The following is a 71,697-nucleotide window of genomic DNA, read 5'->3' as shown; positions in this document are numbered from 1 at the left end:
TGCAGCAGGGGGATTTTCTCCCTACTAGTGTGATTCCACAGATAAACAGTGTCATCCAGAAGCACTGCCAGGAAGTTCTGGGAGCTCCAGTCTATGAGAGTCAGATCTACCCTTTGAAAGAGAAATGCAGGTCACACCATGCTTGGCTAGAGAGACCTGCCCTTCACCCGTGCTGCTGCAGCAGGTGTGGGTGCACATGTGCACACACACACGTGCAGGTGAGGGGCAGCCTTCTGAGTGTCACTATGCCCAGCTGCTGGGGCCAGGTACCCTGCTCCAAGGCACCTACACAGTGCCCTAGACCACTGTCCCTGTAAGGCCACACAGGGACACTCCAGAAGGGGTCTGTGCTAGCCTGGGTACACAAAATAATACAGACAGCCCAGTTACACTGTCCTAGGAACAGCAATCCAGTGCAAAATGTTCTGGATGCCCAGCACTCGACCCTGTAGCCTACTTACAGTAGTCGTTGAACATCTCTGGTGCATCCAAGACCCGTTCTGGCTTTAAGGGAATATATCTGCTCTTCTTCCTGCTGAATCCAGGTGCCATTTTCTGACTGTAGAGCACTTTCAGGTTATTCTGATAGTCTGTGTGCAGGGGAAAAGGTTTGTTAACCTGAGTTAGTTTCCTCCCAGGTGAGTGCTGCTCACCCACCTAGGAATCCCTTGGAGTGAAAATGAAGTCATAAGAGAAACACTCACAAGCCTGCAGTGCACTAAAATCACTGGCAGTATGAACTGCTGAACAGGGGTGAGCTACAATTTCCTCATTCATGGAAACAAATTTAACAAACACTTGGGTTTTTGAATCCCATTATATTTAGTTGCAGTTTAAGCTAGAAAGTGCAGAGAGTTTGGTGCTCTTACAGACTTCATGAAGGTTTGGAACCTGCAGTACAGGTGACTGTCACTGACATCTTTTCATAAAAATCCTTTCTTTAGGATTTTTCTCCCTTCTGAGAAGCTGTGGCCTCAGCAACAAAATGTAAACAATGGTTATCTGCTGCTGTGGAATGCAACAGGTGGATGCGTGATTGGTCTAGGGTGAATGTTTGGATTTACTGACCACTCACAGCAGAGCTGGGTCTCACCCTCTGCTGAAACACAGCCCTTTGTTTATTCATTCTTTTTCTATTCTTAGCTTAGCTAGCTTCTGAGAACTTTCCTTCTATTTCTTTTAGTATAGTAACAATGTAATATATATCATAAAATAATAAATCAAGCCTTCTGAACATGAGGTCAAGATTCTCGTCTCTCTCTTCACCCTGAAGACCCTTGCAAGCCCTGTAAAAGGTGACCAACTGGCAGTCATAGCACCTCTCCTAAATAAATTCACTGTAACTGTTACGCCCTCCCTCGACCTCAGGAACCTTAAGAAAGGAGACTCCAGCCTGTACAGCTCTCAGAAACCAGTTGATTTCTCCTGTGACCACACACAGAGCCTCTGTGTTGCTGTTCCCCTGACCTGATCTCTGCTGCTGATTCAGCTCACACAGACTCCTGTATCATACCTTCTGGAGCATTCTCTAATTTTCCACTGAGGTGAAGGATCTTTGCCTCTTCTACATCAAAACCATTCAGATGCACTGCCCAGGCTTTCTGTTGCTCCTACAGAGACAAATCACCCTCAGTGCAATGCATTTAAAACAATTCCCACACTGCAATTTAAACAGACACCTAAGTCCCTTTCTCTTAGAATCTGAAGATGTTTGACTGTGCTGCAAGGGTCAGTCACACAGAGGCAGGTCAAAGCAATTTTTCCTCAGACTTTCATATATTGTCCTGCTCACATTTTCACACAATGGCAAATTCAGTGTTATTACCAGTGGGAAAAGCCACAGCCACAAAGTGACCAAATGCTTCATAAACAGATTTCAGAACATAGTGTAAAACATTCCAGAAGTGTTCCCGGTGGAGACATTGTCCTAGAATAGCTACCACCAGTAGTTTCACTTTGCATAGGCTTCCAGCTTTGTGTTTTTGTTGCCTGCTACATTTTAACACCTCATTAGTCAAAAGCTAAATTTTGCTTCCAGAAGCAGCATAGGCTTAGAGTGCATGGCAGTCTCTACAGCTTCAATCGCATCCTGGGCTCCTGAAGCCCAGAGCTGGAAGTAGTGATGGCTGGGACTTGTCAGTCCCGTGTGCCCACTTGATAGAACCTATTGTTCACTGCTCTGTAAAGGGGCAGGAAGGAGTAGCGGTTGTTTAAGTAATTGTAACCTAGCAACATGCTCACCTTCTTGGTAGGGGAATCCTCAGCAGGGTCATTCTTTTTGCTTAGGAGGAAATTTGCCATCTCCATCTGCATAGTGCTGCGGTTGGGAATGTAGCAATCCCCCCCAGCCTTTTTGGGGGTGCTTTGAATTTTGGATCAAGATTTATGTGCATTCACATATGAAAATATTGTCTTACAGCTATTTAACAGCCTGTATTAGAGCTTTCACGGGAGTAAACCCAAAACTCTTCCACATCACACCCACCAGACAAGTAGGACTCTGAGGTCTCATGCCACCCAGTCACAACTAACTTATATTTTCCTCCCTGCCACCAAGTTGGTTAGGGACTGTGTGCACTTGGGTCTAGTGCAACAATTCCAGAGTCCAGAGATAAGGGGAAGATACAGAAATGATCACAGGATGTAAAGCTGTCAGCTGACAGTCCCGCCCACACTCATCCTAGCATACAGCTGTGCCAGCAAGGCTCAGCTGGGCGAACAGCAGCTCGCCAGCCCCAGTGCTCAGAGCTCTGCCCCTCATGCTGGCAAGGAGGTGGGTGGCTGTCAGGAGCACAACCCACCTCCTCCTGCCTGAGCAGCAGCCAGTAGGACAGCGTGGCAGGGAGCCCAGAGCCCTGTGGCTACGGACAAGCAGCCTGGGCAAGGCTCCCGCACTCAACCTCTGCCGCTGGTGGCCGGCGCTCACCGGCTGTCGTGGACGGTGTCTTGCTGGAGCTGTGGGAGCAATTGGCCAGCTTCATGGGCGACATGCCGACGGGGCTGGGCCCGGGGCCGCTCTCCTTGGCCTTGCGCTGCCATCGCGCAGGCAGCGCGTTCGGGATCAGCGTGTCCAGCTTCAGCAGCCCGTGCAGGTCCGCCTCCAACAGGAACTGCGCCATGGTCCTGCAGGCAGGCGGGGTTAGCCGTGCCCACCGGCCGGGCTGAGCCTACTCCGACAGCCCCGCCGGCCTCCCCACCACCGGACCATGCAAGCGCTTCGGCCGCTCCTCCCCGCCAACGCACACTCCCACTCCCCCCAGCCTCTCCTAGGGACACTCCGTCAGCCGATACGCCCTCCCTCTGCTCCTCGTGGGTCCTTGATCAGCCGGCACCTCTTCCAGCCGCTCTTTGGGGCTCTCTCGGATAAGCGACATTCTCCCTTTCCCTGCCTTTCAAGGGCAATCTCGTCCCTGCTCTTTCTCTTCCCCACTGTGCTTTGCCTCTGCCCTGTGCCCCAGGGGCTGCTCTTGTCCAGGCAGCCTCAGTGGGAGCCAGCACTGGCTGCAGCCCCAGCGGGCCCCCCAGGACAAGGCCCAGCAATTAGGAGGCCAGTGAAAGCTCTGGGCAGCAGCAGAACCCTCAGCAGAGTTCTTTGGACAATCATGGACTGGCCACACCTACACTGCAGCCTCACTGGGAATGTTTCCTATGTACAGTAGACTTTCAAAAGAAGCTGTTTGAGGGAAAGGTGAACTAAACACTCACTGTCTTCTCTTCAAGTAAGTCCAAATTCGGACAGAGCATAAGATGAAGATCAGCTCCAAAACAAGCAGGCCTGCTGGGAACCCCAGCCAGAAGCCTGTTCCCTGACAGAAACCCCTTCCAAGGCCCTTCTGGGCATCAGGAACATGTGCTGTGGTTCCAGCTGCACCTGTGGGAGCAATGGGGAGCGTCAGCCCGTGCTGTGCTGCACTGCTGAGCTGGGAGCACGGTGGATGCGGGCAGGACCTTCTCCATTTCCCCCAGAGCTGGGGCCTGCAGGCACCTTGCCGCCCCTTGGCACAGGCTGTGCCACCCAACAAAGCCCAGCAGGCCGGGAGGAAAGCCCGGGGCCAGCAGCAAGCTGAGAGAAGGCCCTGCTCTAGAACTGAGGGAGTTCCACCAGAAGCAAACAAAGATTGTAAGTTGAAGAGATGCCCACTTTGCTCAAAGTTAGTCTGAGAAAACTAAGACGTGACCTTGTCAAAAATCCCAGGAAATATCTGGGAAAAGGTTTTATGTATGTTGGTTGTGACTAGGTACAAAGCTCCTGCAGGAAAAGAGCCTCTGCAGCAGGCTGGCTGGCTGAAGGGGTCTTACTTCTTTCTAGAATAAAGATTACCACTCAAATGCAATTTTATTTTTTATTGTATAAGGGGAAAATATTTTCCAGAACTCTACAACCAGTTTCAAAAATACAGATGTGTTGAGGAAAAAGGAATGAAACATATGGGAATTTCTCTCTACAAGAGATATTTCTAAATATTTCTAAAAATGAAAAGTGAAGACAAAATAAGGTCATGTTTTTGGATTCTAAAGCTACTTAGAAAAATCTTTAACTACTATAGGAATTGGGAAGAAATATTTGGAGGTGTCTCTCTACAGAAAACGATTTTAAAATATTTCTACAAATTTCTAATATTTAAAAGTGAAAAATTAAGAAAATGGGGTTGCTTTTTCTCAGGAGCCCCATGCTGCTGCCTGCCCCCTGGGCTCCCCCAGCCCTGGGGACCCCGCCTCTGGTCACAGCAGCCCCTGCCTGGCTCCTGCCTGCCCACACCGTGGGCATCCACGGCTGCTCCTGGCCATGGAGCTCAGCCAGTGCTGCTGCCGGCCAGGCTTTGCTGCTGGTGCCACCCAAACACTGGGATGATGGCACATTCCCTTTAGTGCAACAAAAGAAAGGGCCATCACCTGGCCTGGCAGAGAGCAGGGTTAACTTCAGTGTTGTTTAGATGGCAAGGCCAGGGGGCTCAGGGGCAGAGGAAGGGACATGTTGGGCTCAGGAGAGGCTGGATGGTGCTGGGCTGCTCCTGGGGTCTATAGAACTAGTCGGGAAGGAACACAGGAGGATCAAAAAAGAAATGAAAGTAGCTTGGGGATATACATTGGAAGAGGAGTTGGCAGTGGGATCTCCAGGAGAATAGGAGATTTCCTTGTCGATGGCTGTTCTGGAGTCTTCTTCTCAGAACTCTTGACAGGCCTAGCCAGGCCCTTCTAACTGCTGGAGGAGCTGCTCCTTCTGTTTGGGTGTGAGGTGCAGCCATCATCTTACAACCCTTGTGCAGTGGTGGAACTGTGGAAAGAGGAGGTGGCTGAGGCCCCAACTGCTGGTGGCACACAGGGAACCTCCTGCACAGACAGGCCCAGAGCTGGCAAGGCTCCCCAGCATGCCTGGAGCTGCTGGCTCAGCTTGGCCCAGCTGCACAGCTGTCCCTCAAGGCCCCAGCGAGCAGGGCACGGCTCTGGGCAGGCTCCCTGGCCAGGAGCGGGGCCAAGAGCACCTCTGCCTTTCAAGGGCAATCTCGTCCCTGCTCTTTCTCCTCCCCACCGTGCTTTGCCTCTGCCCTGTGCCCCTGGGACTGCTCTTGGCCAGGCAGCCTCAGTGGGAGCCAGCACTGGCTGCAGCCCCAGCGGGCCCCCAGGACAAGGCCCAGCAATTAGGAGGCCAATGAAAGCTTTGGGCAGCAGCAGAACCCTCAGCAGAGTTCTTTGGACAATCATGGACTGCCACACCTACAGTGCAGCCTCACTGGCAATGTTTTCTGTCTGAAGTACAATTTCAAAAGAAGCTGTTTGAGGGAAAGGTGAACTAAACACTCACCCTTTTCTCTTCCAGCAAGTCCATATTTGGACACAGCATAAGATGAAGATCAGCTCCAAAACAAGCCGGCCTGCCAGTAACCCTAGCCAGAAGCCTGTTCCCTGACAGAAACCCCTTCCAAAGCCCTTCTGGGCATCAGGAACATGTGCTGTGGTTCCAGCTGCACCTGTGGGAGCAATGGGGAATGTCAGCCCATGCTGTGCTGCACTGCTGAGCTGGCAGCACGGTGGATCTGGGCAGGACGTTCTCCATTTCCCCCAGAGCTGGGGCCTGCAGGCACCTTGCTGCCCTTGGCTCAGGCTGTGCTACCCAACAAAGCCCAGCAGGCCGGGAGGAGAGCCTGGGGGCTGCACAGCTTCGTGGGCACAAGTCCCCTTTCCCCGAGGCTGTCAACAAGCTTCAAAGGCGCCTCCAGCTTTGGCTGCTGCTGGGCCATGCAAGGGCAGGCCCTAGTGGAAGAGCTGCAGCCACCCAGCCCTGCCAAGGGCTGAGCCCTGCTGAGCCTGGCACAGCAATTACCTTCTGAGCCTGTGCCCGTGCCTGTATTTGCCTTGGCCTTCCTTCCTGCAGCAGGGGCTGCCAATGGGCCTCTGCTTCTTTGGGGAAACACCTCCTTCTGTCCTGCCTTTTGGCCTATCACTTGAGAAACAAAAAGTACACCTTAAAAGACGGAACTGTTCTCCATTGCTTTGATGGCATGTTCAGGACATGGTCATGCTTATGCACAATCTGGTAAAATCAACAAATCATCTAGGCTTTTTCCGCTGGGCCAGGGCCCAACCTCCTCCAAACAGCTGCCAGTGCTGAGCAGAAGTTGTGAGGTGATCGTGCAGGGCGAGGGCACACACGGCCATGGCTCTCTCCTGGCACCTGCAGCGATGCCCCCCTGGCTGAGCTCGGGGCTCTGAGCTGGCAGCTCTCTCAGGAGAAAAGGCCTTGACCTACCCTCACCATCTCCCAGAGGCTCAATCCTGAATGTGGGCTGGGAAGCCAGATCACCTTTAGCAACAGGCTCAGCTGCAAAGAAAGGCAGGACACAACAGCTCCAATGGCACTGCTGAAGATTCTCCATCAGGCCCAAGTGGCAGTGAGGGCACCTGGGTGATGGGTGCCCTCCAAGGCACTCCCTTGTCTCTGCCTTCCACTCAGGAGCAGGGCCAGCGGGACCTCGTGCCTGCAGTGGCCCCACACTGGGATGGAAGGAGCCCCTTGCGGGGCAGTCGGGGCAGAAAGGACTCCCTGGAGCTGCCAGCAGCTCCCAACCCAGCCCCAGGCAGGGCCAGGGCTTGGCAGTGGCTACAGAAGCAGCTCGGGCTCCCTGGGGGTGGCAAAGGAGCTGAGAAAGGCTCAGCCCTGGGGCACAGCCCTGGGCCCAGCCCCTTCCCTCTCTGCTCTTCTCTGTGGCTGCACAGAGCACACAGAAGGACACAGTGGCATTGCACACAGGAGGAGGATGGACAGCCAAATGCCCCTTCCTCCCACTGAGAGTGATCCTGTGGGATCACTCAGGGCTCCAGAAGGGAGCAAGGTAAGGTTTCCAGAACTGATCAACATTCAGAGGAACTTAAGGGAACTGGCTCATGAGTAAGCTCTTGCCACACTGACACGGATTATTCTGTCAGGAAAGGTACATTCAGAACATGCCTCCAACATCTGGCAAGGTCTTCAAAGTACCTTTCACCATCATTTCCAACTAATCAAAGTCGTGATCCCAATTGAGAAGGGAGCACAGATGTTACAGAACCATTTCCATGGTGTGCTGGGATCCCCTTCTCCCTTGGGGAATTGGGCACTGCAAAGGGGTGGGGTAAGGCCGTGGGAGCCTGTGCTGTGGCTCCTGATCATTCTCCACGCTCTTTGCAGGTCCTGTGCAACATGCCTGGAGGGGCAGCTGGAGCAGCCCAGGGCCCTGGGGCTCTCTCCCTCCCACACAGGAAACCCTGACTAAATGCTTGGGGAAATCTGCAGTGCCACAGCTGTCGCTCCCAACCTCCGTCCCTCCCTCCTGCTTGCCCACCTGCCCATGGAACAGCTCCCACAGCCCACGGGCACATAGCCAGGCCCTCTCAGGACACACTGGAGCCTTGCTCTCCCCCTCTGCCCTTTCCCCACCATGGGCACCCCGTGCAACCGCTCCCAGGTTTCGGGACGTGTCTCCCACGGAGGGAGCCCAGCAGGACAGCTCAGTACCCGAGTGCCCTGAGCCTGCTCGGGACAATTCCTCTGGGCTGTGCTGATCTTGTCTGGGCTGTGCCCGCAGTGCCAAGCAGCAGAGAGAGCAGCTCAAGCCTCAGCAGGGCTCAGGCCCAGAGGCACAGCAATTACCTCCTGTGGCTGTGCCTGGCATCGCCTCCCTTCCTGCAGGAAATGCCACCTTCCATAGAGCCTCTCTGTCCATCCCTTGAGAAAGGAGGAGGCACAGCTGGATCAGATGGAATCATTGCACATCCAGGAGGTGGCCTCTTAAGGAGGCAATACTTGTCCAAAACATGGGTAAGGATCAGGAAAATCCTGATCCCCCAGGCCTTTGGGACTGGCTATGACCCTCTCTTCTCGACGCAGCCACACCTCAGGATGTGACTAGGGACCGGGTAAATGCAGGGGATCCTTGGTGAGTTTGGGCTGCCTGTCAGCTGATGCCCAATGCCTTCCTGCAGAGGCTGGGGAGAAGCTGCAGCCAGGCCAGGCTGGGAAACAGCCCTGCAGGGCATGGAAGCAGCAGCAGGGTTCCTGCTGCCATGGATCCCTTCCCGCTGTTCCAGGCTCTGCGTGTCCAGACGTGCAGCCAGAGCCCTCGGCTGCTGAGCCCCAGGACGAGGCTGAGGGAAATGCTCTCACCATTCCCTTTGAGCAGTTCTGTCACTATTCGTTTCAAGATGTTGTTCGGCTCATGGAGTTTCATGTGTCCTGGGGCTTTGTTCTTCCCTCTCAGAGGACCTTAACAGAAAGTAGTTCCATTTCCTAGGAATGGATGTCACAGAAGCAGGGCTCAGCCTGTGGGGTCAGCAGGGACAACACTACTCACCCCAGCGATGGGAGCCAGGCTTCTCTGTAGAAATCAGCAAAGGGGCAGGAAAAGTCCTCCCTGCAGACACATCTGTAACGCAACAGTCACAGTAGCTTGTATAACCTGGTTGCTGTGAAGTTGTCAACAATTATTACTGTGTAGGACAGTGAGAACATACCTGAAGGAGGCTCCAAAGGCTTCAACACTTTTCTCAACCAATCTAATGGGGAAGCCTTTCGAGCAACCTCATCTAGAACAGAGCCCAGATGAGAACATTTTTCAGGGTGTGTTGGGATCCCCTTCTGCCTCTGGGAAATAGGCACTGCAAGGGGGTCAGATAAGGCCATGGGACCCAGATGTAAATGGGTAAGGTCAAACTGCACAGGGGCCTCAGGAGCTCTGGGCAGGCTCCTGGTCACTCTGCACCCTCTTTCCATGACCTGTGCAACACCCATGGTGGGGCGGCTGAAGCAACCCAGAGCCCTGGGAGCTCTCACTTCCACAGCTGCAACTCTTGCTAAATCCCTGGGGAAAACTGCAGCAGGCAGTGCCACAGCTATCCCCCTGTCCCCCTCCTGCCCTTTCTCCCTCCCTTTCTACCTACTTCTGTCTCTCCAACCGTCTTTCCCCTGGGACAAATCCCCCAGCTCACTGGCACATTGCCAGGCCCACTCTGGACACACTGGAGCCTTGCTCTCCCCCTCTGCCCTTTCCCCACCATGGGCACCCCGTGCAGCCGCTCCCAGGTTTCAGGACGTGTCTCCCACGGAGGGAGCCCAGCAGGACAGCTCAGTACCCGAGTGCCCTGAGCCTGCTCAGGACAATTCCTCTGGGCTGTGCTGATCTTGTCTGGGCTGTGCCCGCAGTACCAAGCAGCAGAGAGGGCAGCTCAAGCCTCAGCAGGGCTCAGGCCCAGAGGCACAGCAATTACCTCCTGTGGCTGTGCCTGGCATCGCCTCCCTTCCTGCAGAAGAGGCTGTCCATGAGCCACTGCTTCCTCCAGGAAAAGCTTCCTTCTGCACAGCCTCTCCATCTGCTTCTGGAGAAAAGAAAAGAGAGAGCTGGATCAGATTGGGCTGTTCCCCATTGGAGAGGATGCATCTTCAGGAGGCAATGCCTCTCAAAGACATGGTTAAGATTCAAGAAATCCCTTTCAACATTTTGGGTAGGCCAGGGCTCTCCCTTCTCCATATAGGTGCCCCTTCTGATTTGCCTGGAGATGGGAAATTGCAGGGCATCTCATGCCTGTGGTGCAGTTTGGGCTGCCTGTCAGCTGATGCCCAATGCCTTCCTGCTGAGGCTGGAGAGAAGCTGCAGCCAGGCCAGGCTGGGAAACAGCCCTGCAGGGCGTGGAAGCAGCAGTGGGGAGCGAGACTCCCATGGATCCCTTCCTGCTGTGCCGGGCTCGGCATGTCCAGATGTCCAGCCAGAACCCTCGGCTACTCAGCCCCAGGTGAAGGCTGAGGGAATGCACCCACCTTGTCCTGCCTGCTGCATTTCCTTCAGCATTTCCCTCATGTGTTCAGATGGCTCATGGGGTTTCTTCTGTCCTGTAGCTTTGTTCTTTCCCCTTGGAGGACCTTAGAGCAACACGGTTCCATTTCCCATGATTGGATGCTACAAAAGCAGGGCTCAGCCTGTGGGGTCAGCAGGGACACACTACTTACCCCTGCGACGGGAGCCTGGCTTCTGTATAGGAATCATCACAGGGACAGGAAAAGTCCTCCCTGCTGACACATCTGTAACACATCAGCCACAGAAGCTTCTGCCATCTCTGCTCAGCTGCACGGGCACCACTGAGCCGCAGGAGCACTGAGGGGATCGCGCAGGGCGAGGGCACACACGTGCATGGCTCTGTCCTGGCACCTGCAGCGATGCCCCCCTGGCCAAGCTTTGGGCTCTGAGCTGGCAGCTCTCCCAGGGGAAAGGCCTTGACCTACCCTCAGCATCTCCCAGAGGCTCAGGCGTGGATGCGGATTGGGAAGCCAGATCACCTTCACCAATAGGTTCAGCTGCAAAGAAAGGCAGGACAGAACATCACCTGTGGCACTGTAGGAGATCCTCAGGCTACAGGCAAGGCTCAGCACTGGGGCACAGCCCTGGGCCTGGCCCCTGCCCATTCTACTCTTCTCTGTGACTGCACACAGCACACGGAAGGACACAATGGCATTGGACACGAGAGGAGGATGGACAGCTAAATGCTCCTTCCTCCCACTGACAGCTATCCTGTGGGATCCCTCAGTGCTCCAGAAAGGAGTGGGGCAAGGTTTACAGAATTCTTCAGCCCTGACTTAACGTTAACAAAAATGGCCGATGGGTGAACTCTTGCAACATGGACACTGATTATTTTGCCAGTAAAAGGGAAATTGAGAACTTGCCTCTGGCATTCACCAAGACATTCAAAGTGTCATTCACCTGGACTTCCAAATCTTCCAAGGCGTGATCCAAATCTAGAATGGAGCAAAGACCTGAACCATTTCCTTTGTGTGCTGGGATCCCCTTCTGCCTTTGGGAATTGGGCACTGCAAGGGGGTTGGGTACGGCCGTGGGGGACAGGTGTGAATGGGCAAGGTCAAACTGCACAGGGGCCTCGGGAGCTCTGGGCAGGCTCCTGGTCACTCTGCACCCTCTCTCCATGCCCTGGGTAACATCCATGGTGGGACGGCTGAAGCAACCCAGAGCCCTGGGAGCTCTCACTTCCACAGCTGCAACTCTTGCTAGATCCCTGGGGAAAACTGCAGCAGGCAGTGCCACAGCTATCCCCCTGTCCCCCTCCTGCCCTTTCTCCCTCCCTTTCTACCTATTTCTATCCCTCCAACTGTCTTTCCCCTGGGACAAATCCCCCAGCACATGGGCACATGGCCAAGCCCTCTCAGGACACACTGGAGCAGGGTATGCCTCTCAAAGACATGGTTAAGATTCAAGAAATCCCTTTCAACATTTTGGGTAGGCCAGGGCTCTCCCTTCTCCATATAGGTACCCCTTTTGATTTGCCTGGAGATGGGAAATTGCAGGGCATCTCATGCCTTTGGTGCAGTTTGGGCTGCCTGTCAGCTGATGCCCAATGCCTTCCTGCAGAGGCTGGAGAGAAGCTGCAGCCAGGCCAGGCTGGAAGTAGGGCATGGAAGCAGCAGCGGGGCAGTGAGGCTGCCATGGATCCCTTCCTGCTGTGCCGGGCTCGGCATGTCCAGATGTCCAGCCAGAACCCTCGGCTACTCAGCCCCAGGTGAAGGCTGAGGGAATGCACCCACCTTGTCCTGCCTGCTGCATTTCCTTCAGCATTTCCCTCATGTGTTCAGATGGCTCATGGGGTTTCTTCTGTCCTGTAGCTTTGTTCTTTCCCCTTGGAGGACCTTAGAGCAACACGGTTCCATTTCCCATGAATGGATGCTACAAAAGCAGGGCTCAGCCTGTGGGGTCAGCAGGGACACACTACTTACCCCTGCGACGGGAGCCTGGCTTCTGTATAGGAATCATCACAGGGACAGGAAAAATCCTCCCTGCAGACACATCTGTAACACATCAGCCACAGAAGCTTCTGCCATCTCTGCTCAGCTGCACGGGCACCACTGAGCCGCAGGAGCGGTGAGGGGATCGCGCAGGGCGAGGGCACACACGTGCATGGCTCTGTCCTGGCACCTGCAGCGATGCCCCTCTGGCCGAGCTTTGGGCTCTGAGCTGGCAGCTCTCCCAGGGGAAAGGCCTTGACCTACCCTCAGCATCTCCCAGAGGCTCAGGCGTGGATGTGGTTTGGGAGGCCAGATCACCTTCACCAATACGTTCAGCTGCAAAGAAAGGCAGGACAGATCATCACCTGTGGCACTGTAGGAGATCCTCAGGCTACAGGCAAGGCTCAGCCCTGCGGTACAGCCCTGGGCCTGGCCCCTGCCCGTTCTACTCTTCTCTGTGACTGCACACAGCACACGGAAGGACACAATGGCATTGGACACGAGAGGAGGATGGACAGCTAAATGCTCCTTCCTCCCACTGATAGCTATCCTGTGGGATCCCTCAGTGCTCCAGAAAGGAGTGGGGCAAGGTTTACAGAATTCTTCAGCCCTGACTTAACGTTAACAAAAATGGCCGATGGGTGAGCTCTTGCAACACGGACACTGATTATTTTGCCAGTAAAAGGGAAATTGAGAACTTGCCTCTGGCATTCGCCAAGACATTCAAAGTGTCATTCACCTGGACTTCCAAATCTTCCAAGGCGTGATCCAAATCTAGAATGGAGCAAAGACCTGAACCATTTCCTTTGTGTGCTGGGATCCCCTTCTGCCTTTGGGAATTGGGCACTGCAAGGGGGTTGGGTATGGCCGTGGGGGCCAGGTGTGAATGGGCAAAGTCAAACTGCACAAGAGCCTTGGGAGTTCTGGGCAGGCTCCTGGTCACTCTGCACCTTCTTTGCAGGCCTGTGACACATCCCTGGCAAGGAATCTGGGGCTGCCCAGGGCCATGGGGGCTCTCTCCCTCCCCCAGAGGATACCCTCCCTAAAGGCCTGGGGAAAACCATCCCCAGCGCTTCCCAGGGAGCAGGGAGTGCTGTCCCGGGAAAGGGGAGCCAGGCTGCCGGCTCACGTGCTCGCCACGCTGGCAGCGGAGCAGCCTGGGCAGCCCTGGCAGGCAGGGCCATGGCCAGGAGGAGCAGAAGGAAGAGGCGCAGAGCAAGGGCCATGGTGCCTTGCCCTCTGCCAGTCTTGCAGCTCTTGCTGTCACCACTGTCCTGACAGTGCTGTCCCAATGTCAGCACCACTGCTGCCACTGCCGCTGCTGCCGCAACAATTGTGCTCAAGGACTGAGTGCTCGCTCCTTGTGCTGCTCTGCAATCACTGGGTCTGGCACCTCTGTGACCTCAGAGCCAACTGTGACCTCAGCCTGCTGTGAGCCCTGAGCCTGTTGTGACCTCATGGCCTCAGCTGTACCCCCAGAGTGTGCCCGCATCTGTACAAATGGACTGCCTTGATTGTTTGTGTGTATGCCAGGTCCATTGCTCAGCAAAACCTTAATTGTCACCTGCTGACATTGTGGGTCAGACTGTGTCCATGGAGATGCTATTGATGGCTTCCCTCTTTTCCTGGGCTTGCCACTGGAGGAGGTCCAGGCCCCGATGATGCCAGGGAAGGAAATGTGCCCTCAGCCCAGGGATGCTCAGCATGGGCTCCCCCAGCCCTGGGGACCCCACCGCTGGTCACAGCAGCCCCTGCCTGGCTCCTGCCTGTCCACACCGTGGGCATCCACGGCTGCTCCTGGGCAGGGAGCTGAGCCAGTGCGGCTGCCAGTTGGGCTTTGCTGCTGCTGCAAACCGGACACTGGGGTGACAGCTCCATCTCTTTATTGCAACAGAAATGCTGGGCCAAGCTCTGCCCACCTTCAGTAGGGGCCAGAGATCAGGGCCAGTGCCTTCAGGGGGAGAGGACCTTGTTTGGGTGGTGGCAGCACCTGCACAACAACAAGTTGGTAAAGCAACTGTGACAGGGGCATTGGGCATGGGCATGGCGATGGGGAATATCTGGTACAGGTGTCCCAGACTGAGGCGTTTGGCCGCTCCTGTGAAGCTGCAGACGGACGCCTGTTGAGACAGGAGGTTGCTGAGCTCCCAGTTGCAGCTGGCACACAGAGACCCTCCTGCCCAGCAGGAGATTCCCACTGTGCTCAAAGTTTGCCTCTGAAGTCTGAGAGGTGAGCTTCTCAGAAATCCCAGAAAATATCAGGGAAAAGGTTGGTTGTTGTCGCTCAGTAAGAATGTCCAGTGGGAAAAGAGCCTCTCCAGTACGTTGGGTGCCTTGTGATGCCTTAGTTCTTCTTAGAGTAAAGATCACCAATTAAATTCAGTTTTATTTTTTATTCTGCAAGTATTAAAGTGTTCTACCTGTTTCAGAATTCTACAACTACTTTGAAAAATCCTGAACTCCTGTGGGAAAAGGGAAGAAATATATGGGGATTTTTTTCTACAAAAAACTGTTTCTGAATATTTTGAACAATTTCTGCTATGTAAAAATGTAAGATGAAGACAAAATGGGGTCACTTTTTCTCAGGAGCCCCGTGCCCAGCAGCTGTCTGCCCAGCCCTGGCTGTGCCCAGACAAGCAGCTCCGCAAGCCCTGGTGGTAGCACACAGACACCCGAGCTGAAGGCCAAAGATGTTGGTGGACTCAGGCCCTTCCCTGGCAGGAGGGCTGCACCTCCTGGCCGGGCTGGAGACCAGGGCAGGCACCTTTGGGGACAGAGGGTCCTCTTCTGGGTGGTGAAGGCAACAGCATGTCCCCAGCAATAAGCTGGTAATGCAGCTGTGGGGAAGGGACAATGGACACTGGCACAGAGATGCAAGATGACAAGTCCAGTTGATTCTACAAGTGTAAAAATGTTCAAAGTTATTCTGAATTCTAAAAATACTTTGAAAAATCCTTAACTACTATGGAAAAAGAGGGACAAATTTTTGGTGATTTCTTTATTAGGAAAAAAAATAAACCCTACCTATTTCTAAAAGTTTCTAATTAATAAAATGATGAACTAAGCTAAAATATGGTGTCTCAGGAGCCCCATGCTCGGACACTGCCTGCCCACCCATGGCTGTACATAGACAAGCAGCTCAGCCTGCGCTGGTGGTAGCTCACGGACACATGAGCTGAAGCCCAAAGACGTTGCTGTACTCAGGCCCTTCCCCGTCTGGAGGGCTGCACGTCCTGGCCTGGCTGTAGAGCAGAGCCAGCCCCAGTGGGGACAGAGGGTCCTGTTCTGGGTGGTGGTGGCAACAGCATGACTCCAGCAACAAATTGGTATTGCAGCCATGGCAGGGACAATGGACACTGGCACGGAAATGAGAGATGACAGGTCCAGTTCTCCCTGGCTGAGTTATTTGGCCAGTCTTGTGAAGCTGCAGAGGCACTCCTGTGAAGAGAGCGGGGTGGCTGAGGCCCCAGCTGCCAGTGGCACACAGGGAGCCTCTTGCACAGCAGGGCCCAGAGCTGGCAAGGCTCCCCAGCACGGCTGGAGCTGCTGGCACAGCTTGGCCCAGCTGCACAGCTGTCCCTCAAGGCCCCGGCCAGCAGGGCACGGCTCTGGGCAGGCTCCCTGGCCAGGAGCGGGCCCCAGAGCGCCTCTACCTTTCAAGGGCAATCTCGTCCCTGCTCTTGCTCCTCCCCACCATGCTTTTCCTCTGCCCTGTAGCCCCAGGTGCCTCTTTTGCTCCAGGGCAAGGCCATGGCTGTAAATGCCTTGGGCTGCGGCACAGGCCAGGGCGTAGCAAGGCTCTTGTTGTGCCTGCGGCGTAGCCTGCCAGCCCCAGCGGAGCCCAGGGCCGCGGCCCTTCCCCACCAGGGCTGGGGCTGGCCTGACAGGGGCACGGCGGCTCCAGAGGCCCCGCACGGCCCCCAAGGATGGGCTTCACCCGCCCGCCGGGCCTGCAGGCCGGGCCCGAGGCTTTGCAGGAAGCTTCCTGCTGGCTTTGCACAGCGTCGTCCGAGAGTGGCCTTTGCTGTGCTGAGAAGACTGAAAAACCCCGCTGCACAACTCATGAGAGACTCCTGCAAGCCTCAGTAGAGACCATCATTACTCCCTTGTGCCTCATGAGGGATCCCTACACCCCTCAGCAGGGACCCGAAAATATCCCTGTGTGCCTCACAAGGAATCCATGAACACCAATGCAGAGACCCCAAGATGGCCTTGTGTGCCTCACAAAAGAACCCAGCATCCTGCCCACCTTAGGAAGGACTCAGCTCCTCTCCAGGCCTTGACAGCAAGCACTAAACTTCCACGGTAATCGCAAGGCAGTCAAGCCCCTGCCAGCCTTACAGATGTCTCCAGGCACTTCAACACCATAGAAAAGATCCCAAATCCCCATAGAAGCTCATGAGGAAACCCAGCCACACGCACCACTTCCAAAGGACCCAAAGCCCCTCACATCTTAGTGCAAAACTCAACACGCACAAGACCCGCCTCTCCAGTTCGTGTGCCTCATGACACAGCCCAGTCATCTCCCAGCATTACAGGAGTACCCCATACCCTGCATGCCAGAGAAAAGCCAGGCTTGCCATTAACTCTAGCCAACAGTGTGTTCCCTGACAAAAATCAATTCCCTTCGGGGAATAGGGAACGTGTGTGGTGGTTCCGGCTGCACCTGTAGGAGCAGTGGGGAGCGTCTGCCCATGCTGTGCTGCACTGCTGAGCTGGCAGCACGGTGGATGCCGGCAGGACGTTCTCCGTTTCCCCCAGAGCTGGGGCCTGCAGGCACCTTGCTGCCCCTTGGCACAGGCTGTGCCACCCAACAAAGCCCAGCAGGCCGGGAGGAGAGCCCGGGGCCAGCAGGAAGCTGAGAGAAGGCCCTGCTCTAGATCTGAGGGAGTTCCACCAGAAGCAAACAAAGATGGTAAGTTGAAGAGATGCCGACTGTGCTCAAAGTTTGTCTGAGAAGACTAAGACGTGAGCTTGTCAAAAATCCCAGGAAATATCTGGGAAAAGGTTTTATGTATGTTGGTTGTGACCAGATAAAAAGCTCCTTCAGAAAAAAGAGCCTCTGCAGCAGGCTGGCTGGCTGAAGCAGTCTTACTTCTTCCTAGAATAAAGATTACCACTGAAATGCAATTTTAGATTTTTATTGTAAAAGGGGAAAAAATTTTCCAGAACTCTAAAACTAGTTTTAAAATTAGAGTTGTGTTGTGGAAACAGGAATGAAACATTTGGGATTTTGTCTCTACAAAAGATATTTCTAAATATTTGTAAGAATGAAATAAGAAGACAAAATGGGGTCACTTGTTCTCTTGATTCTAAAACTACTTACAAAAATCTTTAAACACAATAGTAATTGGGAAGATATATTTGAGGGTGTCTCTCTACAGAAAAACTATTTTGAAATATTTATACAAATTTCTAATTATTAAAACAGATAAACTAAGAAAATGGGGTTGCTTTTTCTCAGGAGCCCCATGCTGATGCCTGCCCCCTGGGCTCCCCCAGCCCTGGGGATCCCGCCACTGGTCACAGCAGCCCCTGCCTGGCTCCTGCCTGCCCACACCGTGGGCATCCACGGCTGCTCCTGGCCATGGAGCTCAGCCAGTGCTGCTGCCGGCTGGGCTTTGCTGCTGCTGCCACCCGGACACTGGCTGTCAGTTCCATCTCTTTATTGCAATAGAAGAAGGGGCCTACAGCTACTCCTGCAGAGGTGGGTCAATGTCTGTGTTGTTTAGAGGGCATGGCCAGAGGGGTCGGGGGCAGAGAAAAGGACATGTTGGACTCAGGAGGGGCTGGAGGGTGCTGGGCTGCTCCTGGGGTCTCTAAAAGAACTCGAGAATGGGTTGAGACGGGACAGAGGAAGATCAAAAAAGCGATAAAGGTAGCTCGGGCATATGCATGAGGAGAGGAGGTGGCAGTGGGATCTGCAGGGGCCAAGGAGGTTTCCTCATAGGTGGCTGTTCTGGTGTCTTCTGCTCAGAACACTTGACAGGGCTGCACAGGCCCTCTGCGTGTGAGGCGCCGCCGCCTTTCAACTCCTGTCCAGAGGTGGAACTGTGGAAAGAGGAGGTGGCTGAGGCTCGAGCTGCCAGTGGCACACAGGGAGCCTCCTGCACAGCTGGCCCAGAGCTGGCAAGGCTCCCCAGCACGGCTGGAGCTGCTGGCTCAGCTTGGCCCAGCTGCACAGCTGTCCCTCAAGGCCCCAGCGAGCAGGGCACGGCTCTGGGCAGGCTCCCTGGCCAGGAGCGGGGCCAAGAGCACCTCTGCCTTTCAAGGGCAATCTCATCCCTGCTCTTTCTCCCCCCACTGTGCTTTGCCTCTGCCCTGTGCCCCTGGGACTGCTCTTGGCCAGGCAGCCTCAGGGGGAGCCAGCACTGGCTGCAGCCCCAGTGGGGGGCCTCCAGGACAAGGCCGAGCAATTAGGAGGCCAATGAAAGCTCTGGGCAGCAGCAGAACCCTCAGCAGTGTTCTTTGGACAATCATGGACTGGCCACACCTACACTGCAGCCTCACTGGGAATGTTACACAAACAACTGTAACTGCTTTTAAATGTCTCATTGAGAGAATTGTTTGGGGAATGTGGGTCAGGGCTTGTCTGTCCTGCTTGGCACAGCCCAGGCAGGGCTTTCCCAGCCACATTGCACACTCCATTTCCAAGCTGGAGCCGCTGGTGCCTCTGAGTTGTGCTGCCCCAGCCCCAGGGACGCTCTCCTTGTCTGCCCATTCCCCCACGGTCTCTGGGCAGGGATGGCCTCAGTGCGGGCTGCTGACATCCTCAGCACCTTGGAGGCTGCTGCTGAATTTTCCTGCTGCAGAGGCTTGTTCAGCCTTCAGCTCTTCAGTGCAGGAATTCAGTGTCCCTGGACTCATTAACATTCAGAACACCTAAATCAGCCAAGCCTCTGGGAATAATTATATTTCAGTTTCCTAGTAATTTGTAGTTAAATAGAACTCAGTAGTGTATTCAAAGTGAATACATGATATTTAAAAAGACAGTGAGAAAATATTGTTTAGGTCCTGTTTAGGTTTGTTTTCCTGGTAATTCATTGATATGTGCAATGTCCAATTGTCACTGAATCCAAGTACCTCCTCATGCAGATGGAAAAAATATGAAAAGCAAGACCCTTTATGGCTGACAATCAATCAGACTCTGTCCCTACCCCCACCCCACCATTTCCCCCATCCAAGCCCTGGCACACCTGCCCCTTGTCCACCATCCAGCCTTGTGCAAATCTGAGCTCCCTCCAGCCCAGGCTGCACCTGCAGCTTTCAGCTCCTTGGCTCCAGCTCCCACCTGCTTTCCTTGGAGAAGGAGCTGCCCGAGACACAGAGGGATGTTCATTTCTTGTCAGCCAACAAAGCCAAGGGAAGGCACAGCTCCATCAAATGCAAAAGTCATTACTCTGTGGGATATTAAATCCACTTTCCACAACAGACAGTCTCAGAGCAATGGAAAACACCTTCTGTGCCCAGCACAGATCCCAAGGTCTCCCTAAACCCTCCCTGTCCCGATTCTGTCCAGATTTGCTCTTTGCACACTTGAGTCACAGGCTGAAGTCAGGAGCTCCCTCCATGGCCAGAGGGAGGAAAAGAGAGAAAGGGGATGAAGAGCTCTCCTGTGCAGAGCCAAGGTCCAAGTGCTCTGGGATGTCCCAGCAGCATCTGACAAGTCCACCATCCCCCAGAGATTTCTGTACAGTAACAGTTTTAGACAAACACAAAAGAAAAGGTAATTCTGTGAGATATAATTAAGATGTTGACTAATATGATATTTATTTGAGCTTCAGAAAGATTGGGCAATTCCCTGAAGCTCAAAGCATGAAACCAGTAAGCTGAAGGGCACTTGAATGACCAGAAAACACCAGGAGGAGTGCTGAGGGTTTTTTGCAGGACAATGGACATATGCAACATATACACAATCCAGCCTTCATAGAAACTGAGTAAGGTCACCATGCCCTTGAAGGACACAAAAGAAGAAGAACATGCTCAGCAGCAGACAGTTCAGGATGCAAAAGCAGACAAGAAAACCTGCAGCGAGATGCATGAAGAAGAAAGAGTAACTAAAATTAACTGAAATATCAAAATGTGTGCGTAAAAAGGATTTAACCAATCATGTATTAGCTTGAGGTGTGAACAATAGAGAACAGTATAAAAATGGCTTGCTTTTTGTAATAAATTGGCTTCACTTGATCATATTGATCATGGTGTGATGTCCCGTTAATGGTCCTCTGCACCTAGGGACCAGAAATGCATGCAAGCCTCCATCCCAAGAGACATTATGAATTCAAAAAACATGGCCATTAACTGCTTTATACCAACACAGAGTAATGGCAACCAAAATGCACTCAAAACAGGGTTTTTTCGACTCTCTCTCAAGCCCCACACATTGGGCACCAAATTTTGTCCTGGTTTAGGGCAAATTTGGGAGAAAATCTCCAAAGGGGCCCCTCCAGAAAGCAAACCCACACAGCCCCTCCCCCCAACTGGGTCGGGAAGGATTCCCTGGAGAGAAGTGGAAAGAACCTGTTTATTTAACAGGCACAGCCTCCCCAGCACACAAAATTAACAATACCAGGTGACAACACTCTTTCACCACTCTGAAAAAGATGACAAGTTCAGAAAGTCTCTCTTGGGGTGGTCTCTCTGTTATCAGTCCCTCTGGTGCGGGAGTAGCTGCTGCAGCCACAAGGTGCAAACTCTTGGTGTTCCCAGGGCCCAGTCTGGAGCAGGCTTGAGTGGTTCCAAAAAAGGGAAAGGAAAAACAGTCCAGGGAAAAATTTGGACTGCTTAGCTAAACTAACTAATGAGCAGAAGCAAAAGCAAGAGCAAAGCAAAAAGCCAAGGAAAAAGCAAAAGCAGCACCATGTACTGCCCCGTCTCTGTGTCCCGCCAGCCGTTGGGGAGTGGCTGATAACAAAACCAAAACAAAACTTTGCTCTTCAGAGCCAGTCTTGAAGGCACAGAACATAATATCCAGCATAAACAGAACAGACAACTGGGGATACAAGCGTCCTAACGTCACCCTAGGACAGCAAAGTTATTCCAAACTGCCCCCCAGCAGCCCCTCCTCACCGATGCCATCTGCTGGGGCTGTGCCAGCTTCAGGAGATGCCTCCAGGGCCTGCATTCCCTGTGTGAAAAACGCATATTGTATGACTGGCTTTTAACAAATATTAAAATGAATATTATATGTGTTGTGTTAGAAAGTTATGTTGTACTAATTTTCTTAAGTAGTGTTTTAAATCTAGTTTTAGGTTATAACATAATGTTAAAATAGAAACTATGCTATGTAAGATATTTTTTAAAGAGAGGACTTACAGTGAGATAGCAGCCACAGGGCACCTAAATCTTTCAGAGAAAGAGAATTTATTGCTCTCTTAACAGAAGAAACGAACTTCTTCTTGCCTGCTCAGCCATGAAGACGCCGTCAGGATTCAGAGGAAGAAGTTGACACTGACCAGACAGAATCCTGTGTTTGAATAGAATTTATGCATCATGGATGAGGGGTATGAATATGCAACAGGTTATTGTTTTTAAGGGTTAATCCTCTGTTAACCCGTGTCCTTTCTTGGGCTTATTTTGCCCAGAAAAAGGTACTTGGACATCCATGACTCTTTGTTCTTCTTGTCTCATATTGTCCTAAAACTTAATTGTCCAAATTTTTATTATCCTAATTATATTAATCTTTTTATAACAATTTAATTACTACTAAAATTTGAAAATTTTAAAAAGAAGTGATTGGCGTTTTTCACACAGTATCTGACACAACATCCCATGTACCAATGTTTCTGGGGGAACCATTTACAACATGGGGGGGGGGGGTCACAGGATGTGAAAAACACCAATCACTTGTTTTTTAAAAATTTAAAAGTAATAAAATGGTTATAAAAATAGCAATATAATTAGAGTAATAATAATTTGGGTAATTTGGATTAAGACAATATGATACAATAGAAACAGAGTTACGGATGTCCGGGTACCTTTTCTGGGCAAAATAAGCCCAAAAAGAGACAGGGGTTAACAGAGGATTAACCCTTAAAAACAATAACCTGTTGCATATTCATACCCCTCATCCATGATGCATAAATTCCATTCAAACACAGGATTCTGTCTGGTCAGTGTCAGCTTCTTCCTCTGAATCCTGACGGCAACTTCATGGCTGAGCAGGCAAGAAGAAGTTCGTTTCTTCTGGTAAGAGAGCAATAAATTCTCTTTCTCTGAAAGATTTAGGTGTCCTGTGACTGCTATCTCGCTGCAAGTCCTTTCTTTAAAAAAGTATCTCACATAGCATGGTTTCTATTTGAACATTATGTTATACCCTAAAACTAGATTTAACCTACTACTTAAGAAAATTAATTGTAAAATACAAAGTTGTGTTTCGTGTCAAGTACAAACAGGCGATGTGTGTTGTTGTGAATGCGAAATGTGTAGACCCCGACAATGAGAGAGCTGTGAATTCTAATAATAACTGAAGAGAATAAAGCATAGAAAAAGGCCTTTAAACCTATTTATTGTTTGCAAATTAACCCTAGTTGATTTAAGAGCATTAGAATTAAAGTGCTAAAAATGTTGCTTTTTGCCTGCATTTAATCCATAAAGAGTTCTGCAATAATAACCTTTTGAAGTATAGTGTTAGAATATTACTTGTATCCTTGAAACTATAGCTTTAGAATATATATAAAAGAAATATGCTTATCTTACGCCTTATTGAAGCAGAGAAAAACAGCTTGAGAAAAGAAGATGAACATCACATCAAGAGTTTATAGTTTCGACCAAAAAGAAGCTAGACATCACTGTTATGAGATTTATAGTCTCTGCAATTAAAAGGTGAACACACATCTGAAGAGCTAGACCCCACCACATGAGATTCGTCTTTCTTCTTTCAGAAATGAAACCGTCACCATCTAGAGATACTCCTTTTGAGATACATCCTGAAAAACTAAGATCACAATAGTGTATAGAATCATGATGTAATAATTTAGAATAAAAATTGCTGATGAGTAAAAAAATTAGAAACAGAAACTGCTGAAAAATCTGATGAGTACCCCTATAAATACCTGTAACCCTCAATTATCGGTGTGCAGTTGGAGGGAAAACTTCCCCCACTGTACCCAGCGCTGTATTGCTCAAACTTTACCATATTAAATAATAAATTGATTGCTGCTTGAATATTAGCCTAGTCAAGCTTCTTATTCATAACATTAATACAGCATAACTTTCTGACAAAACACATATAATATTCATTCTAATATTCGCGAAAAGCCAATCATAAAATACGCATTTTTGCCACAGGAGGACTGGGCTCTCCCAGTTATTCCCTGTGCAGGCGTGACCCCCCCCTTCCCCTCAGAGCTCTCCCGCGCTGAGGGGCCGCTGCCGCTTCCCGCCCTTCGCGCCCGCCCTCAGCGGCCGCCGGGAGCTGGGGCCGCCCCGCCCGCCCTTTTATCGGAGCCATGGAGAAGGAAAACCGCTTTAAATTGTTCATGCCGCCGCGTCTGAGCGCTGGGCAGGTGTCTGCGGGCAGATCCCAGGTAAGTGCTCGGCCGCGGGGCCGCTGAGGGCGGCCCATATCACACCTTCTCCCCACCCCCCCTCCCCCGGCTGCCCCTTCGGGCTGTGCTGCTCTGGAGGCCGCGGCTGAGGAGGGGACGGGGGGAAAGCGCAGGGGCCCTTCTCCGGGGACACGGGGACAGTGCTGGGCCCGGGGAGTGCCCCGGCAGGGCCCCGAGCTGGAGCACACACACACCTGCCCCTTGCTCCCAAAGAGCCCCGAGCTGGAACACACACACACCTGCCCCTTGCCCCGGGATGGAGCACACACACACCTGCCCCTGTATAGGCCGGGACGGCTCCTGTGCTGGACTCATTTCTGTGTGTATGCCTAGTGTGGCACATGCACAGACATCTTTGGTTTGAATTTCAAAGACCTTTGTTGTTGTTATCTATCAAAACTGAAGGGAATCATCTTCTCAAGCATCCGCTCTGTGTTGTAAGTCCGTGTTTGATGTGGGTAATTCAGCCCAGAGAGCGAGCAGGGCTCTATCGCTGGCCGGGGTCTGTGTACAAATCACCAACGGGATGGGATTGCTGAGGAACTGACTTGAGCTGTTTTATTTTCCAGCATCAGTCTCATTACATGGTTATGACAGTGGGAAGATGCCAGCAGCTCACATCCCAGGCAGCTGACCAAGAACTTAATGTTACAACTTACTTTAAAAGTTTTTTGACCAGTCACACAAATCAAAAGCACATTGACAGTAGTTCAGTCCAAGCACTATAAGCACACGTACCTTTGGTTAAAACAATGCTTGCTTATTTTGAATACAATACCTGCTTTTAAGCCTTAAAGCAAAATGCACATAGCTCCATTATTAACCTTAAAACTTTCTAATATCTGGCTAGATAAACTTTTCTGTAACTTAGGGAGTTATTCTAGCCAAACATTAATACACAGACCATTGTTCTATTTGTCCTTACTTTTCTACTTTTTACATTATTTTTTCTGCTGACCTATCTCATGGCTACTGCTTGGCTCTAATCCCAGTTCTGCTGTCTCTGAGGCTGCCTTTTGCAGCTTTCTGAAACCCCTCTGATTTTATGGATTCCCACAGGCCCCACTCAGATGCTCGCACTGGCATTGGTGTCTTGGTCTCACTAGATCAGGTGTGCAGTGAAAATGTACTGTCCCCACACTGAGTTATTGGAATTCAACAAGTTATTTTTTCATGTCGAAGCTCCTAATGAAGTATTTTGAGATTAGGGATGAGATATTCTGACAGCAGATGAGTTGGCTGTTTACAGGATGAACTTCTGTGACTTCAAAACCTTGTAAAAGGATATTCTCATGCTGACACGTAATCAGATATGGTTTAGAAGTGCCCTTGGAAGTAAAGCAAAAAAGAAATATCAACTACTGGTCTTGAAAAAAGTAATTTGTCTCCCTGAGTCCTTTGCCATGCAGCAGTGCCCAGACAGGCAGGAGCTGCTGAGTTCCCTGCATTGAAAACTCCCCTTTGGCCACAGTCTATAAATCAAACTGCAGGACACCAACAGTTTGATCAACCACTGGGAAGTAAGAAGTGAGTTCCAAAGCCATTACCAATACCTTGGGCTTTGAAAATTGTAGGCAGCTGTTTTATTAATGATAAATTCTATTTTCACATCATCTGTAGGGATTTTTTTCTCTTGGATTTTACAATTCTTTTTTTACAAATCTACCCATAAGGAACTAATTTTTTAATTTGTGCAGGGTTTTAATAGATGTTCAGATGATGACTTTAAGCTGCCATTCGATGTGTGGAGCCGTGGCGAAATCACTGATTCAGGTACAACTGGAATGTTTGCCATGCACCTTCTTTAGATTTTTATATATTGTCAGGTTTTAATTTTCATGAGTAGTCTCACAGTTCCATATCTGTAACTGTTAAATACAGTTTCACTGTTACTTGTTTTAGAAATACATTGATCAAAATCTCTTCATGTTTCAGATACAATTTCACAGCAAGTGAAACTTTGCTCTGAAGTAGATGAAGAGGTGAGCTAAGTATCAACTCTGCCCATCTAATTAATTCCTTGGGGTCTTTTGAATTTGTTCCCAAACAGTGCCTAAAGCATTATTCAGTAGATATTTTAGGGCTAAAGGGAGTAGTCAAAAGGGAATAATGTTTTCTGTCTCCTGTTTAAAGCTGAATAACTTGGAGGAGATATTTGTGATTTAGTGAACATGCCTGGAAACAAATCTTTAAAAATTAGGGTGATTGCAATATTGTTGTTGTTTTTTTCTTTGTTTGAAGTGCCTGCGAAGTCTATGAGCTTTATTTAGAGTAAGATTTAAACACTTAAGTATCCTTGTGGAACTGGTTCTGAATATTCTGTTGAGGGGCAGAAGGGTTGAAGTCAGAGTATTCTTTGGAAAACTGAAGTAGATTATCCCAATTGCCTTGTCTGGCTTTATTTTATCTGTAAAACAATGAATTCAGTGGTTTCCTCAAGCACTGTATTCTTCTCACAGTGTCTTTACCAGCAGATCTCTGCTTTAGCACAATTCAGTACAGCTCATTTTTTTTTGCAATACCTTCTGTACTTTGCAGCTACAAAACACTGTTTGCTACCACAAAATAAAACACATTTCTTGTGCTCTTTCTGCTGATTTTCATATTCCTGACAACTTTTTGACTCTTTTAATCCTAAGCTATTAAAGTACCATCAGGACTGTAACAAAAGTGTGATGCAGCCAAAACAAGGATGGTGTTTGGGAGTGTTGTAAGTGAACCAAAGGGCCCTTAGGGCTTGTTTGTTGCTCTCCCTGCCTCGACCACTGGCCCAGCACTGCTTGTAGGGCACTTTCAAGGTGTTCTAAGGGCACAAGGGTGGTGCTTTTCCTTCCTGCTCTGTGTGTGAGCAGAGAACTGCTGGGACACTTGGATATTTATAAATCCCTGGGTCCAGATGGGGTCCATGCCAGGGTGATGAGGGAGCTGGCAGATGAGCTTGCCAAGCCTCTCTCCATCATTTATCAGGAGTTGTGGCTCACTGGTGGGGTTCCAGATGATTGAACACTGGCCAGTGTGACACCCATGTACAAAAAAGGTAGGAAGGAGGATCCTGGTAATTCCAGGCCAGTCAGCCTGGCCTCAGTAGCAGGTGAGATAATGGAGCAGTTCATACTGAGTGCTATCACACAGCACTCACAGCATGGCCAGGCTATCAGACCCAGCCAGCAGGGCTTTACCAAGGGTGGGTCATGTCTGACCAAGCTGGGCTCCTTCTGTGAGCAGGTGACCGCCTGGTGCATGCAGGAAAGGCTGTGGGCGTTGTGTATCTGGGCTCCAGCAAGGCCTTTGGCACTGTCTCCCACAGCACACTCCTGGAGAAGCTGCAGCCACGGCTGGGACAGGAGCACTCTGTGCTGGGCTCAGAACTGGCTGCATGGCCGGCCAGAGAGTGGTGGTGAATGGTGCTGCATCCAGCTAGCAGCCAGGCACCAGGGGTGTCCCTCAGGGCTCTGTGCTGGGACCAGTTCTGTTTAATATTTTTGTAGACTACATGGATGAGGGCATCAAGTCCAAGTAAATTTGCAGAGGACACTAAGCTGGGAGCTTGTGTTGATCTATTGGAAGGAAGGAGAGCTCTGCAGAAAGACTTAGATCAGTTGGATGGATGGGCAGAGTCCAGCAGCATGAAGTTTAATAAGTCCAAGTGCTGAGTTCCACATTTTGGCCACAAAAATCCCCTACAACGTTCCAACCTGGGGACAGTGTGGCTGGACAGTGCTCACGCAGAAAGGGCCCTGGGGGTGCTGGTGAATATCAGCCAGCAGTGTGCCCTGGTGGCCGAGAAGGCCAAGGGCTCCTGGCCCGGATCAGGAATGATGTGGCAGCAGGAGCAGTGAGGTCATTCTGCCCCTGTACTCGGCACTGCTGAGGCTGCACCTTGAGTGCTGTGTCCAGTTCTGGGCCCTCAGTTTAGGAAGGACGTTGAGATGCTGGAGCACATCCAGAGGAGGGCAACAAGGCTGGTGAGGGATTTGGAACACAAGCCCTGTGAGGAACGTCTGAAGGAGCTGGGCATGTTCAGCCTGGAGAAGAGGAGGCTTAGGGGTGACCTTATTGCTCTCTACAGCTTCCTGCAGGGAGGTTGGAGCCAGGTAGGGTCGGTCTCTTCCACAGGGCAGCACTGACAGAACCAGAGGACACAGTCTCAAGCTACAGCAGGGAAGGGATAGGTTGGATATTAGGAAAAAGATTTTCACCAAAAGAATAATAAAGCGCTGGAATGCTCTTCCCAGGGAGGTGATAGAATCACCATCTCTGGATGTGTTTAGAAAAAGACTGGACATGGCCCTTGGTGCTGTAGTTGAGGTGTCAGGGCATAGGTTGGACTCGATGATCTGAGAGGTCTCTTCCAACCTCATTATTCTGTGATTCTGTGATTCTGTGTGTGTCCATGGCAATATCACAGGTACTCTTGGGCAAAGTCTCTGAAGCTGCTTTTACTTAACTCAGCAGTGTCTGTCAGAAGGAGAGGACAGAAGTGGTGGGAAGAACCTACTAGAAGGAATTTTGGCTTCACTGATAATTCTGGCAAAACTTCTATTGATTTTGGTGGACTGAAGTTATCCATGTCTTTAGGCCCATCTATTTGGTGATGTCTGAAGGGGATTTGGGATAGTTCATTGTATTTGTTTCTCCTGTGTGCTTTGTAATGCCTTTTGATACATACATAGAGGATGCACAAAGATTTAAACTTGGACTCCTGATCATATCTAAGCTTATATCACCATCTGTGGAAAAATATTACTCTTGTGATGTTTCTAGGAGAGAAATATGTTATCTACAACAATATTAATTAGATATTAAATACTATAAATTGGATAGTATTTGAGATTAAATTGTGGAACTTGTTTTAATAGAATCCAGAAACAATGAATGAATTGTTCTCAAAACTCTACAAAGAGGCTGAGAAGATCAAGCAGTGGAAACTGACTGTGGAAACTGAACTAAACCAGAAAGAAAGAAAACTCCAAGAGAATAGAAAGATTATTGAAGCACAGAATAAAGCCATTCAAGAACTGCAGGCCAGTATTCTATAGTGTACATTGAATAGATGAAGTTCAGTGTTTCCTGATTCAGTATGACACTATTATTGATACAATTAAATATTAAAGACTGTTGCAGTTTGGTTTGTGCCTTGAGAAAGGGATTATTTTGAGAAGTTGCAGGCACCTGTCCTGTGTGAGTGTGTGTATGAAGAATATACCTGTAAGTATCTCATTTGCTGGTAAATTATTGTTCATTAATTACTGCATCTTTCATGAAAAAGATGACTCAGCATGTAATACCAGATAAAACCGACTTCTGTCTACTGATGCCCTAAATGACTTTTTCATGAGGGATTTGAGAAATCAAAGTGCATTTCTAATACATTTTTCAATAACAGTCTTTTTGCATTTGTTCCCTATGAAATCAGTTTGAAAATGGAAAACTCCATTTGAAACTGGAAGATGAGATATGTGAAAATAAAGATCTCTTGAAAGAGTAAGTAATAGAACCAAGTATATATTTTTGTGGTGGAAATAATCCATTTTCACATGGGCAGTTTTATGTAGCTGTTAAATATTGAAGGTCATTTCCATTGTTACTCCTTAGGTGCACAAAGTACTGTGCACTCCTGTGCAAACATGATATTTTTTCCTCCTTTAGAGCTGCTGCTTCGAGGCATCTGTGTAATCTGCTCAAGGAAACCTACACTCGTTTCACAGAGAAGACCAGCAAATGTAAATGCTTTTTTAGTTTTTATTTATCAGAGTAAATGTGCTTCTAGCTTGCTCTGAATTCACAAACAGAAGCAAGAAGAAGAAATTTCTCGTGCTGTTCAGAGAAGTTCTCCAGTTGAGATCGACTGGATGTGGCTCTCAGAATGAGAACTGAATTTTAAGTGGCTCACAAAATTGGAAGTGAAGCCCCAGGTCTAACAGACTTGTGGTTTGTAATGCTGAACGCAGAGGGCTTTTGAAGGCAGTGAGATTGTTTGCTGCAAGGTTGCCAGCCTGGGAGCTCTTTGGGTGCCCAAACAGTGCTCCAGGTTTGAGGCAGTGCCCACAGCCCCAACTGGCACTGGAGCCACTGCAGGGCAGGGCAGGGCTCCCCAAGGCTGCCCAGCCCATTGAAGCTTTGCAGTCCCAGCCACACTCTGGGAATATATTCAGACATAAGAAGTGACACTTCATGCCTGTTTTTAGGCAGTAGAATCTACTCTAAATTCCCAGCACTCTGGAACAAATTTCCAGAGCTGACATTTCCTGTTTTCAGCCATCACACATTTGTGGGGAAAAAAGGTCTTAACCCCAAGGTATAATGAGTAACTGGAATTCTTCTCATGAAACTGAACAAGCCAAGACAGTTGGATAACCTAATGAAGTTTAAATTCTTGAGGTTTTAAAACATGTTCTTCATTGGGAATTTTACTTTATATGCAATTTAGAATTTTACTAACTTGATTGTGGATACTTAAGAAGTGTCTGTTTCTTTTTTGTCTTAATTCTAGAAACACTAGAATAGTTGGAATACACTTAATTCTAGAAACACAGTGCATAGATGTACTGTTCTTTTTTGATACCTGTTTCTGTTACTGTTCTCTTTTTAATTGTTTTCTATCAATTACAAAAGTGAAAGGAAAGAAGGAAAATATGGACATGGAGTGTTGCAATTTTATGACAGATCTGTGGTTATAGATTACAGTTTATAAATACTAACAGTTTTGATACATTATGATTCAACAGCATTAATACTATAATAATTAATATGGTCACATAAGCTGATCCAGAATTACACTTTTCACAGAAAAAAATATCTTGGGAAGGAAATTTAAAAGCTGAGCTTGCTCAATGTTTCAATGAAATACACATTTTCCCTAGATTCTAAATTTTTTTAGATTGTAACTTTTGGCACCATGTTTCATAATGACTTATTTAATAAGAATGGAGCTGATAATTCCTTTTTTAATTCATTATGCTGATTAAGTATTATGACTTGGGCAGCTGGCATTCTTGTTCAAAAGAAAAACTTTCTCCTATGTTCTTGCTTTGATAGATGAACAGGAAAAGGAAGCAACAATACAATTGTATGAGGAACTTCACAGCAACGTAGAAGTAAGTGACCAAGCTTGATGAAAGGAATGTGAGTTATGTGAGATGAGCTGAGTGCCATGTTTATGTTGGGATACTGTTTGTATCCATCATGTGTGGGTATCATGTCATGTGTGATGCAGGAAGTTGGGTTTTCAATCCCTTTTCAAGAATTATTTTTGTGTTCTATCAAACACATTCAATGGAGAAGGTGCAGCAGTGTGTGGGATGTAGATCCCTGTGATCTGGGTGATGTGTGCTTAGTGCTGGGTCACTGACACAACTTCTGGCTTCTTTCTGGGCTCTGTTTCACCTCCCTGCTGGTTCCTCAGAATGGTTGAGGTGGGCAGCAGCCCCTGGAGAAGTTCCAGGGTTTCCAATATTGAACTTCAAATATTAAATTTTGCTTTTAGAGAATGACAGTGGCATTTGAAGAGCTTCGTGTGCAAGCAGAGAACGACAGACTGGAAATGAGTTTCAAATGTGAGAATTCTGTTTATTGAGTTTATGCAGCTGGCTCAGTTTTGTACTTCATAGCTTGTGTTACACACGCAGTGTCAGGGCAGGCAGATGTGAAGTGCTGGAATGGTGAGCAGCTCACACTGAGACACTGGGACCCTTCTTTTATTCATGCTGCCTTTGGTCACTGCCTGGCCACTTCTGTTGCTGTTCCACTGGGCCAAAGCTGGAACTTTATTTTTCAAACAGTCACTCAAAATTGAAGTTTCGTCTGTGAAGTACAGTCTAGAGATCAATATTTATTTCACATAGTTTGTTTATTTAAATGAGAATCCACTAGTGTATAGCTACAGAAACTTTAGCTAAATGCTCTCTCTCTGTATGTATAGCCTGCTATGTTCCTGTTTCATTTTCACATGGTCTTTTCTGTTTGTATTTTGATTATAAAATCAAACATTGCCTCAACAATTACTCTTGGAAAACAAATGGTAGAGCTGTAGAATTCCAAGCAATCTTAAAGTGGAAGTTGTATTGAACTTGGAGTATATTTCAGCTAGAATGTTAACTATGGATGTTACTGTATCTCCAAAGTAAAAGAAGAAGCGGAAAAAGTGGACAAGTTTGAGAAAGAATGCAGACTGGAAGTCAGCCAAAAGGAAAAGCAGGTTTGCTCATTTTACCATCTAATATGTCGAGCTTTATTGTGCCTAAAGGGGCAATGCAAGAGCCAAGAAGTGTTTCTGGGTATTAGTAAAAAAGACAAAATAATGTCTGAAGCTGCATTTAAGTCAAATTCTGCTAAGCTTAATGATGTTTCAGTACCTTTAGTCTACTGGAATTGATGGTTTGATTTTGAATTGGAGAACATTTTGTTTAGAGTGTGACTTGATCAATATTTGGCTAAGATTGTATCTAGCCAAATATTATCTATCTATCTATCTATCTATCTATCTATCTATCTATCTATCTATCTATCTATCTATCTATCTATCTATCTAATCTAACTTCAATGACAGCAAAATGTCTGCTTATCATAGCTGGGGTACAAATGAAAATTATTATCTGTCCCTTTTCCAGACTTCATGATGATATTTCTTGCATTTTTCTAGATTTCAGCTCTTACCATACAGAGAGATGAAAAAGATGATGTCATAAAAGACATCAAGGCTCAGCTGCAGACGTCAAAAAATAAGATTGCTGACTTAATGGAAGCAAAATGTAAGAGTTCTGCCTGCTGTATTTAAATGTAATTGTTTACAGAATTTCAATGTAGTTGTTTATGATTGTTTATTTATTATATGTAATTGTTTATTAGAAGCATAGGAAACAGGGCCATGATAGTCTTATTCTGTTGCTGGTTGGCAGCAGAATTTTGGGGCCTTGAAGGCCTTATTTTTGTTTGGAACAGGAGCTGCTCATGTGGGAGCAGGACTGGCAGGGCAGTTTTTAGGGTGAGTCAAGCAGTGAGAGCTTTTGAAAATTGCAAGGGGAAAATATGTTGCTTCAGTTTTGCAAATTTAAAGTCAGGTAGATGTCACTGAGGAAACTTACTTTTCAGAACTTACTTTTCAATATTTTAAGCCATCTATATTCAAATTTTATCTATCATTTTATAGTAGATGATGTCAGTACCATTGGTCTTTGTTACATTCTTCAAATGTATGTAATTTTCCATTTTTAGCAGCATTTTTTAGTAAATATCCTATTTTTAACAATATAAACTTTTTTTTTTGTTTAGTACATAATGAAGAAATGTTAAAGGAATCCCAGGTCAGTAAAGAACATTTGAAGGCAGAGCTGGAAGAGGCTAAAATTTCATTGCAAAAGGCAGAGGTACCCCTTACTTATAGCTTTACAGTAGAAATAGAATAGATGATCATTTGCATAAATAATTATGGATACTTTAGACACGAAACTGCTGTAGCTGTTTGTTGGAAAACATGTTTAGAAATGATATCATGTCTTGAAGGTTGCTCAGAAGAACTTGGAAACTGAATTCCAGACTACAGTGAAAACATTAATTCAGGTCACTGGAGAAAAGGAAGAGCAGGAGGAAGAATGTAAAAAAATGAAGGCTTTGCTTGCAGCCCTGACAGAGGAGTTTGAGACTTCTGTTGCCAATTTGAAAAGCTTGCTGCAAGAAGAGCAAAATAGGTAAATTAATGAGTTGAAATTCCAAGAGTGATCTTACAGGTTGCAGTCTATAACAAAACCAAGAACAATTGGAAATGAAGCTGAAATTTGGAGGTTTTTTTCACACAGTGGTCTAAATGCAGAGAATTTATGTAATTTTTTTTGTTTGTGATAGTTGATACTGTATAAAAAGTAAATTTTGCCCCCTTCAACTTGCATAATTCTGTCTTTAAAAAATACAGATTTCTGTAGATATATATTTGTTTACTTTTATGTCTACTGTTCTGAGGTTGTAAAACTGTAATTTGATGTGTGTTGCAGGCAGATAAATTATCTGCCTGTTAAAAGTTAAATGTTCTTAAAGTGCTTGTGGTAAGACTTTGTCTTATTGTCCTGTAAGTTTCAAATGCAGTGCTTTGTACTCTACATTTGGGATTTTTCATTTACCATTTTCCTAGATTAAAGAAATCTGAAGATGATTCAAAGCTGCTTACCTTGGAGCTCCAGAATAAATCTGCTGAACTGGGTAAGGCTTGTAGAAAGGCAGAAAATTAGCTGGGCAGTAATAAAAATGTTTTCTGCTCTTTTCTGGAAATGGACTGTCTCTAGTAGTTGAACAAATGATTTTACAGTACCTGTACCTGTCAGGAATGCCTGGATTTATTTTTACTCAGCTGATCCCTTTTCTTTGGGGGTCATTGGTACTGGCAGCAGCCAAAGGGCAGTGCTGTGCATAGCTCCAATAGTCAGACCACTCATGCATGAATTCCTCTGCAGGTCATTTTGGTTTGCAGCGCAGAGCAGCAGCACTGCAGGTGCCAGGAGTGACTTCTGCAGCAGAGATAAAACCCTCCCATGGAGGTTTCTGTGACCCTCCCCATGCTGGAAGTGGAATGATGCTGGCAGGGGTTCTCTTTAAATATCATCCATTTGATACCCTGTGGTTTCTAGGGATGTGCTCCTTAGTCCCCAGAGTAAGAGCTCTGCCTTGCTGTTGAGAACTTGTAAAAAATACCAGAATTGTGACTGTGCACACAGAAACCATCTGGAAGTTAGTAACAACTGGTTTCCTTTCTCATCATATCCATCTGATACCTTCAGCAGTTCAGATTTTTTCTGGAACAATGCAGGTGCATCAATACTTGGAGAATACTCCAGTCTTACAGTCCATGGTTTATTTGAAGCTATAATTGTGGAAAACATAATAGGCTCTAAATTTTATTTAGGATAAATATTTAGCTTCTCTTCAGATATAGATTTGCTAATGTCTGAATCATCTTTTCAAATCTACATTTAGATTAAGTCATAAATTAGCTTTTCATTTTCTTCACTTAATCCAACAAGTTTTGAGAACTGGGTATTGCAAAAGGGTAAATGTTTTATACTGCCTGCTAATAATGAAAAATTATTCCTGTTCCATTAATTTTACATTCCATGTGCTGTAGAAGAGATGACTAAAGTAAAATGTGATAAAGAAGTGCAACTTGAAGAGCTGTCAGAAACTCTGGTAAATGTTCATTTTATTAATCTCATGGCATTTGCTCTTCATATGAAATTCCTCTTGCTTTGTAAGTATCTTAAATGCCATAAATAAACACCATCTAGTCTACCTTAACATTTCTACTAAACTTTCTCACACACAATTTCAGTGTTTTCTTTTAAGAACTTCTTTATCGCCTCTGTTTTTCTTGTCTCCCATGCTTTTGGTTTTTCTTGTCTCTTGTGCTTTTGGTTTTCCTTCTCAAGGTTTTTGGTTATTTCTTCTTTGTTCATGCCCATTCAAATGCCACTCCCTCTGGATATAAAGTTTTCCCATTTTTTCTTCCTTCCAGGAAGGTAATTAGCTCTGGCCTCTGGGAACCCTTCTGTGCTGTGACACAGGCCCATTTTCTGTCACAGAAGTCTAAGCTATATGAAATACACTCTTAACAGAAGTTTATTTTCATTATGATTTTATATTTACAAGCCTAATAAGAATCCATATCAACTACAGTTAAGATAGTGTGAAATCAGGTGTGCATTTTACTGTGTCTGCTTGTTATAATCTGTGCATTGAGTGTTCTGAACTGAGTTTCACTCATTTTCTAAAATTGGCAAATTGGAGGACTTTGATTGAAGAAGAATCTTGAGGCTACTGTAGAAAATATGCAGAGAGAGAAAAATGGGGAGAGAGAAATGAAAATGCTCTCCAAATGAGAGAGGTCTGAAGCAGGGCAATAGTAACATGTTTTTAGAAATAGTAAAGTTGCACATCATGAACTTGTATACAAGTTTATACATAAGAAACAGCACCCAGAGCAGGGTCCCACCCTAATTTTGCAGCCCAGGTAATGAAACTCACAGCAGGGGACAGACATGAACAGCACTGGTGTCACAGTTCACTGTCTCATGCCACTTCCAGATCCCAGCAGAGACTGGAAAGATGCAATCTGGATAATCCATGGCATGGATGTTTTTTGGTTCTTCTGAAAGCCTTGTGCTCTTAGTTCATGTCTGATAACCTCCAGCAGTTGGAGTTTGCACATGGATACTCAAAACTCTTCCTTTTCATTTTGCAGAAAGAATTCCATGGTTTGAAAGCACAGCTGACAAGTACAGCTGAGAAGGAACAAGATTATTTAAAGCAGCTTGTGACTCTGAAAACAGATCTTGAACAAGAGGCGTATGACCATTTTGAAAATATAACATTGAATTAGTTTTGGTGTAATATAGAAGTTGCTTTAATCCACAGTGAAATGAACTATGATTGTTTTCTAATGGAAGTTTTGAACCACATATATGACATTATTTATATACTTACATTTCTAAATTCCCCTTTCTCTATTTATATGTATTCTATGGCATATGTAGTTGTTCCATATCTCTCTAACTTATTTAACAAGAAGAGAAAGTTTCTGAATTCATTGTTAATCTTGCTTTAAAATACATCATCTTCACTAACCATTATATTTATATAAAAGTTGACTCTGATTTTCTTTCCTTCTTCTGTCACCTTTTTACATCTCTCTGACTCTGCTGCAAAGCTTGTATTTGTAGATAAAGGCTTGGACTTCTTTCAGCATGGAATGACACTTGATAATGGGTATGTTTAATTTAAAAGGAGATTTCAAAATCCATCTTCTTATTCCTCTTGGCCATTTGGTTTAAATTAGGTTAAAGAATGAACAGCTAACAGTGTATCTCAGTAAGCTTTCACTAGAGAAAGAACAAACAGCACAAGAGAAAAATGCTGTGGCTGCAGAACTCAAGAAACTGCAAGAACAACAAGAGGCAAGTTGTAAACTTCCAGCTTTCTTGAAAGGACAATACTCAGTTTGACAAATGACTCAGTTTTGCAAATTAGATGATGAGCTGCAACATGACTTGGGTCTGTAGAGTACCTGAGCTACTTTTTGTATTTGAATTGGAAAGGAAGTGTATTTACACTTGTGAACAAGGCAGGTCTGTGTGCTTTGGATGGCTTTGAATTTTTTAAGAAGTCACTTTGAATTTTATTTCTTTGCTGACACATGGGTCTTTATTTAGGATAGTAAGAAAAAAGAAGACAATACAAAGCAGTTAGTTGAAAATCTAGAAGAGGCAAATAGCCAGCTAAGGCAAGTAAAAGCAAATATTATTAACTGATATTGTTAAAGGAAGTAGACTCAAATAGTTAGTTGTGTTCAAATGCTGCTTTCTGGGATTTTTTGATTAATGTTTTTCTAGATTATATAGCTAAACAGAAACTATTCAGAATTGCTGTTGGCCAAGTAGAAATTTTCTCAGATTAGAAATACCAGTTGCTGCAGATACAATGTTTGCCATCATTTTGTATTCCATAGTAAGAGCTGTCTTGTTTTGCATTAGACATCTCAGGTGTGAAGGAAATTCAAATGGAAGTTGAAGGTTATGGATGAAATGTGACAAGGCAAAACTGGATCAGAGTTACTCTCTGTATCCCCAGTTCAATAGGCAGCTCCCATGTTTCACAGCTGCATTGCAATAGTCCAGGTCAGGATGTATTTTCCTTGGGTTCCTGGAACATCTTTTCCTACTTAAAAGAAGTATGGACAGTTCACATATTGACTTACTGGGCCTGTCGCTGCATTTCAAGAACATTTTCATTGAGCAGCTTATGAAGTTCCCATCAACATTAGCAGCTCTTTTTAGAAAATAAAACATGGGTTTATTAGAAGTACTGAAAACAAGTTAAAGGCAATATGTAAATATATACTAATGTTTGTTAATTTGGTACTTAGAAATGAACTGGAGTCTTTGAAGGAGAAAATGGCAAAGACAGGTGAAGAGATGAAAAGTACACTGGATGAAAGAGAAGAAAATGTATGTCCTGTGTCATGAAAATATCTTACAGAACCTGCAGGGCAGCATTCAATGTAAAATCTTTGTTGGGATTTTTTCTGAAGAGCTCTGCCTGGGGTATGTGATCTCTGCCAGAGGTTTCTTCTTTCCCAGCTGCTGCCAGCTGTGCCATTGTGTGTCCACATGTGAGCCCTGGTATTTCAAAAGACAAGCACAGTCACTGGGATGTTCACTCTTTGCTGGAAGTTTAATATTGAAGATTTGTTTGTTTTCAGGCAAACAGAGAACCTGTTTTTCTGTTTTTTATATACCCACTCAGTGATGGATGGGCTCTGGATTAGCTTTTTATATGTATTGTGAGTTTGAGCTTAAATAGATACAAACATTTTTACTTTCTTTCTATTGGTTCAAAGCAACCTGGGGTTTTTAGCATTAGAATGGATTTCAAAATTTCATTGTAAAAGCCTAATATTTACAATTTTAATTTCAGGTTAAGAGAACTGAAAATGAAATTTCAAGAAAGGAAAAGCCATTGAAGATTGTAGAAAATAATTGGGAAAATTCATTTTTTCATTGATGTAGGGAACTTCATACCAAGTGCATTTTTTAAATTGTGAAAATGCTGGGGGTTTTTTTCTTCTTCTTTCTTAATTCCATAACCACTAAGGAACTGGTTCACTGCTGTTAATTAACATCTTGTGGTACTTTATGGCTAAAACTCTGATTATTCTAACATGTCAGCTGGTGTTTCAGTCCCATTGGAACAAACCAGACTGGTGCAAGGGCAGATTTGAGAACATTTACAGGAATTGCTCACATAGGGAGTCATTTGTTGAACTTACTAATTCACGCCTGAAATATCTCTTTCAGATGAATAATCTGAAGAAACAGGTGGAAAATAAAACCAAATGCATGGAAGAGTTGCAACAGGAGGTGTGTAGAGATTTTAAATGTCACAAATACATAAACACATTATACTTTGGGTTGCCTTTTCAGCAGGTTTGTGTCTGCTGTGATGTCTTTAGATACACCTATGTAATTTAAAAATTCTCCTTTTTTATCCTAACCCTGAGCAAACTAGGGAGTCAGCTTTGGAATCACTTGATTTGTGTAATGAGCCTTAATTTGAAAAAAGCAATTACAAAAATAATATCTTTAATAAACTTCTACTCTTTTTCATTTAGTGCATAGTGTTATTTATGTACTTGTATGAGTATCTCAGTTATCACTAGTAGAAAAGAATTCTGCACTAGCACAAATTGTATAAACTTCAGTGTAAAAATAAATAACTTGTATTTTTGGTCATGACATCTTCACACCTTCTGTCAGCAGCATCTTAGTTTTAATTCCCATTCTGCTCCTCATTTGTTATTCCCTGCTGCTGCTCAGGAGGAGCCTTTCCTAAGGTCATGAAGAAACAGTAATTATCACAGAAATTAGCTGAACATTCATTTGTTTGAAGAATTGTTCTGGAACCTGAGCTGCACAACAGAGAGTTATTTGCCTGATGAAAGCTGGAATTTCTTGATGCAGTTAAACCATGACATAATTCTGTGAACTTATTAAGATACAGTGCTTGTTTCATTTTATTTCAACAGAATAAGGTGCTGAAAAAGAAAATTACTGCAGAAAGCAAGAAAAGCAACACTTATGAAGGGAAGGTAGGTTTAAATAACATCATGTAGAAGATGAGGTGAGTGTTTTAAGTCCCAGTGTAAGTAATGATAATACTTGTTAAATACATTCTGAGCTGGTTTATGGATCTGGGATATAGACTTTGCAGGAATGAGCTCATAGTTTTTAGAAGATGGTTCCATTTTAATCATTGGGCACTGACTATTGGACATTTAAGAGATGGATTCAAATTGCAGTTATGATGCTTCTAATCTGTTCCTTACTTTTTTTTTCTTTTGTTGATAGTGGACTGAACAGGGTTCAGCAACCTCATTGTAACAGAAAAGCATTTAAAAGACATATATATACATATATATATATATATTACTCTTTTTAGTCTGTTCTTTAAATGTGTTCTGCAGTGGCAATCCCTCTGATGGGAATATTGTGTCCAGCTTTGGGTACTGCACTTGAAGAAAAGTGGAGTTTTTTGAGGCTATTCATATGATAAACTTAAAAGGAAAAACTGTAATCAAAATGCACAGCTGGGAGGAAAATGTACCATAAAACCTGTGAAAATCTGATACAGATTTACAAGAGAGAAGAAACAAACATCTGTGTTTGTTTTTTCCTGAGGCATTCAAAGCATTTAGGGTGACTGCTTAGGGCAGTCTTCCCCATTGTGCTGTTGCCATTGTTCCTTTGAGTATTTTCTAACTCACTTCAGGCCAAAGTTCAACTCTTTATTAAAAAAAAAAAACCTGAACTTTTAAATAGGAAACACTTGAATCATACCTGAAAAGTAACAGTGTTTGTGCTCAAAAATAACAGGTAAGAAAAAATCATCAACATAGTAATTACTAAACAAATAACAGCAGCAATTCTGCATTCTCCAAAGGTGAATAAATTGCAGTTAGAGATGGAAAATATGAACAAGCAACATAAGGAAGAAGTTGACATCTATAAAAAAGACATAGAAACAAGAAAAGTAAATGAAAATAAACTTCGTGAAGAGGTGAGAGGTGTTAATTTTTACTGCAATTTATTTTTTTAATTTAAAATGTTTTTATGAAGATTTATTGGCCAGACTCCTTGCTCATATTTAAGTCTTATTAAGATAAATGGAACTTGTTGTGAATCCCTGTGAACAAAGCTTTAGTACTGTTAGGTGCTTAGGTTGAAGTATTTGAATATGTCTTTGAAAATGAGAACTCAATTAAAAATTCTTTCTTTCAAGATATAGTTCAAAGAAATTCCACCCTTGGTATAAAGTCAGCCCAGTTAAATTAGATTATAACTTCTCCCACATTAGTATTTTTCTGCCCACACATTTTTTGATGGCAATGCTAAGAAATGTTAGGGCAGAGTGCTTGAAATGGCATTTTGGTTTGGAGTGAGCTTGCCTGCCATGGCTGTACCTTTGATCTTGCCCATGTAAACAATCTGCAGAAAAGATGAGGCATTTGAAAGGGATCTTAAAAGCAAATAAAGCCCAAGTGGGACTGCAAACTTTGTACCCACAGGGGGAAGAAGAAATTAAGATTTAAAAAAAAATATATTGTTATGTTGATGAATGAAATGCAATTTATTACTGACAGGTAGAAAAGATGAGGTTGCTTTGTGATGAAACTGCAATGATACAGAGAGAAACTGATGCCAGATGTCAGCACAAGATAACTGAGATGGTGGCACTGATGGAAAAGCACAAGGTCAGAGATTTTCCTGCTTGCTGTGGTTTGCAATGTGTGATACCATGTCAATACCATGTTTATAACTTGTGACACCACATAAATGACCTTTCAAAAGCAGAAACAGGCCTGAGTCTGGGAAAAGGAAGCTGAACACATGCTGGACTTTGCATCATCTAAAATCAAATTCATTGAAGATTTTGAAAAGATTCCTATGGGCAGATAATTCCGGTCATCTAAACTTCTGGGATTTTTAGATTTTTTTTCAATTCAGGCTTCCTTTGATACCATGTGAATGCAATATTTTTCAGTATCAGTTTGGCCTCTTTCTCAGAGGTTACCTAGTGACTGTCAGCAGTTTAGCTTGACACATTTTAGTTTACCTTTCTATTCCTCATTTTGCAATATCTTTAGCAGATACATTAATAAAGATGGCACAGCTGGCTCTTAGTGCTGAGCACATGTTGCTGCACAGAAAAAAAGCACTCTCTGCCAGTCCACAAAATAATATTTGAATTGAGCATTTTCTGTTTTACAGTTTGTGCAGAAGCATCAACGAATCTTTTCTTTCTGAATCTTAAGAGCCTGGTTTGAAAAAATGATGTTTTAAGACTGGATAACTCTATAATTGTAACATTTAGTCACATGTTTTGAGTTTGTTGTTGGTTTGGTTTTTTTACCACAGAATGAATATGATAAATTGGTTGAAGAAAAAGATGCAGAGTTAAAAGTATACAAAATGAAACAGCAAAAGCAGATATCATCAGAAAGAGCACTGGTAAGGAGCACTTTGCAATGGTCAATAATTGAGTGAAGGGGCTGATGTCCTTGTGGAGTGGTTTTATACTGGCTAAGTGCCAGGCACACACAAAAAAAACATTCACTCATTTTTCTCTGCTGTAGTTGAGCAGTGGAGGGGAAAGAAAAATTCAGGGACTGAGTTGAGATAAAGATTAGGAGAAAAACACTTTGAGGGTAAAGCAGATTCAAACTTAAATAGTATAAAAAAATATTATTAATAGAATTAAAAGTGAGTAATGAGAATTAAAATAAACCTTTAAAACACTTTTTTTTCCAATCCCTCCCTCTTGCCCACCCACAGCACAGAGAGACAAAAGATGTGATCTTCAGTCAGTGTGTGACTTCTAAAAATCTTTTTTCAGTTTGCTTCAAAAGTTTCTTTTCCTACTGTGCTCTGGGGTCTTTCCCACCAGAGACAGTTCTCTGGGAACTTTTCCAGTGTGGTTTGAATTTTTACCAGTAGCAATCCCACCCAACCTGCTGCACCAGATCTTATTCTGGGCACTAAAAACTCAAAATGTTTCTAAAAAGAAATTGGAGTAGCAGTGTGTTTGTGTCTGCTCCTCCAGGTAGTGGGTCATGTTCTGACTCCCCACTTTGAATAGGAAACTTTTGTTTTAAATATTTAGATTGTGCCCTCTCACCCCTGTTCTCCCAAGGGTTTTAAGGTATTACCTTGAACAGTTCTGATCAAGTACCTGTTTCTAACAGTGCTTCAGTCTTTTTTAAACAAGCTAAAGCAAAGCTTCAAGTATAGGGCTGAAAAGCAAATAGAATTATCTTGTGTACCTAATGAGTGTCCCTGTTAATTAGTCCCTGTCTCACTTGGGACTGTTTTCCTTTTTCTGGGCTGTGCATAGTTAACCCTGTCCTCTATTTAATGGTTTGTAGGAAAATGAGCTGTCATGTTTGAAAAAGGAACTGTCCTCCCTTAAGGAACAACTGAAAGCAGAAATGGAAGAAAAGGTGGAGTTTTTTATTCCCTGAGCAGTGGGGGTGAGAGGTGTGGCCTGGACTTGTGCTGTGGGAAGAGCTGGATTAGAAATGAAACTGAACAGAAAAATAGTGACTTTGGAATGCTGGGGTTGTGCTAAATCTGGTCATATTTTTGTGTGAACTTTGTAGCAATCTGTGATTATAGACTGTGCTCTGTCATTACACCAAGAACATTTTTAACAACTTAAATCAAATAAATATTTCCTTGCTGTCACATAACTCTTTTGTAGGAGAATTTCGTAAAAGAGCACTCTGGCAGTATGATTCCTGAAAGTGAAAAGAAACACAAGGTAACTTGAACTTTTTAATTGCTTTTAGAATTTGGGAGTGTTTATATGTGTAGAATCAATTGAAATGCCATGACAATTTATTTGCATTCAACCAAAGACATTGGAATGCTTTTGACTTCAAACTTTTTAAATTATAGAAAATACAGACTTATGTTCCTGGTACTCCTAAACCTTGTTTAGATCTATACAGTGAATCTATTCATGTAAAAAATAGAAAGTCTCCAAATTATATTCCTAAAATTAAAAAGATAAAAGTAAAAATAAAAAATGTGTTCTTCTGAACAGGAAGCCCCTTGGGCAGTCCAACATTGAAGTTTTGTAACTCCTAACAGTGAATTTTTCTTGTTGCATTTTTCTGCCTGTATTTCTTACTTCTCTGTAGATGATTTTTTTTTCCCCTGGGATAAGAAGGGATTTTAAAGGGTCACACCATTCCATGGAGATATTAGACAGCAGTTTCTGAAAGGGCTCCCAGTGTGTAATTTTTCTTGCTCAGTTGTTGATTTTTTTATGTCTCTACAATTGTTTTACTTAGTATTAAAAGTGTCCATTTGTAAAGGCACTTTTCCTCTATGGAAGAGAAAAAAGCTGATATAGCTGTAAAAATGGTCAAAGTATCAAAGTAGTCCTGACTGCAGAACTCACCCTTCTTCCTGTCAGGAGTTCACTTGTGGTTTTCACATTGGAACAATGGAATCCAGCACCATTTTGATGTTATCTGTCAAAAAAAGGGTTGCACTGGACCATTCAATGCTTCTCAGTTTAACTTCTAATGAAAAAACTATTTTAAGTAACACCAATCTTGATATAGCTATCAGTCTTTCTCTGGAAGCCTTTTCCTGCAGTTTTGTTTGTTCCCATTTTCTTTGATGTTTGATAGAGTCCAATGGAGTGGCTACAGTTCAGAATAACCTAAATTTCTGCAGATAAGCATGGAGAACTTAAATACAATGTGCCATGAAACTCAGCTCTTCCATAGCTTCCCCTTCATTCTCCTCATTTGGCAACAAAAATAGTATAAAAAATGATATTTATACCCCACCCCACTTTGTTTGGATCTTTGCTTCATGTTTGGATGGAAAGATCAGAGTTCCACCATTTCTCTCAGGTGAATTCTTGGACACTCAGACTGTAAACTGGGTCCTGAGTTTGGCTTTAGATTCCATACTTACCCCATAAAATATAATCTAAAAAAGAGAAACATTTTCTTTCCCAGACATATGTTATAAAGACTCCTCCAAGGGATAAAATGCAGAGTGGAAGAAGCACAAACCTGCCTGCAGAGCAGAGCAGCAGGAAAAAGCAGAAAGTGCTTGTGCAGCTGGACACTCAGTCAGACAGCTCTGAGCACACTGACCTCCTGGTAAGAGCCAGAGAACAAATCATGTGCTGAGCAGCTCTTTGTGCTCACTGCTGGGGCTGAGAATGGAAATAAAGAGTTTGGGCTTCCACATTCAAGCCAATATTTATGTGTATATTTTTAATTTATTGGTTCTTTCTGGAATTGTAGTTGTATGTACATAATTAACATTCTTTTTATGGAACTGTTAAGCCTCATAATGACATCTTAACTTTTTTTTTCATAGTTTAATATCCTTAGGGGGAAAGAAAAAGTATTTTTAATATAGTGTGACTAAGTAACTTTCAATTTAACTTTTAACTTTTAATTTAATAGAGCATAGTCTCGGAAGAAGAAATATTTAAAAGTTTGTGCAAAGATTATCCACAAGCTTCACAATTACATTCCACAGCACCAAAAAAGGTATGTTAGCCTTTCCTAAGATTAAACCAAGCAGTTAATCAGATTGTTAACAGAAACTAAAGGATGGCTTTATTTTCCTTCCCAGAGCCCAGCTCCATGCAGTGTGAAATCTCCAGGCTCTGCTCTGAAACTCAAAACCATGAGGAGAATGCGCGAGGCAGGCTGGACTGCACTCTCCAAAATGGACAGGAAAAGGAAAATTAAAGATGCTGTAAAGCTCTTTGCTTAAAATGCAGAAATATCCAGTGCCCTGGCATTGCTTGCAGGGCTGTTTTTCTCTCAGAGTTAGTGATTTGTTGCATTTTTCTGTCATACTCAGTGTGTTTAATACTATGTTAATTCCTTTACACAAATAAACTTAAGAGATCCATAACTGCAACCCCTGCAGAGCATTTTCCACCTTTCCTCCCTTGTGCTTCAAAATGTTGGGAAAAAAATTGGCCAGTTTTAAATTTGGAAATAAATAGAACTACATAGGAAGTTGTTTCAAGGCTGTTTCTAGCATTAGAAATTCTAGTTTTAAATAACTTCTGTTCTTTTACATTTACTCTGTTTCTCTTAACACATAAATACTTAGTGGAGAAAATGTAGCTGTTAAATGAATGTTCTTTTACTGAAGTCCACTTGCTTTTTCCTGCATTTTAATGGCTGTTAGACCGGTCTTTTAGATTTTTTTATTTTCAGTATGTTAAAATGGTTTTGAAACTTCTACAATTTCAGTAGAATTACTTGTATTTAAAAAGATTTCAGCTTCATAAGGAGTAAAATATGCATGTTATAAGATTGTGAAGACAATGTTAAGATGCCATTAAATTGTTTATCTGAAATATAAAGTGTGGGACTATTTGTTGTTGCTTTACATATTTGAACACAGACAGAAATCACCCACTGGGCCTTCCTAGGGACCAGCACAAGTACAAGGATAGTTTAGAACATCTATTTCTGTATTAATCCTTGATTAATCTTGGTTTCACAACAATGACAAACCCTACTTCAGAGCCTAGACATAACAAGAAAACTACAAGTACATCTTAAAATATCATGAAAAATCAAAAATCCCAAATGCAGCTGAAGTGGGAAGCAAAACATATTTGTTTTATTATTTTTGTGTTGTCTTAGGGATAGGCCAGTAGTTTGGGTTCCTCATGTTGAGCTGTTGAGCAGTGATGCAAATGAGATTTGTTATTGTATGTAGCTAACAAATATTGTGCAAAGACCTGGAAGAATATGCTGTGCTTTCCCCATGAGCACCTGAAAGTGAAAAATGAGAAGTTTGTACTGCCCACTTCTAGACTCAAACAGTAACTAATCAGTTAGAGCCTTGGTATTTTTTAGGGACATGAATCCATGGTGTATCACATAATTCTCCTGATCCTGTGAGTGTGTCCTGTGAGGTGCTATGTCAATCACCTGAAAAAGTACAAAAATATTGCCAGCAACACTGCACAAAGCTTGCAGGAAGTGCAAACAGCAGGGAAGGGTGTAAAATCACACCTGCCCCTTTCTGTGCCTGTTTTCATTAATGGATGAGGGTGCCCTGCTTGTGGCCATGGCAGCAGTGCACAGCTCCATCTCTCCTGTCTCTCTCTCTGGCCTCAGGCCCAGTTCCCTGGAGCACCCATGGGAGAGAATCCAGGGAGTGAAAGAGACAAAGGGCCCAAACTCCTGGGCTCAGACACAGACAGGTCCATGGGGGAAGGAAAAGCTGTGCAAGGAAGCAAAGCCGGGAATTCATTCCCTGCTTCCCACAGGCAGGTGGGTGTTCGTCTGTGCCCAGGTGAGCAGGGCTCCACCCCAGGCAATGGTGACCTGGGGACACAAATGCCATCACTGCCAGCATCCCCCCCTTTCTGCTCCTTCCCCCTCTTTCCAGACTGATCCTTCTTCCACACGCTCTGGGAATGCCCTGGGCAGGAGTCAGAGTCCCTGTCCCCGCTGTGTCTCTGCCCCTTTCTGCTGCTCTCCCAGCCCCTCGCTGCCAGGGCAGGATGAGGAACAGGAAAGGCCTCGGCTCTGGGTAGGAACAAAAACCTCCTGGAACCTTCCCTCTGTTTCCAGGCCAAACCCAAGCCCTGCCCCAGAGAAGCCCCTGGGAAGGAAGTTCAGTCTCCCCAGCCCAAAGCAGTGCCCAGAGCCCATCCCAGCCCCAGGCACTGCCTTCCCCAGAGCGTCTCCTCTAGGGCAGGGATGGCCCAGTGAGCACCAGCCAGTGGCGATTGCAGCTCAGGGAAAAACAGGCGGGAGGGGATCCATGCTGGGAGTTCCAGTGGTGCTTTATGGGCCAGCACACCCAAGGGCTCCAGGCACCAAGAACCAAGAACAAAGCAGGGTCCAGGGTTTTATATGGGACAAGGGAGGTGGAGCTTTGGTGTTGCCATGGTATTTTCTGAAAAATCCCTTTGCCAGGAGTTCTCTCCTGAGAAGCTGAGAAGCCTCAGAGGAAAAGAAAAACAATAATTATCTGCTGCTGTGGAATGCAACAGGTGCATCTTTGATTGGTCCATGTTGGTTGTTTCTAATTAATGGCCAATCACAGTCAGCTGGCTCAGACTCTCTGAGAGTCACGAGATTTTGTTATCATTCTTTTCTATTCCTTGCTGGCCTTCTGATGAAATCCTCTCTTCTATTCTTTGAGTGTAGTTTCAATATATCATTTTCTTTTAATAGATTATAAAATAATAAATCAGCCTTCTGAAACACGGAGTCAAGATTCTCATCTTTTCCCTCATCCTGGGGCCCCTGCAAACACCACCACACATTGGGTCTGAGGCCAATGGGCAGAGGGAACAAGGGCAGTGCAAAGGCGGGACAAAAGGGCAACAACCAACTGGGATTCAGGGGAGGAGCTGCAGGGAACGGGAACCAATAGGAAAGTGGGAGTGGGGAACATTCTGGAACTGGGGTGGAGAACAAGGATGATGTAACTTGGGTCACCAACATGTAACAGACATCACGCCAGCAGGACATGCACCAGGGGACAATGTCACTACACCTGTGGGGATGCTGCCACCAGGATGCCTCCAGTGACACCAGCATGGCCCTGCATGGCCCCTGTGGGTGACACTGACCCTTGCCCTGTCCCCAGGGGCGGTTGGGGTTCCCTGAGCGCGGTGGCCCTGGGACACCCTGGTGGCTGTCACTCACTCCTGGGCCCCTTGTCACCAGCTGAACAAGCTCCCATCCTGCCCTGCTGGGGGGGTGACATTTGGTTGGGACACCACAATGGTGGCAGGGAGGACGTGGTGGCAGGAACTGCATCAAGCAGCGCCATGGCTGAGATAAAGGTGCTGGTGGCACTGTGGTGGCACTGATGCTTTCCCAGTTCATGTCCCCATCCATGTTCATGTCCTCCCATGTCACCATCCATGGCTGTGTCCCCCCATGTCCCTGTCCATGGCCATTTCCAACCCAGGTCCCCACTCAAGGCTGTGTCCCCACACGTGCCCATCCAAGCCTTAGTTCAATGTCTTGATTTTTACCCCAATTTCAGGGTTTTCAAAGGGATGAACAGAAACCTTTGTGTTTGAAGGCCAAAACAAAAGGATTTATGTGTCCCTGCCAGAAGAGCATCCACGTGCTTGGTTGGGTGGGAAGAACCTTTTTTGGAGGGGTTTCTACCCCACTGTCTCCAAAATCATGGGTTTTGCCCCAATCCGACCTGATTTGGTTGTGGAAGATGCCTGTGGGGCAGAGAGAATTAAAATGATGGATTTATGTTGCAGAAGATCTCCAAGGCCATCCAGTGTTACTTGATGCCACCAAAAGACGCAAAAAGTGAGATTTTTCTGGGGTCAGAAGTCAACAAATCTGCTCGAAGTCACTATAAGACACAAAACAACACGAGCGCACATACCACTGTTGTCAAGGTGAAAAAAGGAAAGTTTATTTTCTGACTCCAACATTTATAGTTTTCCAAAAGTGACAGTGGATCAGAGGGTGAAAGTCCCACCTCTCCAATGACTCTGGACAAACCAACAGTCCATCAAATTTCTCCTCCTCCATCAAAGAATGCAAAACAATAAGTTATTTACAGGAAGTGTGTGAGAAAGTTTGTTACAAGAATGTAAGCATCAGAAGGCTTAGAAAATCTTAAAAAATCAGGGCAACAGCTCTCCACAATGGATTTCTGATGCTGGTCTGTGGATGTGTCCAGGTGCTCATGGGGAGCCAGGAGCCAGCCAGGTCTCTTCCTAACACAGATCACTGGCACCAAAGGTCACCAGGGCTCTGCCCACTGGGGTCACATCATCCAGTGCTGATCCTCCAATGAGGGATGGAGCTGTGCAGCTGGAGTAGCACACAAAGCTCTTCCTGCCCTGGGGGCACTCCCACAGCTTCCCTCAGTGCTCGCTGCATTGGTGCTGGGTCAAGGCTGACCTCTGGGAGAAGCTCTTCCCACACTGGGGACACCTGTAGGGCCTCTCTCCAGTGTGGATGAGCCGGTGTCTGATGAGGGTGGAGTTCTCCCTGAAGCCCTTCCTACAGCTGAGGCAGCGGAAGGGCCTCTCCTCTGTGTTGAATGCGCTGGTGCTGGAGGAGATTGGAGGTGGTCTTAAACCTCTTCCTGCATTTATCAGACTGGTACGGCCTCTCCCCTTTGTGAATCTTCTGGTGGCAGATCAGGCTGGAGTTGCAGGCAAAGCTCTTCCCACACTCCCTACACTTGTAGGGTCGTTCCTTCGTGTGGCTGCTCTGGTGGATAATCAGGCTGGACCTCAAACTGAAGCTCTTCCCACACCTGGGACACTCGTAGGGCCTCTCCCCAGAGTGGATGAGCTGGTGCCTGAGGAGGCTGTGCTTGTGCCTGAATCCCTTCCCGCAGTGGGGGCAGTGGAAGGGCCTCTCCTCGGTGTGAGTGCACTGGTGCAGGAGGAGGCTGGAGCTACTCTGAAAGCTCTTGCTGCATTTGGCACACTCATAGGGCTTTTCCCCTGTGTGGCTCCTCTGGTGGAAAATCAGGCTGGATCTGGCTCTGAAGCTCTTCCCACAGTCAGGACATCCGTAGGGCCGTTCCCCCGGGTGGATGTGCTGGTGGCAGCTCAGGCTGGAGTTGTGGCTGAAGCTCTTCCCACACTGCCCACACTCACAGGGCCGTTCCCCAGTGTGGATTCTATAATGTTAGGTCAGGTGGCATCTCTTGCTGAAGCTCTTCCCACATTCTGAGCACTTGTGGGGCTTCTCCCCATCCTGAAGCTGCTCAGGGACCCCTGGCTCCAAGCTCTGGCCGCCTCCCTGGAACAGGGTGGGTCTTTCCTCCTCAGATCCCCGTGATCCACGTTTGCAGCCTCTCCTTGTGTGAGATCTCCGGAACTTTTCCTCCCCATTGGATTCCTGTCCTGTGGAGCCGCTCAAAATGGCCTCTGCCAAGAGGTTCTGCCGTGGGGATTTGTCCTCCCTGCTCTCCATCCTCAGCTCCTTCCCTGGAGGAGGAAGGACAAGGAGAGGATGGGATTTGCCTCTGTGCCAGAGGGAAGGGGAAGGAGATTCCCCCCAGTGCATCCCTGGCTGGAGAGCATCAGCAGTGGGGCTGTCCTGCAGCCGGGGGCCATGCTGGGCTGGAAGATGGAGCAGGACAGAGGGGGAAACGGGCACTGACTTGTCCTCACTTGCCTACGTGCCCTGGGCCATCTGCTTCCTCCTCACAGCCTCCTCCTCCACCTGGCCAAGGTTTGGGAATGGGAAGTCCTGGTTTGGGGAGCAAAACAAGTGCTGAGCATGTTGGGTGTGACGGACCCGGTGCCCAAGGGCAGCTGGAGAAGCCAGCGCCCCTTTCAGGCTCGAGGGGCCCGGACCCCGCTCATCCCCAGCCTCCCGCACCCCTCCCGGCTGCCGGGGGTCCCTCTGCACCGGGATCGCCCCTTTCTGGGGCTCTTCCCGCTCCTGGGTTCCCGCGTTTCCCCCCCGGCTCTCCCGGGGATCCCCAGAGCCGGGATCGCCCCCTCCCTGCCGGTACCGGGCCAGCGCCCCGTGGGACCCCCCGAGATCCCTGCAGGGCCATTTCCGGCTCTGCTTTGGGCTTCTGCACGATCCAAACATCCCCGCCCTGCCAAAAAACCTTCTCGGAGACCCGCCATGGGCTTGGGGCGACTCCCCCTCCCCGCTCACCTGCGGGCTCTGGAGGGGCGGAACCGGGGCAGCCGCGGCCCGAGCGGGGGAACCGCGTGGGGTTGGTGCTGCAGCTCCTCCTCCGCTGTTCCTCTTCCTCCTGCTCTGGCCCTCCGCTTCCTCTACTTCCCGCTCCTCTCTTGCCCTTTCCCTTTCCTTTTCCTCCTCCTCTGTCCCTCCTCTCCCTCCCGCTCCTGTTCTGCTTCCAGCCCAGCCCGGGCAGTGCCGGCACCCAAAAGCAGCCGCGCTCTGCCCTGGGGGAGGTTCCAAAGTGGCCCCGGCCCGCGCGGCTGGTGTTCTGAACAAAAATTCGGTTAATATTTTTTTTGTGAGAAAAAGTTACAAAAAGGCAGCCAGATCACTGTCCCTGCCCAAGTTCTGCGTGTTTTGTCATTGTAATCACGGTTCGTTGAGGCTAATCACTCCTTTTGTATTAGCAGAGCCTTGCCTGAGGCTAAGTTGTACCTTTCCCAGAATAGTGAAGACACCTGAGAAGGTGGGGGGGGGGGTTATGCAAAGTGACTCCAAGACCAGCATTCTTTGTGGGACCCCAACTCCAAACTCATGGAGAAAACCCCAAAAACAACGAGGCAAATAAGAGTTGAGAGACTGGAGTGATGTCTGGATTTGAGGAGCGGAGTGCTAGGCCTGCAGAGATGCTGGAAACCTTCATTGTTCCTCACCCTGTCTTCAAGAGCCCCCGGGCCAGGTCTAGGAGGAAGCGAGACCCGGATCGAACCAACAACTGGAAGGGATCACCAGGCCCTAAAGGCTCCCACGAAGACCTGATCCCCAGCTGTGCCCCTAGTGGACAAAGCTGCGCATATCCTCCTCCTCTGAGCCGCCGTGGGAGAGACGACGGGGCCTGCAGCCCTGCCAAGCCGCCCAATCCTGAGCTGATCACTCTTAATAAAGGCATTAGAAAGGAGAAGAAGTCTCCTGGCTCTGTTTATTTCAGCTGGGGGTGCTCGTCCGGAATAGCCACGCTGCAAGAGGACTCAGGACTGGCCATCTTGGATCTTCAGAGGACAGCTGGCTATCAGGACCAGAGGGATCAGCTCAGGAGCAGTGATGCAGAGGAGCACCAGAGCACCGGACTGGTGAGAAATCTGGTGGCGGGAGTGGGAGACGTGCACATGTGTGTGTGAGTGAGACGAGGCCGGCAGCCAGACCATCGACCTGAGAGTGGACCCCTTAGTACTGCGTTTCCGGCTTTTCGCGAGAAACCCGGCCAGGAACAGGGGGAAGCAAGTGGAATTAGTGTGAGTGAGTCGCCTCCCAAGGGGGAATAAAGGGCCCCCCGCCTCCAGGCGTGCGGAGGGAATATTTGTGTTTGAGTGGCACGCACCCAAAGTAAGTCCTGACAGAGGGAAGTCAGGCAGATTTGTAAGTCTCGAGAAGGATTCGAGTAAGATTTGTCAGTCCCGAGATGGATTTGGGTGTTTCACAAGCCCTGCAGGCAAAGTAAGTCCTGACAAAGGAGTCAGGCAGAAACCCCAGCGAAGGAGGCTGTGGTTTGCTTTTAAGTCCTGATACGGTGAAGCCTAAAAATTGGTGGGTTAGGCAAACTAAAAATCAGGCAGTTATTTTTCCTGACTGAGGCAGTCAGGCACGACCCGGTTTCTTAAGGCCGAGGCTTCGTGTGTTCAAGTCCCGATAGATGTAAGACCTGATGTTGGGAAAGTTGGGCAATCAAGAGGTCGGGCAGTTGTTTCAGTATAAAGTCCTGAGCATCAGGCAGAAATTTGAAGTTCAGTGGAGGAGGCTGAAGCTCCTCAAACAACGTTTTTTTGAAATTCCCAGTCAGTAGAGGCACCCTTGGGACTTTTTTTATTGAAACCTGGAAAATTGGAGGGTGTAATAGTAAAAAGACTGGCAAGAGACTGAGGTATATACATCCCAATAGTCCCTTAGGAGAATTGTTAGTAAAATGGGATTCTCTAGAGGCCACGGAGGGATTAGATAAAGTGGAAATGATCCATTATTGTATGGAAGTGTGGCCAGAATTAGAGTTGCAAGGAGGATGGCCTTGGTGTGGGACAAAGGATAAGTGGATGTGCCAACAATTAAATAATTATCTGACAGCTCAAGGCGATACTGATCCTGAGCAATTACTGTATGTATCTTGCTGGTTAAAGAGCACTGTTGGGGATGAAGGGATGCGAATTTGTAAGGTACAGAGGAAGAAAGAGGGAAATGAAGGAGGGGATGATAGGACTAGTAAAAGATGGGACCCCCTGGATTATTTGCCTCCTTCTGTCCCTCCACCTTATAATCCTCTTCTTCAGGAACCTCAAATGGCAGGTCCGGTTCTTCCCCCAGCTGCCATCTCATTACCACCTGCTCAAATTCCTCCTTCTACCTCTTCAGCTTCCGCTATGATAAACCCAGTATTTCCTCCAGTTCCTTCTGCATCACCACAAGTGCCTACTCCAACTGCTGCATTCCCCACCCCTTCTCCAGCTCCGCTTAGTATCCGCTCAGGCTCTTCTCCCCCTCCTATTGCTGTCCCTTTACCTCCTTCTACCTGGGACACAAATGCCTCCTCGCCCGATAAACAGCTATCAGCAAATACACCTGCTGATAAGCAGAACATTCAGGGTAACCCAGATGTCCCTCAAAGTAGTTTGGCGTCTGAGGATGGGCCTTACTGTAGCACCAGATCCAAGACCTCCAAGGCAGAGAGACTCTTTCCCCTCAGAGAGGTTCCTATGGGAGGAGTAGCGGGAGGTGTTGGCTTTGTGAATGCTCCCCTAACTGCTTCTGAGGTGAGAGGATTCAAGAAAGAGTTGGGACATTTGGTTGAGGACCCAGTGGGCATAGCCAACCGAGTGGATCAATTTCTAGGTCCAAATATCTACACTTGGGGGGAGATGAATTCCATCCTGAGTATATTATTTTCCCCAGAAGAGGTCCAGATGATAAGGACGGCTGGCATAAAAATATGGAAGAAAGATAACAGTCCAGGACCCCAGGTGCCAACAGGTGAACAGAAATTGTCACTAACGGAGCCCAACTGGAACCCTAATCAGGAGGAGGGGAGGAAGGCCATGAGGGAATATAGGTCTTTGATAATTCGGGGGATCAAAGAGTCAGTTCCCAAAGGAACTAACACCCAATTGGCATTTGAGGGTGCACAAGGGAAGGATGAAGCTCCTGCTGCCTGGCTTAACCGCCTAAAGCGGAACTTCCAGTTGTACTCCAGAATAGACCCAGACACCCTAGAAGGTCAAATGCTACTAAAAGTCCAATTTGTTACCAAATCTTGGCCTGATATAAGGAGAAAATTGGAAAAGATGAAAGATTGGCAAGAGAAGGACATAAATGAGTTATTAAGAGAGGCATTGAAGGTGTATTTAAGGAGGGAGGAAGAAAAAGCAAAGGCCAAGGCTAAGATCATGGTTGCTGTAGCTAGAGAAAGTGCAGGGTGGGAGGGTCCACCACCAGGAGAAGGCAAGGATAGCTCAGTACTGTCAGGTGCAAGAGGGATGGAGACACCTCAAGGCCCTTTGAGAGAACGACATTGCTATTACTGTGGAGAGGCAGGACACGTCAGGAGGTTTTGTAGAAAGCTCAGTCTCGATGCGGCAGTAGCCAGGGAACAAGATAATTTAGGGAAGATCCTTAGAGGTGACAATTAGAGGGTCAGGGGCTTTACACTTTAGGGGACCTGATGCAACATCTAGAAGAGCCCTTGGTAAACTTTGAGGTGGGACCCCTAAATGAAGAATTAGAATTTTTTGACTAGATACAGGAGCAGATAAGTCCTTTCTCAACAAGGTAACATCTGAAGTTAGACAAAAACAGCTAAGTAGAAAGGATATCCAATAGCACCAAAACTGGCCAGTAACACTAAACTTGTAATAAGTGATGTGAAAGTAAAAGGTACCTTATTGTTTTCTTGCTGTGTGTGTGAGAGTGAGTCACAAGCAAAGTCAGCCTCAACTTCCCGGGCTGGTGGGAAGGGGGCAGTAGAAGTGTGTGTGACCTGCAAACCAGGCTTGTGTCCCCTGGGAAGGTGGGGGCTGTGGCTAAAGTGTGTGTGTGACCTGCAAACCAGACTAGTGCTCCCCAGATGTGTGAGGGAGCCGTAGCTGTGAGAGCATGAGTGACACGCAGACAGCCTCACAGGTGAATGTGCACCAGAGGCAACCAGAGTCAGGGCCCTTCCAAGAGGCCCAGAAATGCTGAGACCTCTGGGCCAACCCCGAGGTGAGGGGAGCCACAGTGATTTTCTAGGAATAATGATCCAGTTTGTGTCTTGAGGGTGTGAAGGAATGGGTGAATTGAATGAGAAATAATGTAGACTAATTAAAGTAGAAGTTATGTAGATTGTGCATTATAAGTTTTACCACATCTCCTTAGAGGGAAGTGTATTGTGTAGAAGAATGGTGTAAGAGAAAAAAAAAAAATAAGTGTAAGGGGTTGAAAGTAGGATTTAAGCTGTAAGTGAAAGTAAGAAACAGAAACAAGAGATAAATAGATAAGATCTTGAAAATAGAACAGAAAACCAGTCAATTAAATACACAAAAAAATAAGAGAATAGAAGTACTTTGGGAGTTAAGTTAGCTGACAGAAATACAACTCCTTGAAAAATACAGAGTATGCAGAAGTTGATGAGAGAAACATGCAAGCTATGGAAAAAGAGAAATAGAGAAATTACCAATAATATTAAACAGAGAAACTGCATTTTGATAGAATCATAAAATTGCAGACCATTAATGCCTGTGTTTGAAAGCCCGTTTCAGGTACTCTTCATTACTAATTTGACAGTGCAGACCAAAGGAGAAAGGTTGGACCCACATCACCCTCACCCCCTGGAATTGGACCAGGATTAAACATAGTTTTTTTTTTCCCTCTGGCATTCTGGCATTGCACCAGACTCCACCCCATTCTCCCTCTGGCATTGGGCCAGACTCCCAGTTTTTCCCTCTGGCATTGGGCCAGAGTCCACACCACTCTCACCTCAGGGCACTGGATAAGGATTCAAATTCACCTAAGTATATTGTGATTTAAAGTTGACTCTCAGAAGGAAGAGTCAAAAAGACTGAACTGTATGGGAAAATACTTGGTATCAGAGTTCTAACATTGCTTAAAATGTTTCAAGACTGTTCTGTGTAAACTATGTTGGTAAAAAGTTTAAGACTGTAAATAAGTAATTCTGGTTAAGTTCCCCAATTTATTTCTAAAGACTCCAGGTTAATCCTCTACAGAACACTCCCCTGGGAGGGGAAACCAAAATTGGTAGGGAACAGACCAAGAGAGGTTTAACCAGAGAAGCAGGTAGAAGGGACTCTAAAGAGCTTGGAAGCTTCTTCTCAGTAAAATTCCCCAAGAGGCAAGGCCGGGTGGGCAGGCTGTGCAAGATGACCCATACCGGACTCTTGGGAAGGGTAGTACTGATGGCTCTGATGGCTGGTGGTGCTCTGGGGAGCCCAGGAGAGCCGTGCAGTGAGTGCTACCAACCCCTCTGTGAGGAGGAAGAAGTGAGCTCCTGGTCTAGAGTCCACATCAATTCTAACCCTAACTGTGTTAACCTCTCCCAATTGGTCCTTTATCAGAAAAATAAGAGAGTGTGTTGGATAGCCCACAATACTGCCACTTTTAGGCAGCCACTTCTAGGAGAGTGCCCTATAGGGGAAGCCTGGTTGTGATGCTGCTGAAACAAGCTCAGTAGATCTGGTAAAAAGCAAAGAAATGGTGAAAATGGTAAGAAAAATTGTTTGTAACAAGTATTTAGCAGTGGAGTATTCAGCCACCCAGTGGATCCCAAGAGATCCAAACAAATTAGAGTCTGTTGAAAAAAAAAGAAAGAGACAAGTGTGATCACCATGAAGTTTATGAATGTTATGAATGTACTGAAAAAGAGATAAATCCCTTTTGGAACACATTTCAGGGGAGCTCTAAACCCCTAGGTTTGATCTCTGATACCACAGCACACACCAAATTGTCAGGAGACTGGTCTGGCAGCTGCACCGCTAGAATGATAAAACCAATTTTCTTCTTGTTGCCCAAAGAAACTGGATCAAGTTTAGGAGTTCCTATATATACTGATTTGGGAGAAATTAAACAGACCAGGCAAAGTGAAATAGAAATTGAGAAAATCCAAAATTGTAAAAGCCGAGTTCAGACCCCAATATCTATGTTAAACAAAGTCATCAGGCTCCAGGCAGTATTAAAAATAAAGAATGCAATTATTAGGAACATTTCAAACGAAATAAAAAGATTAGCATGTGCAAAAATAATCAAGATCAAACTCCTACACTTGATCCCAGTGGGTGGGAGAACCTGGAGATTTTCAGCAAAGATGTATGGGAAAAGGTAGTTTTTCTCGCTGTGTGTGTACTTGGAGGATTGCTCTTTTTACTATGCTTATTTATCTGTTTCAGTAAAATAGTATTTGCCGTGCAGACCAACCTGAAGAAACCAAGGAAAGTAACAAGTTTAAGTAACCATGATTACCAAAGTGCACAAGAAATTTATAGTCAATTCAAAACAAAAAAACTGTAAGTTAATGCGAGCTTAAAATCTAAGCTCGATCAAAGAAAAAGAGGGGGGATGGTTATGAACAAAAATTCAGTTGATTTTTTTCTGTGAGAAAAAAAGTTACCACTACTGCTGGGCTGCTGCCTGTGTTATGGTAATTACGGGTCGTTGTTGTTAATGGTTGTTTTTGCATTAGTAAAAGCCCTGGCTGGGGCGAGGTAATGGCCTTTCTCCTGAGACAGTAACGGGTGGGGACCTTCCCGAACAGTGAGGAGAAGAGACCTGGGGGAGGGGGTTATGCAAAGTGACTCCAAGGACCAGCACGCTGTGGGGGACTACGGCTCCAAACGCACGGAGAAAACCCCAAAAACAACGAGCCGCCTAAGAGCTGAGAGACTGGAGTGATGTCTGGACGTGAGGAGCCGAGCGCTGAGCCTGCAGAGATGCGGAACACTATTGGACTCCCTCTCGCCCTGACCATGGGAGTCGTCCCCAGCGCCGAGACTGAGGGAGACGGCGCCGGGAAAACTACCATCGGAAGGGATCACCATGCCCTAAAGGCTCCCACGAGGGCGTGATTCCCCAGCTCTGCCCCTACTGGACAAAGCTGTGCATATCCTCTTCCTCTGAGTCGCCCGGGGAGACACGACGGGAGACTGCAGCCCTGCCGAGCTGCCCAATCCTGAGCTGATTAATAAAGGCATTAAAAAGGAGAAGAAGTCTCCTGGCCCTGTTTATTTCACCCTACGCAAGGACATCAGCCCCTTCACTGAATTATTGACCATTGCAAAGTGCTCCTTACCAGCGCTCTTTCTGATGAGAACTGCTTTTGCTGTTTCACTTTATATACTTTTAACTCTGCATCTTTTTCTTCAACCATTTTATCATATTCATTCTGTGGTAAAAAAACCAAACCAACAACAAACTCAAAACATGTGACTAAATGTTACAATTATAGAGTTATCCAGTCTTAATTTTTTTTTTTTTCAAACCAGGCTCTTAAGATTCGGAAAGAAAAGATTCATTGATGCTTCTGCAGAAACTGTAAAACAGGAAATGCTCAATTCAAGTATTATTTTGTGGACTGGCAGAGAGTGCTTTATTTCTGTGCAGCAATATGTGCTCAGCACTAAGAGCCAGCTGTGCCATCTTTATTAATGTATCTGCTAAAGATATTGCAAAATGAGGAATAGAAAGGTAAACTAAAATGTGTCAGGCTAAACTGCTGACAGTCACTAAGTAACCTCAGAGAAAGAGCCAAACTGATACTGAAAAATATTGCATTCACGTGGTATCAAAGGAAGCCTGAACTGAAAAAGAAATCTAACAATCCCAGAAGCTTAGATTATTGGAATTTATCTGCCCATAGGAATCTTTTCAAAATCTTCAAATTAATTTGATTTTAGATGATGCAAAGCACAGCATGTGTTCAGCTTCCTTTTCCCAGACTCAGACCTGTTTCTGCTTTTGAAAGGTCATTTATGTGGTGTCACAAGTTATAAACATGGTATTGACATGGTATCACCCATTGCAAACCACAGCAAGCAGGAAAATCTCTGACCTTGTGCTTTTCCATCAGTGCCACCATCTCAGCTATCTTGTGCTGACATCTGGTATCAGTTTCTCTCTGTATCATTGCAGTTTCATCACAAAGCAACCTCATCTTTTCTACCTGTCAGTAATAAATTGCATTTCATTCATCAACATAACACTATATTTCTTTTAAATCTCAATTTCTTCTTCCCCCTGTGGGTACAAAGTTTGCAGTCCCACTTGGGCTTTTTTTGCTTTTAAGATCCCTTTCAAATCCCTCATCTCTTCTGCAGATTGTTAAAATGGGCAAGATCAAAGGTACAGCCATGGCAGGCAAGCTCACTCCAAACCAAAAGGCCATTTCAAGCCCTCTGCCCTAACATTTCTTAGTATTGCCATCAGAAAATGTGTGTGCAGAAAAATCCTAATATGGGAGAAGTTATAATCTAATTTGATTGTGCTGACTTTATACCAAGGGTGGAATTTCTTTAAACTGTATCTTGAAAGAAAGAATTTTTAATGGAGTTCTCATTTTCAAAGACATATTCAAATACTTCAACCTAAGCACCTAATGTACTAAAGCTTTGCTCTCAGGCAAACACAAGTTCCATTTATGTTAATAAGACTGAAATATGAGCAAGGAGTCTGGCCAATAAAGCTTCATAAAACATTTTAGATTAAAAAAAAAATTAAATTACAGTAAAAATTAACACCTCTCACCTCTTCACGAAGTTTATTTTCATTTACTTTTCTTGTTTCTATGTCTTTTTGATAGATGTCAACTTCTTCCTTACGCTGCTTGTTCATATTTTCCATCTCTAACTGCAATTTATTCACCTTTGGAGAATGCAGAATTGCTGCTGTTATCTGTTTAGGAATTACTATGTTGATTATTTTTTCTTACCTCTTATTTTTGAGCACAAACACTGTTACTTTTAAGGTATATGATTCAAGTGTTTCCTATTTAAAAGTTCAGGGTTTTTTAAAATAAAGATTTGAACTTTGGCCTGAAGTGAGTTAGAAAATACTCAAAGGAACAATGGCAACAGCACAATGGGGAAGACTGCCCTAAGCAGTCACCCTAAATGCTGTGAATGCCTTGGAAAAAAACAAATAGAGATGAAGATTTTATTCCCTCTCTTGTAAATCTGTATCAGATTTTCACAGGTTTTATGGTACATTTTCTCCCAGCTGTGCATTTTGACTACAGTTTTTCCTTTTAAGTTTTTTCATATGAATATCCTCAAAAAAGTCCACTTTTCTTCAAGTGCAATACCCAAAGCTGGACACAATATTCCCATCAGAGGGATTGCCACTGCAGAACACATTTAAAGAACAGACTAAAAAGAACAATATATTTATATATATATTTCTTTTAAATGCTTTTCTGTTACAATGAGGTTGCTGAACCCTGTTCAGTCCACTATCAACAAAAGAAAAAAAAAAAAGGAACAGATTGGAAACATCATTAATTGCAATGTGAATCCATCTCTTAAATGTCCAATAGTCAGTGCCCAATGATTAAAAATGGAAGCATCTTCTAAAAACTATGAGCTCATTCCTGCAAATTCTGTATCCCAGATCCATAAACCAGCTCAGAATGTATTTAACAAGTATTATCATTACTTACACTGGGAGTTAAAAACACTCCCAGTGTAAGTAAAAAGTAAGTAAAAATAACATGATGTTATTTAAACCTACCTTCCCTTCATAAGTATTGCTTTTCTTGCTTTCTGCAGTAATTTTCTTTTTCAGCACCTTATTCTGTTGAAATAAAACAAAACAAGCACTGTACCTTAATAAGTTAATAGAATTATGTCATGGTTTAACTGCATCAAGAAATTCCAGATTTCATCAGGCAAATAACTCTCTGTTGTGCAGCTCAGGTTCCAGAACAATTCTTCAAACAAATGAATGTTCAGCTAATTTCTGTGATACTTACTGTTTCTTTATGACCTTCAGAAAGGCTCCTCCTGAGCAGCAGCAGGGAATAACAAATGAGGTGCAGAATGGGAATTAAAACTAAGATGCTGCTGACAGAAGGCGTGAAGATGTCATAACCAAAAATACAAGTTATTTATTTTTACAGTGAAATTACTACAGTTTGTGCCACTGCAGAATTCTTTTCTACTAGTGGTAACTGAGATACTCATACAAGTACATAAATAACACTATGCACTAAATGAAAAAGAGTAGAAGTTTATTAAAGATATTATTTTTGCAATTGTTTTTTTTCAAATTAAGGCTCATTTAACAAATCAAGTGATCCCTAAGATATCTCCCTAGTTTGCTCAGGGCTAGGATAAGAAAGGAGAATTTTTAAATTACATAGGTGCATCTAAAGACATCACAGCAGACACAAAGCTGCTGAAAAGGCAACCCAAATGTATTTGTGACATTTAAAATCTCTACACACCTCCTGCTGCAACTCTTCCATGCATTTGGTTTTATTTTCCACCTGTTTCTTTAAATTATTTATTTGAAAGAGATATTTCAGACATGAATTAGTAAGTTCAACAAATGACTCCCTATGTGAGCAATTCCTGTAAATGTTCTCAAATCTGCCCTTGCACCAATCTGGTTTGTTCCAATGGGACTGAAACACCAGCTGCCATGTTAGAATAATCAGAGTTTTAGCCATAAAGTACCACAATATGTTAATTAATAGCAGTGAACCAGTTCCTTAGTGGTTATAGAGTTAAGAAAGAAGAAGAAAAAAACCCCAGCATCTTCACAATTTAAAAAATGCACTTGTATGAAGTTCCCTACATCCATGAAAAAATCAATTCTCCCAATTATTTTCTAGAATCTTCAATGGCTTTTCCTTTCTTGAAATTTCATTTTCAGTTCTCTTAACCTGAAATTAAATTGTAAATCTTTGACTTTTACAATGAAATTTTGAAATTTGCTAAAAACCCCAGGTTGCTTTGAACCAATAGAAAGAAAATTAAAAATGTTTGAATCTATTTAAGCTCAAACTCACACTACATATAAAAAGCTAATCCAGAGCCCATCCATCACTGAATGGGTATATGAAAAAACAGAAAAGCAGGTTCTCTGTTTGCCTGAAAACAAACAAATAAATCTTTAATATTAAACTTCCAGCACAGAGTGAACATCCCAGTGGCTGTGCTTGTCTTTTGAAATACCAGGGCTCACATGTGGACACACAATGGCACAGCTGGCAGCAGCTGGGAAAGAAGAAACCTCTGGCAGAGATCACATACCCCAGGCAGAGCTTTGCAGAAAAACCCCAACAAAGATTTTACATTGAATGCTGCCCTGCAGGTTCTGTAAGATATTTTCCTGACACATGACATACATTTTCTTCTCTTTCATCCAGTGTACTTTTCATCTCTTCACCTGTCTTTGCCATTTTCTCCTTCAAAGACTCCAGTTCATTTCTAAGTGCCAAATTAACAAGCATTAGTAAATATTTCCTTATTGCCTTTAACTTATTTTCAGTACTTCTAACAAACCCATATTTTATTTTCTGAAAAAAGCTGCTAATGTTGATGGGAACTTCATAAGCTGCTCAATGAAAATGTTCTTAAAATGCAGCAACATGCCCAGTAAGTCAATATGTGAACTGTCCATACTTCTTTTAAGTAGGAAAAGATGTTCCAGGAACCCAAGGAAAATACATCCTGACCTGGACTATTGCAATGCAGCTGTGAAACATGGGAGCTGCCTGTCTGTTGAACTGGGGATACAGAGAGTAACTCTGATCCAGTTTTGCCTTGTCACATTTCATCCATAACCTTCAACTTCCATTTGAATTTCCTTCACACCTGAGATGTCTAATGCAAAACAAGACAGCTCTTACTATGGAATACAAAATGATGGCAAACATTGTTCCTGCAGCAATTGGTATTTCTAATCTGAGACAATTTGTACTTGGCCAACAGCAATTCTGAATAGTTTCTGTTTAGCTATGTAATCTAAAAAAACATTAATCAAAAAATCCCAGAAAGCAGCATTTGAACAGAAACTGAGTCTACTTCCTTTAACAATATCAGTTATTATTATTTGTTTTTACTTGCCTTAGCTGGCAATTTGCCTCTTCTAGGTTTTCAACTAACTGCTTTGTATTGTCTTCTTCTTTCTTACTATCCTAAATAAAGACCCATGTGTCAGCAAAGAAATAAAATTCAAAGTGACTTCTTAAAAAATTCAAACACATCCAGAGCACACTGACCTGCCTTGTTCAGAAGTGTAAATATACTTCCTTTCCAATTCAAACACAAAAAATAGCTCAGGTACTCTACAGACCCAAGTCATGTTGCAGCTCATCATCTAATTTGTGAAACTGAGTCATTTGTCAAATTGAGTGTTGTCCTTTCAAGAAAGCTGGAAGTTTACAACTTGCCTCTTGTTGTTCTTGCAGCTTCTGGAGTTCTGAAGCCACAGCACTTTTCTCTTGTGCTGTTTGTTCTTTCTCTAGTGAAAGCTTACTGAGATACACTGTTAGCTGTTCATTCTTTAACCTAATTTAAACCAAATGGCCAAGAAGAATAGTAAGATGCATTTTGAAACCTCCTTTTAAATTAAACATACCCATTATCAAGTGTTATTCCATGCTGAAAAAACTCCAGGCCTTTATCTACAAATATAAGCTTTGCAGCAGAGTCAAAGAGATGTAAAAAGGTGACAGAAGAAGGAAAGAAAATCAGAGTCAACTTTTATATAAATATAATGGTTAGTGAAGGTGATGTAGTTCAATGCAAGATTAACAATGAATTCAGAAACTTTCTCTTCTTGTTAAATAAGTTAGAGAGATATGGAACAACTACATATGCCATAGAATATATACAAATAAAGTAAGTGGAATTTAGAAATGTAAGTATATAATTAATGGCATATATGTGGTTCAAAACTTCCATTAGAAAACAATCATAGTTCATTTCACTGTGGATTAAAGCAACTTCTATATTACACCAAAACTAATTCAATGTTATATTTTCAAAATGGTCATATGCCTCTTGTTCAAGATCTGTTTTCAGAGTCACAAGCTGCTTTAAATAATCTTGTTCCTTCTCAGCTGTACAGGTCAGCTGTGCTTTCAAATCCTGCAATTCTTTCTGCAAAATGAAAAGGAAGAGTTTTCAGTATCCATGAGCAAACTCCAACTGCTGGAGGTTTTTAGACGTGAGCTAAGAGCACAAGGCTTTCAGAAGAACCCAACAACATCCATGCCATGGATTATCCAGATTGCATCTTTTCAATCTCTGCTGGGAGCTGGAAGTGGCGTGAGACAGTGAACTGTGACACCAGTGCTGTTCATGTCTGTCCCCTGCTGTGAGTTTCATTACCTGGGCTGCAAAATTAGGGTGGGACCCTGCTCTGGGTGCTGTTTCTTATGTATAAACTTGAATCGAAGTCATGATGTGTAACTTCACTGTTTCTAAAAACACGTTACTATTGCCCTGCTTCAGACCTCTCTCATCTGGAGAGCATTTTCATTTCTCTCTCCACATTTTTCTTTCTCTGCAAATTTTCTACAGTAGCCTCAAGATTCTTCTTCAGTCAAAGTCCTCCAATTTACCCATTTTAGAAAATGAGTGAAACTCAGTTCAGGACACTCAATGCACAGATTATAACAACAAGCAGACACAGTAAAATGCACACCTGATTTCACACTATCTTAACTTTAGTTGATATGGATTCTTGTTAGACTTGTAAATATAAAATCATAATGAAAATAAACCTCTGTTAAGAGTGTATTTCATATAGCTTAGACTTATGTGACAGAAAATGGGCCTGTGTCACAGCACAGAAGGGTTCACAGAGGCCAGAGCTAATTACCTTCCTGGAAGGAAGAAAAAATGGGAAAACTTTATATCCAGAGGGAGTGGCATTTGAATGGGCACGAACAAAGACGGAAATAACCAAAAACCTTGAGAAGGAAAACCAAAAACATGGGAGACAAGAAAAACCAAAAGCACAGGAGACAAGAAAAACAGAGGCAATAAAGAAGTTCTTCAAAGAAAAACTGAAATTGTGTGTGAGAAAGTTTAATAGAAATGTTAAGGTAGACTAGATGGAGTTTATTTATGGCATTTTAGATAATTACAAAGCAAGAGGAATTTCATATGAAGAGCAAATGCCATGAGATTAATAAAAAGAACATTTACCAGAGTTTCTGACAGCTCTTCAAGTTGCACTTCTTTATATTTTACTTTAGTCATCTCTTCTACAGCACATGACATGCAAAATGAATGGAACAGAAATGATTTTTCATATTTAGCAGGCAGTATAAAACTTTAACCCTTTTGCAATACCCAGTTCTCAAAACTTGTTGGATTAAGTTAAGAAACTGAAAAGCTCATTTATGACCTAATCTAAATGTAGACTTGAAAAAATTATTCAGACATTAGCAAATCTATATTTGAAGAGAAACTAAATATTTATCTTAAATAAAATTTACCGCTTATTATGTTTTCCACAATTATAACTTCAAATAAACCATGGACTGTAAGACTAGAGTATTGTCCAAGTATTGATGCACCTGCATTGCTCCAGAAAAAAACCCTGAACTGCTGGATATGGTATCACATGGATATGCTGAGAAAGGAAACCAGTTGTTACTAACTTCCAAATGGTTTCTATGTGCACTTTCACAATTCTGGTATTTTTTGCAAGTATTCAACAGCAAGGCAGAGCTCTGACTCTGGGGACTAAGGAGCGCATCCGTAGAAACCACAGGAATATTTAAAAACAACCCCTGCCAGCATCATTCCACTTCCAGCATGGGGAGGGTCACAGAAACCTCCATGGGAGGGTTTTATCTCTGCTGCAGAAGTCACTCCTGGCACCTGCAGTGCTGCTGCTCTGCGCTGCAAACCAAAATGACCTGCAGAGGAATTCATGCATGAATGGTCTGACTATTGGAGCTGTGCACAGCACTGCCCTGTGGCTGCTGCCAGCACCAATGAGCCCCAAAGAAAAGGGTTCAGCTAAATAAAAATAAATCCAGGCATTCCTGACAGGTACAGGTACTGTAAAATCATTTCTCCAACTACCAGAGACAGTCCATTTCCAGAAAAGAGCAGAAAACATTTTTATTACTGCCTAGCTCATTTTCTGCCTTTCTACAAGCCTTACCCAGTTCAGCAGATTTATTCTGGAGCTCCAAGGTAAGCAGCTTTGAATCATCTTCAGATTTCTTTAATCTAAGGAAATGGTAAATTAAAAATCCCAAATGTAGAGTAAAAAGCACAGTATTTGAAACTTACAGGACAAGAAGACAAAGTCTTACCACAAGCACTTGAAGAACATTTACCTTTCACCAGGCAGGTGATGTATCTGCCTGCAACACATATCAAATTTCACTTTTACAACCTCAGAACAGCAGACATAAAAGTAAACAAATATATACCTACAGAAATCTGTATTTCTTAAAGAGAGAATTATGAAAGTTGGAGGGGGCAAAAATTTACTTTTTATACAGTATCAACTATCATAAACAAAACAAAAAATTGCAATAAATTCTCTGCATTTATACCACTGTGTGAAAAAAACCTCCAAATTTCAGCTTCATTTCCAATTGTTCTTGGTTTTGTCATAGACTGCAACCTGTAAGATCACTCTTGGAATTTAAACTCATTAATTTACTTATTTTGCTCTTCTTGAAGCAAGCTTTTCAAATTGGCAACAGAAGTCTCAAACTCCTCTGTCAGGGCTGCAAGCAAAGCCTTCAGTTTTTTACATTCTTCCTCCTGCTCTTCCTTTTCTCCAGTGACCTGAATTATTCTTTTCACTGTAGTCTGGAATTCAGTTTCCAAGTTCTTTTCAGTAACCTTCAAGATATGATATCATTTCTAAACATGTTTTGCAACAAAAAGCTACAGCTGTTTCATGTGTAAAGTAGCCATTATTATTTATGCAAATACTCATCTAGTCTATTTGTACTGTAAAACTATAAGCAAGGGGTACCTCTGCCTTTTGCAATGAAATTTTAGCCTCTTCCAGCTCTGCCCTCAAATGTTCTTTACTGCCCTGGGATTCCTTTAACATCTCTTCATTATGTACTAAATAAAAAAACATGTTTATATTTTTAAAAATAGGATTATTTTTTAAAAATGCTGCTAAAAATGGAAAATTACATACATTTAAAGAATGTAACAAAGACCAATGGTACTGACATCATATACTAAAAAATAATAGATGAAATTTGAATATAGGTGGCTTAAAAATATTGAAAATCAAGTTCTGAAAAGTAAGTTTCCTCAGTGACATCTGCCTGACTGTACATTTGCAAAACTGAAGCAACATATTTTCCCCTTGCAATTTTCAAAAGCTCTCACTGCTTGACTCACCCTAAAAACTGCCCTGCCAGTCCTGCTCCCACATGAGCAGCTCCTGTTCCAAACAAAAATAAGGCCTTCAAGGCCCCAAAATTCTGCTGCCAATCAGCAACAGAATGAGACTATCATGGCCCTGTTTCCTATGCTTCTATAAACAATTACATATAATAAATAAACAATCATAACCAATCACATTTAAATTCTATAAACAATTACATTTAAACACAGCAGGCAGAACTCTTACATTTTGCTTCCATTAAGTCAGCAACCTTATTTTGTGATATCTGCAGCTGAGCCTTGATGTCTTTTATGACATCATTTTTTTCATGTCTCTGTATGGTAAGAGCTGAAATCTAGAAAAATGCAAGAAATATCATCATGAAGTCTGGAGAAGGGACAAATATTAATTTTCATTTGTACCCAGGTATGATAAGCAGACATTTTGCTGTCATTGAAGTTAGATTAGATAGATAGATAGATAGATAGATAGATAGATAGATAGATAGATAGATAGATAGATAGATAGACAGACAGATAGAAAATATTTGCTAGATATAATCTTAGCTAAATATTGATCAAGTCACATTACTCTAAACAAAAAAGATCTCAATTCAAAATAAAGCCATGAATTCCAGTAGACTAAAGGTACTGAAACATCACTAAACCCAGAAAGACTTCTTGGCTCTTGCATTGCCCCTTTAGGCACAATAAAGCTCTACATCTTAGATAGTAAAATGAGCAAACCTGCTTTTCCTTTTGACTGACTTCCAGTTTGCATTCTTTCTCAAACTTGTCCACCTTTTCTGCTTCTTCTTTTACTTTGGAGATACAGTAACATCCATAGAAAACATTCTAGCTGAAATATACTCCAAGTTCAATACAACTTCCACTTTAAGATTGCTTGGAATTGTACAGCTGTACCATTTGTTTCCCAAGAGTAATTGCTGAGGCAATGTTTGATTTTATAATCAAAATACAAACAGAAAAGAGCATATGAAAATGAAACAGGAACATACCAGACTACACATACAGGGAGAGAGCATTTAGTTCAAGTTTCTGTAGCTATACACTAGTGCATTATCATTTAAATAAACAAACTATGTGAAATAAATATTGATCTCTAGACTGTACTTCACAGACGAAACTTCAATTTTGAGTGACTGTTTGAGAAACAAAGTTCCAGCTTTGGCCCAATGGAACAGCAACAGAAGGGGTCAGGCAGTGACCAAAGGCAGCATGAATAAAAGAAGGGTCCCAGTGTCTCAGTGTGAGCTGCTCACCATTCCAGCACTTCACATCTGGCTGCCCTGACACTGCATGTGTAACACAAGCTATGAAGTACAAAACTGAGCCAGCTGCATAAACTCAAATGAAACAGAATTCTCACATTTGAAACTCATTTCCAATCTGTCGTTCTCTGCTTGCACACAAAGCTCTTCAAATGCCACTGTCATTCTCTAAAAGCAAAATTTAATATTTGAAGTTCAATACTGGAAACCCTGGAACTTCTCCAGGGGCTGCTGCCCACCTCAGCCATTCCAAGGAACCAGGAGGGAGGTGAAACAGAGCCCAGAAAGAAGCCAGAAGTTGTGTCAGTGACCCAGCACTAAGCACACATCACCCAGATCACAGGGATCTACATCCCACACACTGCTGCACCTTCTCCATTGAATGTGTTTGATAGAACACAAAAATAATTCTTGAAAAGGGATTGAAAACCCAACTTCCTGCATCACACATGACATGATACCCACACAGGATGGATACAAACAGTATCCCAACATAAACATGGCACTCAGCTCATCTCACATAACTCACATTCCTTTCATCAAGCTTGCTCACTTACTTCTATGCTGCTGCAAAGTTCCTCATACAATTGTATTGTTGCTTCCTTTTCCTGTTCATCTATCAAAGCAAGAACATATGAGAAAGTTTTTCTTTTGATCAAGAATGCCAGCTGTCCAAGTCATTGTACTGAATCAGCGTAATGAATTAACAAAGAAATTATCAGCTCCATTCTTACTAAATAAGTCATTATGAAGCATGGTGCCAAAAGTTACAGACTCTAGGGAAAATGTGTATTTCATTGAAACATTAAGCAAGTTCAGCTTTTAAATTTCCTTCCTAAGATATTTTTTCTGTGAAAAGTGTAGTTCTGGATCAGTTTATGCGACCATATTAATTATTATAGTATTAATGCTGTTGAATTATAATGTATCAAAACTGTTAGTATTTATAAACTGTAATCTAGGGTTTAGCACGGAATTTCTTCTTATCAGCAGATACCTATAACCACAGAGCTATCATTATAAAATTGCAACACTCCATGTCCATATTTTCCTTCTTTCCTTTCACTTTTGTAATTGATACTATTTTTTCCTAAGAAAACAATTAAAAAGAGAACAGTAAAAGAAACAGCTATCAAAAAAGAACAGTACAACTATATACAAGTGTTTATAGAATTAAGGCTAAAAAGAGATAGACACTTCTTAAGTATCCAGGATCAAGTTAGTAAAATTCTAATGATTATAATAACAATTCCAAATTGCATATAAAGTAAAATTCCCAATCAATAACATATTTTAAAACCTCAAGAATTTAAACTTCAATAAGTTATCCAAATGTCTTGGCTTGTTCAGTTTCATGAGAAGAATTCCAGTTACTCATTACACCTTGGGGTTCAGACCTTTTTTCCCCACAAATGTGTGATGGCTGAAAACAGGAAATGTCAGCTCTGGAAATTAGTTCCAGAGTGCTGGGAATTAAGAGTAGATTCTACTGCCTAAAACCAGGCATGAAGTGTCACTTCTCATGTCTGAATATATTCCCAGAGTGTGGCTGGGACTGCAAAGCTTCAATGGGCTGGGCAGCCTTGGGGAGCCCTGCCTTGCCCTGCAGTGGCTCCAGTGCCAGTTGGGGCTGTGGGCACTGCCTCAAACCTGGAGCACTGTTTGGGCACCCAAAGAGCTCCCAGGCTGGCAACCTTGCAGCAAACAATCTCACTGCCTTCAAAAGCCCTCTGCGTTCAGCATTACAAACCACAAGTCTGTTAGACCTGGGGCTTCACTTCCAATTTTGTGAGCCACTTAAAATTCAGTTCTCATTCTGAGAGCCACATCCAGTCGATCTCAACTGGAGAACTTCTCTGAACAGCACGAGAAATTTCTTCTTCTTGCTTCTGTTTGTGAATTCAGAGCAAGCTAGAAGCACATTTACTCTGATAAATAAAAACTAAAAAAGCATTTACATTTGCTGGTCTTCTCTGTGAAACGAGTGTAGGTTTCCTTGAGCAGATTACACAGATGCCTCGAAGCAGCAGCTCTAAAGGAGGAAAAAATATCATGTTTGCACAGGAGTGCACAGTGCTTTGTGCACCTAAGGAGTAACAATGGAAATGACCTTCAAAATTTAACAGCTACATAAAACTGCCCACATGAAAACTCATTATTTCCACCACAAAAATATATCCTTGGTTCTATTACTTACTCTTCCAGGAGATCTTTATTTTCACATATCTCATCTTCCAGTTTCAAATGGAGTTTCTCATTTTCAATCTGATTTCATAGGGAACAAATGCAAAAAGACACTGTTATTGAAAAATATATTAGAAATGCACTTGAACTTCTCAAATCCCTCATGAAAAAGTCATTTGTGGCATCAGTAGACAGAAGCCTGTTTTATCTGGTATTACATGCTGAGTCATCTTTTGCATGAAAGATTCAATAATTAATGAACAATAATTTACCAGCAAATGAGACACTTACAGGTATATTCTTCATACCCACCCTCACACAGGACAAGTGCCTGCAACTTCTCAAAATAATCATTTTCTCAAGGCACAAACCAAACTGCAACAGTCTTTAATATTTAATTGTATCAATAATAGTGTCATACTGAATCAGGAAGCACTGAACTTCATTTATTCAATGCACACTATACAATACTGGCCTGTAGTTCTTGAATGGCTTTCTTCTGTGCTTCAATAATCTTTCCATTCTCTTGGAGTTTTCTTTCTTTCTGGTTTAGTTCAGTTTCCACAGTCAGTTTCCACTGCTTGATCTTTTCAGCCTCTTTGTAGAGTTTTGAGAACAATTCATTCATTGTTTCTGGATTCTATTAAAACAGGTTCCACAATTTAATCTCAAACACTATCTAATTAATAGTATATAATATCTAATTATTACTGTTGTAGATAATGTATTTATCTCTTAGAAACATCACAAGAGTAATATTTTTTCCACAGATGGTGATATAAGCTTATATATGATCAGGAGCCCAAGTTTAAATCTTTGTGCATCCTCTGTGTATGTATCAAAAGGCATTACAGGGCACAAAGAAGATACA

At 44.4% G+C, this 71,697-nt stretch overlaps 1 protein-coding gene and 1 pseudogene across 1 annotated transcript; one reads left to right on the top strand and one right to left on the bottom strand.

Moving 5' to 3' along the window:
* Positions 1-3,119, bottom strand: part of LOC134413711 (cell division cycle protein 20 homolog) — a 5,162-nt pseudogene extending 2,043 nt beyond the window's left edge.
* Positions 3,120-23,709: 20,590 nt separating this feature from the next.
* Positions 23,710-45,724, top strand: LOC134413728 (synaptonemal complex protein 1-like). Its single transcript, XM_063147761.1, is given in 31 exon segments — positions 23,710-23,787; positions 25,506-25,581; positions 25,744-25,790; positions 28,668-28,832; positions 29,225-29,292; positions 29,458-29,531; positions 30,847-30,905; positions 31,295-31,364; positions 31,932-32,005; positions 32,450-32,558; positions 33,079-33,173; positions 33,310-33,494; positions 33,932-33,999; positions 34,919-34,999; positions 35,581-35,649; positions 35,652-35,674; positions 36,032-36,135; positions 36,626-36,743; positions 36,999-37,069; positions 37,712-37,793; positions 38,263-38,323; positions 38,641-38,705; positions 39,371-39,433; positions 40,285-40,401; positions 40,985-41,095; positions 41,760-41,852; positions 42,767-42,841; positions 43,102-43,161; positions 44,378-44,524; positions 44,837-44,923; positions 45,009-45,724. Coding segments are annotated over 31 exon segments (2,739 nt in total). The 3' UTR covers positions 45,153-45,724.
* The last annotated feature ends 25,973 nt before the right edge of the window (positions 45,725-71,697 follow it).

Source organism: Melospiza melodia, unplaced genomic scaffold, assembly GCF_035770615.1.
Source record: "Melospiza melodia melodia isolate bMelMel2 unplaced genomic scaffold, bMelMel2.pri scaffold_48, whole genome shotgun sequence".
NCBI classification, from domain to species: domain Eukaryota; kingdom Metazoa; phylum Chordata; class Aves; order Passeriformes; family Passerellidae; genus Melospiza; species Melospiza melodia.
This window is presented reverse-complemented; position numbering and strand designations above follow the sequence as displayed.